Raw genomic sequence first — 72089 nt, 5'->3', positions numbered from 1 at the left:
GACAGACATTCTACCTTTATTTAGCGTGGCGTTTGATGAACATTATCATCAAATTATGGCGAGCATTCACTTAAACATTTAATTTGGACAGTTATAGTTGCATCAGCGCATTAGACGCTGAACTGCTCTTGTAGTTGGATTGTGTGGATTCTTTTTTTTTATCTGTGACTTTCAGAATAGAGCGAACGTTTTTACAGGATCGTTCTGATTATGAATCCCAGACAATCTCTTAATTCCTCAGAGCTTTAAGCTGTAGCTATAAGTGTATTTCTCAGATGAAGTGGGCACTAGGAATTCTAATTACAGGCTTCACGTTTTGCTAATCACTTTCTGGTTGCCAATATTGTAGCTAGAGAGCCAGTGTTGAGAACGGCAAAAGACAGCATAAATAATAGGAACATTTATATAACAACATATAATTCCACCACAAATGGTGCATCGGCCGGGAAATGCATCTTTTCTGCAATGTTTCTACATTACATTACAAGTCTACATTATATAACATTAACAATAATTCCACCCGCCGCCCCACATGTTGATAGTCACCGATGGCTTCGTCAGGTGGAACATCAGCTTCCAACATGTGATAGGGGACGGTGAACTATGGATTTATAGTATCGTTTTTCATAGATGGAGCATTCAACGCGTACAGGTATCACAGCCACCTATCAGACCATCTTCCACGGATGCTAGAAACAGCTCACCCGAAAACTAGGTGGTACCAGTGGTACCAACATGATGGCTGTCCAGACCATAGTGCACGAAGTACTGCAGCATGTCTACACGAATTGTTTCCAAATCCTTGGATTGGATCCAAAGGACCTGTACCTTCGATGGTCCGTTCCTCAGGTAAGACGCCTCTAGACTTTTTTCTATGGGGAAAGCTGAAAGACGCTGTCCACAAGGACATATCAGCCACACCGATGATTTGCAACGACGTATTACAGCAGCCTGCCCGGACGGCACTGCTGGACTGCTAACACGTGCGCAGCAGCCTATTCATACCAGACTAGAAGCGTGTACTGCAGTCGCCGTTGGTCATTTTGAAAACAACCTGTAATGTTCAGCTGCCTCGTTACTGGCCAGAATCCACGTAACTAGTGTATTCCTTTGTGTGCATGAAGATCTTGCTAGTTAAGCAACCGAGAAGTGACTGACTCTATGCCATCACAACCGACATTTCTTTTTCTATCGCTGTCCTTGCTTTAAATACTCAGAACTATAACATTACTCACTTTACGAAAGTCGGAAACGGAAAATGACTGTGACGATTTGCCAATATAAAGTGTAACGATCACATAGCCTGAGTCACAGGTAAGGACTTTGATTCATCGGTAGGTTATTGGGAAAATGCAGTAAGTCTAACGAAGTGATTGTGAAAAAGATTTGTGAAATCCGTCATGTTTGTCAAACTTCACAGAAGCTCTCCTGCATACCTAGCCGGGACATGGTATATTGCCGTTAAATAGCCAAGATATCATCTATTGGATTGTTTTATAATATAGAAGTGGATGTAAAGGTGCCTGGCAGAAATCACATTGTGAATCACGGGTTATCCAGCACGTCACGTACACCTTACAGCCATGAGATACCTCCTAATATCGTGTCGGACCTCCTTTCGCCCGGAGTACTGCAGCAACTCGACGTAGTATGAACGATACACGTCGCTGGAAGCCTCCTGCGGAAATACTGAACCGTGCTGAAACTATAGCCGTCCATAATTGCGAAGATCTACCGGTGAAGGACTTTCTGCACCGACTGACATTTCGATTATGTCCCATAATTCGGCGGTATTCGTGTCGGGCGATCTGCGTGTCCAAATCATTCTCTCGGACTGTTCAGGAAGTTTTTCAAAACAATCGCGAAGATTGTGGCCCGGCAACATTACTCCCTTGTATCCATAACATGAATTCCATGAATATTTTCAATTGGTCACCAAGTAACCGAATATAACCATTTCCTGTCAGTGATCTGCTCAGTAGGACGAAGTATCCAGTCCATTCCATGTAACACAGTACACACCATTATGGAATCACTGTAAGCTTCGACAGTGCCTTGTTGACAACTTGGTTGCATGGCTTTCTGGTGTCTGCACCACTCTCGAACCCTACCGTCAGACCTTACCAAGTGAAATCGGGACTCATCTGCCAAGGCCACAGTTTTTCAGTCGTCTAGGGCCCAAACTATGTGGTTACGTGCCCAGCAGAGGCGCTGCAAGTGATGCCGTGCTGTCAGCAAAGGCCCTCACACCGGTCGTCTGCTGCCGAACCCATTAACGCCAAATTTCGCTGGACTGTCCTGACGGATAGTGTAAGTAGGCTGTTTAGATTTTTATGTTGGTGATGTCAAGTAGTGCTCTGTATGAAATTCTCTGACTGCACTACGTGCAGTATGTGGCTGATTGGACTCATTGTTGGAATATTCGCTAGTGTAGTGTTGGGCAGTTGGATGTGAACAGCTCGTAGCGTTGTGCCGTTGGAGGTGAGCCGCCAGCAGTGGTGGATGTTGGGAGAGAGATGCCAGAGTTTTGGTAGCGGACGATCTAGATGTATGTGTCCGTCAGAAGAAGGAACTTTGTAAGACTGGATGACATGAACTGATATGACTTTTGAACTTCATTAAGGCAAATGCATTGTTTGTTCTCCATCAAAATCTTTCATTTGCTAACTACATGCCTATCAGTAGTTAGTGCGTTCAGTAGTCAGAATCGTTTATTTAGATGGCAGTATTGGCGCTCGCTGTATTGCAGTAGTTCGAGTAACGAAGATTTTTCTGACGTAAGTGATTCATGAAAGGTGTAGGTTATGGTTAGGGCCATTCTTTTTTAGGGGTTATTGAAAGTCAGATTGCGTTACGCCAAAATATTGTGAGCCAGTTTAGTGATGATCAGAATAAGTAAGGAGAAAACTGTCTGACTACGTTCACTTTTATTCATATGTTTCAATATCAAATAACGTAGAAGCTTACCAGCACAGTCATTCTTAATTTTCAAAGGGGAGGTTTCATATGTCGACGCTTAGCCGAGGATACATCACTGGAATCTTCTGATTTTTTCTTGTAGTTTGTGTAATGAGTGTAGTTATTGTTTATTGCTGGCGCGTAATTGCAGAGAGAATCTTCTTTGTAGTTGCAATTTTTCACTGTTGTACCGTAAAATATTTGGGGCATGCATGCAGATTTTCACCAAGCATTTCGCAGCCGCACTTGCAATAAAATGTTTGTTATTTGCAGTGATATTTTAATTTGTTTTCATTTTGCTCTTCAGATTGTGCTTTTCTGTGTTTTCATGTGAAATATTTTTACAATTATGGCGTGTGAAAAACGTAACACTAGGCTGCAAAGTAAATTGAGAAATGACAGTGAAGACGAGAGTTTTGTTTTACTGCCACCATGTAATGAATAAACAAATATTCAGAATAGTAATTTGGTAACTGTGCACAGGGAAGTGGACCAGGCAATAAATAATGGTGAAGACAGTGAAACAGCTAGAGAACAGGGTAGTATTGTCGATCGATCGGTCGGCGATAGCTCTCCTCATGAATCCGAAATGACAGGACACAATCTTGTAAATACTGTAGATTCCGGTTTTGCGTCATGACCCCTTTCTCAATAAAGTCGAGGCACATTTTCTGCTTTTGAAAATGCGAATGTTGCCGGTGTAAATGCACTGCCGATAACCATACAGGAACATGTTTCAGACACCAGTACATTGTTATTACAATTAATGCAACAAATGGGACTACAGCTTCGAAAGTTAGACACAATGGAACAAATTCAGAACCAAACAAGCAACAGCTTCAAAAGTTAATCTCAATGGAACAAACGCCTGAACAAACACGTGAAGATTTAATTGCAGAGTTACTTAAAATCGAATTTAAATGTCAAGAAGTTTGTAATGACGTAAAATCAAAATTTGTGAGCATTTTCAACCTATTATTTCGCGGCATGAAAATGCATTACAGAATCACGAAGCAGCCATAAAAGAACTGCAAAGTAATGTTCATGAAAATCACTACACCTTGCAAGCTAAAACTGACTCAGTTGCATCTACCGATTGTGTTACGCAACTTGCAAAACCTCAAGGAAACTTAAAGGAAATAGTAGATAAGCTTTCAACACAAATGGACCCTCTGCAACTTGGTTCAGAAAAACACACTCAGGAAATTAGATCATTATCGGAGAAAGCTTCCGAACTTTCGAATCAGTTCACAAAGGTAGATGATGATCTGAATGACACACGACCAGTAGTCTTTACTGACACAGAAGAGTACGAACAAATTAAAAAATTGAAACAAAATCAGAATCAAATTAATATGCAACACAAAAAAGAAATCCGGGAAGTACAAGATCAGTTGGCACAAGTAACACAGGAAGTATTATGTGTTTCAGAGAAGGCTCGCGCTCCGACACAGGAAGAGGGATTCAGAAATAAGGAAAAGCCAGAAAATAATAACACAGGGCATTTTGGAAATTTTGAAAGAAATTGGCAAGGTGCACCGAATTGTGAGACGGAACCGCCGACACGACGTAACAATGACCGATATGCGATTCGCCGTCATAATGACTTTGAGTGTAAGCTGTTCATTATCACACGTAAATTCAAATCATTTAAGAATTCTGGCAACGACATTCATCCACAAAAGCATAGCTTCATCAATTCTCTCATGTGTGGCTATTTGTAAAATAAACCTGCTTTAAGAATGCGTTCGATCACTCGCGATTGCCACAGTGAAGGAGAATTTTATTATGCCTTCCTCTCAGCATATTGGTCTCAAGATACTCAAGGTCGAGTAAACCAAAGCATCGTAATGATGAAACACTTCGAACAATCTGAATTTTCCAGTCTCGTCGAATATTTTGAAGACATGTTGCACACGAAACAGTAACTGTCAAACCCATACAGCCCTTCAGAACGAATCCGCATTTGCTTAATCAAATTGCCTGAACATTTCAGTCATATTATTTTGGTAGGACGTTGCAAAGACGACATCGTAGGTTTTCAGGGACTATTACACGAATTAGAAATTGACACTGACAGTCGCAGAATGCGAAAATAGGAACAAAATAATTACAGGCCACATCCGACACAATTCCGTGACGTGACGACACAAATAATAACTCGACACGACAAGGCTATTCTTACAACGCAAATCGTGATCAAACAGACACCACTTGTATGACAGCCGTTGGCAGAGTAATAATAATTACAGGGAAAGATCACCTCTATAATGACTATAACAGAGACAATCATAGAAACAGACAAGATGGGAACCAGAACTATTATTATCAAAGGAGACAGAATAACTTCAGACGCAACAGCCCACAACGCAGGTACGATTCAGGGAGAAATTCTCCACCACGTGACCGACAAGAAAGACATTACAGAAATTACCGACATGACGACAGACGATAAAATCTTAAAATTGACCAGAATTTAACCAAAATTGGCGTGATTCAAACAGGACAGGGCCCTCTTGACAAGTTGAAATTGTAATCTCCAAATCCCAATAACGATGCACGACAACAAAGATACAGTAGACAGTGACACTGTTGGCAACCACAACACGTACTTATGAAGCTGGCGATGTAGCTGTCACGGATATTAATGACGTAAAAATGGAGGATATTAGGGACATCTTGCTCCAGGAACACGACGTAAAACAGAACAATATTGCATATCCTGTAATTCACATTACAGTAAATGAGGTAAAATTTACGGCAGTACTCGACGCTGGCTGTCCCATTTCAGTAATTAGTGAAACAGCTTTCAGCAAATGTCACAAATCGAACAATTGCACCACCCTTCCTTTACGTATTATTACATTACAAGGTGCAATTTTTGGAAAAAGTGTAGATGTACTCCAGAAAACTAAGTTAGAACTCTCTTGTCAAAGCCACAGATTCTCTATGAACTTTCTTAGTGTTCCATTATTGTCGACAGAAATTATATTGGGAGTAGACCTTTTGAATCAATACAAAGCAATCTTAAACTTTCACTATGCTGAAATAAGTTTAGAGAAAGAAGGTTAAGTCAATAGCTTTGAAATTTGAAGATTAGCTCTCGAACCGTGACGAGGAAATTAATCGGCTTTACCTCTTGTTAGACAATAGTTCGGAACTTTTGACGGAACTTGACACTTATAATCACTCTGCAAGTATTGATAGGGATGATATCGACGACGTATTTGATAATAATGACTTAATTCATAATAAAATTCAAACAATTGAGAACTGCAATGACACTAATTGCAGGACCTTTTTGACATTTTACAAGCACATTCCACAGTTTTCACTTACAAAACAGGAACAATCAAGGGATTTCAATACCAGTTTCGCGTTCATTAACATACCACAGTTTGTGTTAGACCATACGTAATTCCGGCACATTATGAGGACCGTGTTAGAACAGAAATACAATCTATGCTTGACAAGTGAATTATTGAGCCTGCAGTTACTCATACAACAATCCATTACATGTTGTTGAGAAGAACAATGGATCGATCAGGCTTGTCTTAGAATCGATCACGCATTGGACAAGTATGTGCCGAAAAATTGGGTTACGGACGGAAAAGACCCACCGTGGTCTAACAACGCAATTCGGAGAATGCTCAGGAAGCAAAGGCAGTTGCACTCGCGGTACAAGAAACATCGGGAGAATGAGGACAGGCGAAAGTTAATAGAGATTCAGGTTGTTGTGGTGCTCTTCAGTCCTGAGACTAGTTTGATGCAGCTCTCCATGCTAATCTATCCTGTGCAAGCTCCTTCATCTCCCAGTACCTACTGCAACCTACATCCTTCTGAATCTGCTTAGTGTATTCATCTCTTGTTATCCCTCTACGATTTTTACCCTCCACTCTGCCCTCCAATGCTAAATTTGTGATCCCTTGATGCTTCAGGACATGTCCTACCAACTGATCCCTTCTTCTAGTCAAGTTGTGCCACAAACTTCTCTTCTCCCCAATCCTATTCAATACCTCCTCATTAGTTACGTGATCTACCCACCTAATCTTCAACATTCTTCTGTAGCACCACATTTCAAAAGCTTCTATTCTCTTCTTCTCCAAACTATTTATTGTCCAAGTTTCACTTCCATACATAGCTACACTCCATACAAACACTTTCAGATACGACTTCCTGACACTTAATTCCGTACACGATGCTAACAAATTTCTCTTCTTCAGAAACGCTTTCCTTGCCATTGCCAGTCTACATTTTATATCCTCTCTACTTCGACCATCATCAGTTATTTTGCTCCCCAAATAGCAAAACTCCTTTACTACTTTGTCTCATTTCCTAGTCTCATTCCCCCACCATCTCCAGGCTTAATTCGACTACATTCCATTATCCTCGTTTTGCTTTTGTTGATGTTCATCTTATATCCTCCTTGAAAGACTGCTATTCCAAGTCCTATGCTGTCTCTGACAGAATTACAATGTCATCGGCGAACCTCAAATTTTTTTTATTTCTTCTCCATGGATTTTAATACCTACTCCAAATTTTTCTTTTGTCTCCTCTACTTCTTGCTCAATATACAGATTGAATAACATCGGGGAGAGGCTACAACCCTGTCTTACTCCCTTCCCAACCACTGCTTCCCTTTCATGTCCCTCGACTATTATAACTGCCATCTTGTTTCTGTACAAATTGTAAATAGCCTTTCGCTCCCTGTATTTTACCCCTGCCACCTTTAGAATTTGAAAGAGAGTATTCCAGTCAACGTTATCAAAAGCTTTCTCTAAGTCTACAAATGCTAGAAACGTAGGTTTGCCTTTCTTTAATCTTCCTTCTAAGATAAGTCGTAAGGTTAGTATTGCTTCATGTGTTCCAACATTTCAACGGAATCCTAAATGATCTTCACCGAGGTCAGCTTCTACCAGTTTTTCCATTCGTCTGTAAATAACTCGCGTTAGTATTTTGCAGCTGTGACTTATTAAACTGATAGTTCGGTAATTTTCACATCTGTCAACACCTGCTTTCTTTGGGATTGGAATTATTATATTATTCTTGAAGTCTGAGGGTATTTCGCCTGTCTCGTACATCTTGCTCACCAGATGGTAGAGTTTTGTCAGGACTGGCTCTCCCAAGGCCGTCAGTAGTTCCAATGGAATGTTGTCTACTCCCGGGGCCGTGTTTCGACTCAGGTCTTTCAGTGCTCTGTCAAACTCCTCACGCAGTATCATATCTCCCATTTTATCTTCATCTACATCCTCTTCCATTTCCATAATATTCTCCTCAACTACATCGCCCTTGTATAGACCCTCTATATACTCCTTCCATCTTTCTGCTTTCCCTACTTTTCTTAGTACTGGGTTACGATCTGAGCTCTTGATATTCATACAAGTGATTCTCTTTTCTCCAAAGGTCTCTTTAATTTTCCTGTAGGCAGTATCTATCTTACTCCTGGTATGATAAGCCTCTACATTCTTACATTTATCCTCTAGCCATCCCTGCTTAGCCATTTTGCAGTTCCTGTCGATCTCATTTTTCAGACATTTGTATTCCCTCTTGCCTGCTTCATTTACTGCATTTTTATATTTTCTCCTTTCATCAATTAAATTCAATGTTTGCTGTGTTACCCAAGGATTTCTACTAGCCCTCGTCTTTTTAGCTACTTGATCCTCTGGTGCCTTCACTACGTCATCCCTTAGAGCTACCCATTCGTCTTCTGCTGTATTTCTTTCCCCCGTTCCTGTCAATTGTTCCTTTATGCTCTCCCAGAAACTATGTAGAAGCTCTGGTTCTTTCAGTTTATCCAGGTCCCATCTCCTTTTTGCAATTTCTTCAGTTTTAATCTACAGTTCATAACCAATAGATTGTGGTCAGAGTCCACATCCGCCCCTGGAAATGTCCTACAATTTAAAACCTGGTTCCTAAATCTCTGTCTTACCAATATATAATCTATATAATACCTTTTAGTATCTCCAGGATTCTTCCATGTATAGAACCTTCTTTTATGCTTCCTGAACCAAGTGTTAGCTATGATTAAGTTATGCTCTGTGCAAAATTCTACCAGACCGCTTCCTCTTTCATTTCTCTTCCCCAATTCATATGCACCCACTATGTTTCCTTCTCTCCCTTTTCCTACTCTCGAATTCCAGTCATCCATGACTATTAAATTTTCGTCCCCCTTCACTACCTGAACAATTTCTTTTATCTCATCATACATTTCATCAATTTCTTCATTATCTGCAGAGCTAGTTGGCATATAAATTTGTACTACTGTAGTAGGCATGGGCTTCGTGTCTATCTTGGCCACAATAATACGTTCACTATGCTGTTGGTAGTAGCTTACCCGCACTCCTATTTTTTTATTCATTATTAAACCTACTCCTGCATTACCCCTATTTGCTTTTGTATTTATAACCCTGTATTCACCTGACCAAAAGTCTTGTTCCTCCTGCCACCAAACCTAACTAATTCCCACTATATCTAACTTTAACCTATCCATGTCCCTTTTTAAATTTTCTAACCTACCTGCCCGATTAAGTGATCTGACATTCCACGCTCCGATCCGTAGAATACCAGTTTTCTTTCTCCTGATAACGACGTCCTCCTGAGTAGTCCCCGCCCGGAGATACGAATGGGGGACTATTTTACCTCCGGAATATTTTACCTAAGAGGACGCCATCATCATTTAACCATACAGTAAAGCTGCATGCCCTCGGGAAAAATTACGGCTGTATGTTCCCCTTGCTTTCAGCCGTTCGCAGTACCACAACAACAAGGCCGTTTTGGTTAGTGTTACAAGGACAGATCAGTCAATCATCCAGACTGTTGCCCCTGCAACTACTGAAAAGGCTGCTGCCCCTCTTCAGGAACCACACGTTTGTCTGGCCTCTCAACAGATACCCCTCCATTGTGGTTGCACCTACGGTACGGCTATCTGTATCGTTGAGGCACGCAAGCCTCCCCACCAACAGCAATGTCCATGGTTCAAGGGGGGGGGGGGGGGAGAGATTCGTGCTGCTGTAAAAAGAGCGATGCGCGAAACATACAACCACTACCACCGTCATACCCTAGCAAAAGATCTTGCTGAAAACCCAAGGAAAATTAGTAAGCGGGTCGAAGGCTTCCATTCACTCACTGATCAGTCTGGCCTGGCAACGGAAGACAGCAATACGAAAGTTGAAATTTTAAATTTAGCATTTGAGAAATCTTTCAGGCAGGAGGATCGTATAAACGTACCGCCATTTGAGTCTCGTACAGATTCCCGTATGGAGGACATAGTGATAGACACCCCCGGGATTGTGAAGCAGCTGAATGGGTTGAAAATAAATAAATCGCCATGTCCTGATGGGATTCCAATTCGGTTTTACAGAGAGTACTCTTCTGCATTGGCTCCTTGCTTAGCTTGCATTTATCGCGAATCTCTTGCCCAACGTAAAGTCCCGAGCGACTGGAAAAAAGCGCAGGTGACGCCTGTATATAAGAAGGGTAGAAGGACGGATCCTGAAAATTACAGACCAATATCCATAACATCGGTTTGTTGCAGGATTCTCGAACATATTCTCAGTTCGAATATAATGAATTTCCTTGGGATAGAGAAGTTGCTGTCCATGCACCAGCACGGCTTTAGAAAGCATCGCTCCTGCAATACGCAACTCACCCTTTTTTCACATGATATCTTGCGAACCATGGATGAATGGTATTAGATAGATGCCATATTCCTTGACTTCCGGAAAGCATTTGACTCGGCGCCCCACTGCAGACTCCTAACTAAGGTAAGAGCATGTGGGATTGGTTCCCAAATATGTGAGTGGCTCGAAGACTTCTTAATAGAAGTACGTTTTCCTCGATGGTGAGTGTCAATCGGAGCTGAGGGTATCATCTGGAGTGCCCCAGGGAAGTGAGGTAGGTCCGCAGTTGTTTTCTATCTACATAAATGATCTTTTGGATAGCGTGGATAGCAATGTGGGGCTGTTTGCTGATGATGCTGTGGTGTCCGGGAGGTATCGTCGTTGAGTGACTGTAGGAGGATACAAGATGACTTCGACAGGATTTGTGATTGGTGTAAAGAATGGCAGCTAACTCTAAATATAGATAAATGTAAATTAATGCAGATGAATAGGAGAAAGAATCCCGTAATGTTTGAATACTCCATTAGTAGTGTAGCGCTTGACACAGACACGTCGATTAAATATTTGGTCGTAAGATTGCAGAGCGATGTGAAGTGGGACAAGCATGTAATGGCAGTTGTGGGGAAGGCGGATAATCGTCTTCGGTTTATTGGTAGAATTTTGGGAAGATGTGGTTCATCTGTAAAGGAGACCGCCTATAAAACACTAATACGACCTACTCTTGAGTGCTGCTAGAGCGTTTGGGATCCCTATAAGGTCGGATTAAGGGAGGACTTAGAAGCAATTCACAGGCGGGCTGCTAAATTTGTTACTGATAGGTTTGATCATCACGCGAGTGTTACGGAAATGCTTCATGAACTCGGGTGGGAATCTCTGGAGGAAAGGAGGCGTTCTTTTCGTGAATCGCTACTGAGGAAATTTAGAGAACTAGCATTTGAGGATGACTGCAGTACAATTTTACTGCCGCCAACTTATATTTCGCGGAAAGACCACAAAGATAAGAGAGATTAGGGCTCGTACAGAGGCATATAGGCAGTCATTTCTCCCTCGTTCATTTTGGGAGTGGAGTTGTGGTACGAGGTACCCTCCGGCACGCACTGTATGGTGGATTGCGGAGTATGTATATAGATGTAGATGTAGAGACAAATCAATACTATCATCATTCCTGAAATAGACAGGCCGAAAATTTTGGAAGAACTTCTCCAAAATTTTAATGCTGTAAAAGCGTTGTCCTATTGATCTCAAATCCAGCTTTTATCAGATCTAACTTCATCGAGCATGTAGAAAATACACAGCTTTTCTTTGTTTCGGCGTTTGTTAGCAATTTCGGAAACTTCCTTTTGGTTTGAACATTTCTTCGGCAGCATTCATTCGTGGGCTAAATTCCATATTACCTGAGTTCTTGAAACATCATATCACCTTATATGTGGACGATATTCTAATAGCAAAAGCCTCATGAGAACAACATAATCGCATCCTCAACAGTGTGTTGCGTATTTTTAAAGAATCTGGAATTACAGTTAAATTGGAAAAGTCTGAATTCGGTAGGACAAAGGTGAAGTTTTTCGGACGCATTATTTCTTCTGAAGGCATTCATCCGGATCCTGAAAAGCTAGAAGCAATCAGAGCCATTCCAGTTGAATCCACAAATAAAATCCGCAGTTTTCTGGGTCTCGTAAATTTTTACCGTCGTTGTCTGAATATGCAAATTCTAGTTACACCATAGTTACGCCAAGACTTTATTCTCTCACTGGAAAAAATGCTATTTGGAACTGGGACGAACAGGCACAATTGGAATTCAATTCTCTGAAAGAAGTGGTACTTAATGCACCAGTCCTAGCTCACCCAAATCTGTCACAAGAATTCTGCCTTACCACGGATTCCTCTAAAGTCGCTCTAGGTGCCCACTTATTTCAAGAAACCATAGAAAATTACACTACTGTTCAGAAAACGTTGCTTTTGGTAACTTCGTGCTAACAAAATCTGAAAAGAATTATTCCGTCACTGAATTAGAAGCATTAGCTATCGTTTGGGCATTTAACAAATTCCATTTCTTTCTTTCTGGTAAACACGTAAAAGTATATAGTGATCATCGTACATTACAATTTCTTATGTCTTCAAAATTAAATCATGACAGGTTAAAACGTTGGGCATTGTTTCTGCAAGAATTCCACTTCACTGTAGTCTATATTCCCGTAAGGAGAATATTGTTGCGGACGCAATGTCACGTGCACTGACTGGGCTTGAGGAAAGGAACGCAGAAGCTAACCTCGAAAAAATTTCAGTATTCTTTACATTCAGAAATCAGCCTTTGAAAACTTCATCACTACACCTTGAAAAGACATTGCTTATGAACAAGATAAGGATCCGATTTGGAAAGACATCAAAAGTAAATGCCATGAAAAGACACACACACAGATTCAGCATTATTATCTGGTTAGAAACAACATACTCTTCAAACGTTGCACTGTTAATGACAATCTATGGGTACTTTTCATTCCTGACGATTTTGTCAATAAGCTCATTTGGTACATTCAATTCAGCTACGCACATTTTGCCCACTAAAATGTTATCATATTTTCGAACGAATTGTTATTTTAACAGTATGGAAATGAGAATTCGGAGAGTCTTGTCTATTTGTAAACTTTGTCGAAACGCTAAACCATCTACCATGTCACATCGAGCTCCGTTGCTTCCTATCATTCCTTCTAAATTAAAAGAATTTGCTGCTGTTGGTCTCTTGGGACCCCTTGTCAGAACATCGAATGGATTTTCGTACATTGTAGTCACGGTTGAACTTACTTGAACATTTGTTTCTTTCACAGCGTTACGTAAAGCCACTTTACGGTCTGTATCCAACGCCTTTGTCAAATATTTCTTACGTGAAGTTGGACACGTTGCTACATTCATTTCAGATACGGACTGTAATTCAGATCTCCTGTTTGGTCACTCATGCTTCAGAATAGTAAAATCAAGCCTGTTTTTATTTCATTGTACTCACCACATTGTAACCCGTCTGAACGCAGAAATGAATGAAAGAAATCAATAAGCTTTGCCGACTTTATTGTCACAGAAAGCATCAATATTGGGACAGATATTTACACTTATTCCAAAACGAGCTGAATGATATGCCTCATGACTCCATTGCTTTACCACCTATTCTTGTACTGAAGAATGAACCACCAAACAGAATCAGAGAGCTTGTACCTTTTCCGAATACACATAAACTTCGACACAAAGACATAATTGATTTGGCTATTAAAAAATTAAATTCTGCTGCAGACAAGAGGAGAAGATTACGTGGTAAAGCAAATGCAATGATATTATATATTGGTCACAAAGTTCTCATTAAAGCTCATTCATTGTCACGTAAGAAGAAACACTTGAGTCATAAATTCCTTCTGATTTACGATGGACCTTACAGAATCCGACATATACCACTTGATAATTCGTTGAAGTTGAAATTCTGTGTACTAGGAAGAGTAAAGGATTACACCACGTTTCAAATGTAAAAACATTTATTGAGAGATAATTTGCTTTCTGAATTAGTCGTTCCCATAAGATTTCACTTCACGTTAGTAGTACACTTTGTCACACTTAGAAACTGTTAACATTCAACAATGTTTCGAAGTTAACTATCCAGTCAAGAACCTAGGGAACTTATTTAGACTGTAATTACGAGTGCGTTCTTATAGTGAACAGACGACACAGTGTTATTGTGTGTACATTCTTGCTTGTTAGTTGCACGATTACGTAAGACTATATGGCATACATATTTGGAACATATACTGCTAATGAGACTTTAATGCAACATTTTGGTTTGTTTGAAAATACATTCTGGACTTAAAGTACTTTCTGAGAGATAACAGATGACACAGTGGTTAGTTTATTTGAAAGCTACACGATTATATGACGACGCTACTAATGATTGACACAATTTACTTTGTTGCTTTTGCGCTGGATCTGTTTTACATCTGCATAGTTCTTTTACATTCTTGTAAAAGTAAAACATGTTTTAGTAGTAACTTTTGCGGTGTAGCTACAATGAGACAGCCTTTTCTGTAGCACAACAATACATTACAGTACAGTACTTTCTTGTTCATGGCAATGAGTGTAATAACTACGATATCTACATGCACAGCATTTCACTTTTGATTATTATGAGGTAAGCACATTGACTTCTGCAGAACGTTGTTTATGGACAACGATAATTACGACATTTGGCAAATTTTTACCGTTAAGTGATGATAGAAATTATCTTACAGCAAGATGCACAGCTTAAAGCTACAGAAAGAGCATTAGTGATTAATTTTTGTACTTGGAACATTTTTAGAAAGATTCTTGAATTACAAAGATAAAAAGAAGGTTTTCAGTGAGACATTTCATTCCATTGCTGTAATCTGTAACACCGGAGTGTATAATTACATTAATCCTCAGGGGGTACACGCCTACTTTGTGTACTAACAGTGTGGCAAGCGCAAGGAGCCCTACCTATTTGCTTATACAACTTTACACATCGATACCATATTTCTCTAACACAGAATTACACAGCTATCTGATCATTTAAGAGAGTCAAATTTTTTTTTTACTATGTTACTGAATTCACACTTACGAAATTTTTTTTCTGTACTTTGTGAACTGTTCACATTGTTTCGGTACCATTGAGATACTATGAGAACTTTGAATGATGTATTTGGTATGGGATCATGATTTATGAAGTACGTTTGAGGTACATGACACTATTAAAATGAGCAGAGAAGTTTTCTTTTGGTTTAGAAATTGTTGAAAGAAGCTGCAACTATTTTGAGATCTGATTGATGTGGTATGACGATATTATTACGACAACGATGTGTATTATTCTGTAGAGGTATGTTTATGATCAATAAATGTGATTACGTGTTTATATGTATATGAATAATGAGTAGACGTTAGGGTCTCTGGTTTGTGAAAAGGATGTTGGAAACCAAGAATCGTACTTCAAGAGTTATGAAGTGCGTGTGCATGCATGAATGTGAGTACCACTATGCTAACAGAAATTTTGGACAATATTATATAATTATGAGATTCTGTTTCTACACACTTCTAACGTAAATTTGCTACCTATGATTTTTCTTAATTTTATATGAGACTGTCACTGTAGCGGGAACTGCTGTCGTAAATATTTCAGTATAGAAGGTAGGTGACCTTGACGTAGTGTGCCGTGGGCGCCCAGCTGCAGGACAGTCACCTGGAAAAAAGTAACTACTAGTGTGTGCCTTTCAGAGGCACAGGTGTAGAAAAAATAGGCCATTAACCTCGCTATAGACATTTCTTTGTATGAGGCATTATAAATACAACACACTCATACTTGAAAACATATGATTACTATTTGTGCTCGTACTTTCTGATATTTACTGATAAATGCCTGATGAAATGATGAGAAATATTTATGTCTACACACCTGATTATGACTACTGTCTTTCTAGTTGAGAGACTTTTTAGTGCCTTATGAAATTCTATATGGCTAGTTAATGAAGTTTCATCCTTTGTCTTTTACATATATTTGCCTATTTTGTTTAATATCTAGTTTCTAGCTGCACTGCAGCATTGGTTAAAATAAAATGTAATAGATGTACTAACGTAAATATTTTCTGTCTACAGATTATTAAATAACAATTTTATGATCTACTTTCTTTAAAAAAAATGGGAGCACTAGGAAACATAAAGAAGTACAGGCAGGAGAACTGATATAGACGTTAGGATGTAAATAGACATTTCCTTTCACAGGAATTGCATACATAATTGTTTTAAAGATTTGGTAGACTAAGTTATTGTGATGCATCACTCTAGTGTTAAGATGTGACATAGGTATTAGACATTTCCTATCTTTACTGTAATATTTTTTCTGCTTGAGCTTTGTCGTGTTTGGGTATAAATTATTGCATTTGCTGCTGCTGTTTACTAGGCATAGTCTTACTGAATTTCACTTTGTATTATTCTGCTAAGCCAGTTTTACTGCTGATTTATTCTTCCTGTTGCTGCACATTGCCTTATATTAGTTGTGATGTTGCATTTGCTTTGCTAATTTATATTTATTGCTGCTTACTTTTCCACTTTGAATTTTTTTCTCCTTCTTGTTTGTGTTACTGTTTGTGCTGCTGCATTGCCTCGTCCCTTACTATGTGTATCTGAGCTAAGTAGATTTAAGTTAGCTTAAGAGGGGGTGTGCTATATAAGAAAATGAGGAACTGGAAAGAAATGCATTGGAAAGCTACAAAAAAAAAAAAAAAGATTGAGCAAAGAGCATTGTGCAGTGAGGAATAAATATTTTGAAAGAGGAGATTAACAAAAAAATAGGGTTTAGGGACAACAGGTTGAGGTAGGATTTTCTTGGAAACAAAAGATGAGGTAAGATAAAGAAAAATGAATGGTGAGATACGAGAATGGAAAATACAGAAATCATGCTTAGATAGGACTTTTTTGCGGAAAAAAATGTTGAAATAAGAGGTAAGATCTGTGGAATGAAGTTTTGAGTTGGACTGCGTACCAAATGTCACACTGAAAACAAACCCTGTCCTTTCCTTTCGTGTTATTCCACTATATCTTTATGTGTATCCTTGTGTGTCTATGTTCTTCCTGTCTTTATGTGTTTAGCTGATAAGAGTTACATTGTAGAATTTTCTAATACTAAGCAACATTCACTCTGATGAGGAATACTATTACCCTCAAATATAATTTGCATTAATAATATGGTATTTACTTTGTAAAGATGTTTAGGCATTATTTATTCTGTTCTGTTTTTAATGCTGATATGTGAAGTCAATGTTTCGAAAGATATTCTCATCTTTTATTTATTTACTTATGTCATAATTCCTGTAACACTGATGTATCTGTTTCTTTCTACTCTTTCGTAAAGCCTCTATTACTACAAATGTTGTCTGTATTATTATGTTCTTTAATGATGTTTTCTGTACCTTTATAATTGTATTCTTATGCCATAAATTTGTAATTGTATAGACACCAATTTTTCAAATTAAGTATACAGTAGGGTTTATTTCATTGCACACATTTTTGTTGGTCATAGTATATGCACAATATGAGAGAAGTTAAAAAAAAAGGGACTATCAGTGCTCGCATGTGTGTTGGTATTTCAGCAAGGGACTGGTTTACAGCATTGCTGGTTCTAAGGACATATCAAAACAAAAATTGTGAGTGCACAAGTGGTTGTTCATGGACTTGCTATATTATCCACAAGACTCTTCGATGGTGATTGTGCACCCACACAGTCGCAATGGATGGCCGCTGGATATCTCTACAAGGACTACAGTGTGTCTGCACCTTTGGTGCCCCCCAAATACCATATCTCTACAAGGACTACCGTGGGCCTGCACCTGTGGTGACCAACCAATACCATAACCTCTACCACGACTACAGTGGGTCTGCACCTGTGGTGGCCCACTAATACCATCATCTTCACAAGAAATACTGTGGGTCTGCTCTGTGATGACCTACCTACCAACATTCTTCAAAACTTCGACTGACTGTGCTGTGGGTTTGCTCTGTTGTGGCCCATTACCTGTCTGCATGTCAAGAGTCAGCAGTGTCTTTCCGTTGGAAGGAAGACACTACTTCTTCAAGACTGCGTGGAAATCCACTACTTCTGCGTGCATTTTCTTTTACTGCACAGATTTGTGCATAAAACTATCATTCTTACTATGATGAATGATCAGGACTGTCATTATGGACTGTGAGAACAATTTTTGCTTTGACCAACAGTATATCAATAATTGTGTGCATCTGATATATTTATTGGCGTTATTATAAAAAATTAGCAAATAAGTATTGGCCACTGCCCAAAACAATTTATAAAACTTTTGTGGGAAGCATGGGGGCTATGTAAGTAGGCTGTTTAGGTTTTTATGTTGATAACGCCACGTAGTGCTCTGTATGAAAATCGCTGACTGCACTGTGTGCAGTCTGTGGCTGGTTGGACTCATTGTTGGAAAATTCGCTATTGTAGTGCTGGACAGTCGGATGTGAACAGCGCATTCGAGGTGAGCCGTCAGCAGTCGTGGATGTGGGGAGAGAGATTCCAGAGTTTTGAGAGCGGACGATCTGGACGTGTGTCCGTCAGAAAAAGGAAATTTGTAAGACCGGATGTCATGAACTGACTATATATATATATATATATATATATATATATATATATATATATATAATGACTTTTGAACGGTATTAAGTTAAATACATTGTTTGTTCTCAATCAAAATCCAAAACTATTTATTTGGTAACTATATGCCTATCAGTAGTTAGTGCCTTCAGTAGTTAGAATCGTTTATTTAGCTGGCTTTTCGACTAACGAAGATATTTGTGACGTAAGTGATTCATGAAAGGTGTAGGTTATTGTTAGTCAGGGCCATTCTTTTGTAGGGATTATTTAAAGTCAGATTGCGTTGCTCTAAAATATTGTGTGTCTGCTTAGTGATGATCAGAATAAGTAAGGCGAAAACTGTCTGAGTACACTCAGTTTTACTCAGCTGTTTCAGTATCAAATAACGTAGACGTTTACCCGCACAGTCATTCTTAATTTTCAAAGGGGAAAGTTCAAAATGTTCGTCGGACGTCCCACACCGGTTTCTGCGGTTATTTCCATAGTGTTGCATGTCTATCAGCACTGGTAACTCTACGCAAAGGCCACTATTCCGGGTCGTTAAATGAAGGCCGTCGGCCAATGATTTGTCCTTGGTTAGAGGTAATGTGTGAAATGCGGCATTCTTGACACTGTGGATCTAGTAATATTGAATTCCCGAACGAATTCCGAAGTGGGATGTCCCGAGCGTCTAGCTACAACTACCATTCGACATTCAAAGCCTGTTAATGCCCGTTATGCGACCATAACCACGTCGGAAAGGTGTTCACATGAAACATCTGAGAACAAATTACAACTCCGCTAGTACATTATCCATTTATGTCTTGTGTACGTGATACTACCGCCCTTTGTATGATGTCAGACTGCTATCCCATGAATTTTGTCATCTCAGTACGTAGTACGTATTCTGTGGATTAGTAGTTAACGGCACAGTTAAATTGCCGCCACGCCCAATAGCTCGACAGCACCGTCTTGTCGCTTCTGAGTTTACACGCTTTCGTGGCCATAGGGATCATACCGCAACCACGAGGAGAGAAACGGTCAGAGCGGCTGGTAGTCTGACAAACGGAATGGAATCGATCTACTTGGTGCCAGCGTCGGTCCTCTGTGTGCCGTTATAGGCAAGATCTCTGGTTCAGCGCCTGTTCTGATATCGTTCATTGATAGCCTTTCTTGATATTTCTGGCATTGTTTGTCCAGGGCATAGCAAGTGATAGCAGTTGTGTGGGGATTGACGACACAATGGTCAGTCGTTACTGGAGCGAGGATAGCAGTTCGTATTGGCCAGGGAAAGCGAACTCTTCCAACAAGCAGGAGCGCGGGAGCAGCGGCCTGGAGACGAAGCAGGAACTGGCGGACCAATAAGGCAGTTCTGACAAGGGAACCTCCCCATCGCACCCCCCTCAGATTTAGTTATGAGTTGGTACAGTAGATAGGCCTTGAAAAACTGAACACAGATCAATCAAGAAAACAGGAAGAAGTTGTGTGGAACTATGAAAAAAATAAGCAAAATATACAAACTGAATAGTCCATGCGCAAGATAGGCAACATCAAGAATACCGTGAGCTCAGAAGCACTGTGGTCCCGTCGTTGGTGTGAGCAGCTGCGGAGCGAGAGGTCCTTGGTTCAAATCTTCCCTCAAGTGAAAAGTTTATTTTTTTATTTTCGGACAATTATTATCTGTCCGTCCATCCGTCCGTCCCATGCGAGGTAACTGCGCTGTAGTATGGGGACGCTACACCTAAATAAACATCGAAACACACAACGTCAGTCGATTACAGCGCACGGAAGAGAGAGTATTCCTGCTAACGTGGCTCCCTGGCTGGCAGTTGACTGTTCGCTACTTTGGACGAGAGTGCATCAAATACGTGAGATGTATTCCGTGGGCAATATGAATCCAGCAAATATAGCTCGCGACTTCAATAACAATCGCACGGTTTTGCGGTGCAGTCGCAAAACACAGACACTAAACTTACTACAGTGAACAGGGACGTCAATGAACGAACGGACAGATCATAACTTTGCGAAAATAAACTTTTCACTCGAAGGAAGACTTGAACCAAGGACCTCTCATCCCACAGCTGCTCACGCTAACCACGGGACCACGGTGCTCCTTAGTTCACACTATCCCTGATGTTGCCTATCTTGTGCATGGACTACTCAGTTTGTATATTTTGCTTATTTTTTTCATAGTTCCACACAACTTCTTCCTGTTACCTCGATTGATCTGCTTTCAGTTTTTCAAGACCTACCCACTGTGCCAACTTATAACTAAATCTGAGGGGGGTGCGATGGGGAGGTTCCCTTGTGAGGGTTGACATTCGTGAATGACTGTGGCTGTCGACGCAGAGCACCGTTCAGCCCTCAGTAGTGAACGCTGTTTGTCTTCACTCATCCAGGACTAATGGCAGAGCTGGGAACGTGGTATTGTTTGCTGTAGAGTGTTATCTGCTACGACAGATAAAAGAGAGTGTTTATGGCAACCGGTGCTATATTCTCAATTGAAGGGCTGACCCACTTCTGTCCTACTTATGTCACCAAAACACTGCGTTTGTGGAAAACAGCGAGGTTGTTGTTGGGCGCAGAAATCGTGGAGGAGAGTCCTAATTGAGTGAACTGCATTTAGGATGAATTTTGTCAGTTTTTGCTCTTGCTTTTCTCTGTCTTACATATTGCAGTTTCCACATATGGTAAATATCTTACTGTTGATTCTGTCTGTCTCTTTGTCTTATGTGCCAAGTGTAAGTTAAGGTGTCTCCATTGTTTGGATGCATTTTTGGGTACGCTAGTGTTCTCCTGTTGATGTATGTCTTTCAGTAAGGTTCTTTATCTCAGAGAGGCTAGGTGATTTATATTTTGTACTATTGTCTTAGGTTAGGACTTTGTAATTTTGATGAAGGTTTAACTCCAGTGGGGCAATTATTTCATGGCGTATCAAGCATTTTTAAGAGGTCTCTAATAATATTTTGCAATCTGAGCACTGTTTACTCGAATGTCAAAATCTTGTACATGGCTGCACGTTCAGAGACGGTGAATAGCTACAACTGAAAGAAAAACAGCCCTCGGTCACTATTTTTAACAAATTAACACTGCCAGGAGTGTCTTCTTCAGAATTTAAAACAAAGAATGGTCAATATTCTACAACATGGTCACAGAATTATGACTAAAAACGTATGAAAGAGTATAAGTACGGAGTCGTCGTGAAAGACTGGCAGTACTTATATGTCATTTATAAAATAATATATATGCCAAAGGGGCATTAGTCACAAAGATATTTAAGATAAAGAAAACTGTGATGGCGAGCCACTAAGGGCTGCTCGTTATTTGCATGGTACAGGTTGCAAAATGGGCAATCTGTGACCAAGTTATAGAATATAGACCAGTCTTTGTTTTAAATTCTGAGGAAGACACTCCTAGCAGTGCCGAAACCAGGTTAATTTGTTAAAAATAGTGACTGAGGGCTGTTTTTCTTTCAATTGTTACTTGAATGTTCCTTCTCGTGTATAACACACAGATTTGTTACACTGCTTAATAATTTTTATTTAAATTTTGTTAGGAGTTTACGCCCAAAGTCTCACAGATTTTCGCGCTACATGCAGTTATAAAAAACGGCAAGGTGCAGAATTGGCGTGAGACGTCAATGAAGCAATAGATGGTTGATTGGCGGAACACTTTTCTTTAGACAGTCGATGTGTACGGGTCCCTCCGGAGATTACATAACAGTAAAGCTATTTGAGGAACGGCTGCTTGAGGGACACTGGGGGATTAGCGTGTGACACACGGCAGCTGGATCGAGGTCTACGGCCCCTTTAGCCGGTAAGTGCCCGCCATTGCTGGAACAGTGCCCTCCACAGCTTCCTGCACGGCTGCTATGCGTATCGCATTACCGCCAAGTGGCGCTCCGGCACTCCTCCAGCGATCGCAGCCGGCATTAGCCGCTTCGCCGGGCCTTCCAGCTAAGTAAAGTTCCGTGTTCGCAGGTTCGGCGCCCGAAATGATCCTGAAATATCGCGACGAGGCGCGACGGGCCGCGGCCGTTTCGCTACTTAGGTACAGCAGTCACTCCCTCCCTCCCTCCCTCCCTCCATCTCTCTCACTCTCTCCCTCCCCTTTTCTTCTGCTTCCTCTCCCACTTACAACTGAAAACTACACTGAGGTGAGACCGAGCGAGGTGGCACAGTGGTTAGACACTGGACTCGCATTCGGGAGGACGACGGTTCAATCCCGCGTCGGGCCATCCTGATTTAGGTTTTCCGTGATTTCCCTAAATCGCTCCAGGCAAATGCCGGGATGGTTCCTTTCAAAGGGCACGGCCGACTTCCTTCCCCGTCCTTCCCCAATCCGATGAGACCGATGACCTCGCTGTCTAATCTCCTTCCCCTAGCAACCTAATCTAACCTACACTGAGGTGACAAAAATCATGGGATAGCCATATGCATATGTAAAAATGGCGGTATTATCGCGTGCACGAGGTACAAAAGGGCAGTGTGTTGACTGAACTGTCTTTGTACACAGGTGATTCATCCGAGAAGATTTCAGACGTGATTATGGCCGCACGATGGGAATTAACAGACTTTGAATGCAGAATGGTAATTGGAGCTAGACTCGTGGGACGCTCCGTTTCGAAAATCGTTACGGAATTCAGTATTCGCAGATCCTCAGTGTTAAGAATGTGCCGAAAATACTGCATCACATGCATTACCCGTTACCAAGTACAACGCAGTCATCAACGGCCTTCACTTAACGACCGAGAGTAGCGCATAAGCAACATTCTACATCTACATCTACATCCATACTCCGCAAGCCACCTGACGGTATGTGGCGCAGGGTACCTTCAGTACCTCTATCGGTTCTCCCTTCTATTCCAGTCTCGTATTGTTCGTGGAAAGAAGGATTGTCGGTATGCCTCTGCGTGGGCTCTAATCTCTCTGATTTTATCCTCATGGTCTCTTCGCGAGATATACGTAGGAGGGAGCAATATACTGCTTGACTCTTCGATGAAGGTATGTTCTCGAAACTTTAACAAAAGCCCGTACCGAGCTACTGAGCGCCTCTCCTGTAGAGTCTTCCACTGAAGTCTATCTATCATCTCCGTAACGCTTTCACGATTACTAAATGATCCTGTAACGAAGCGCGCTGCTCTCCGTTGGATCTTCTCTATGTCTTGTATCAACCCTATCTGGCACGGATCCCACACTGCTGAGCAGTGTTCAAGCAGTGGGCGAACAAGCGTACTGTAACCTACTTCCTTTGTTTTCGGATTGCATTTCCTTAGGATTCTTCCAATGAATCTCAGTCTGGCATCTGCTTTACCGACGATCAACATTGTATGATCATTCCATTTTAAATCACTCCTAATGCGTACTCCCAGATAATTTATGGTATTAACTGCTTCCAGTTGCTGACCTGCTATTTTGTAGCTAAATGATAAAGGATCTATCTTTCTGTATATTCGCAGCACATTACACTTGTCTACATTGAGATTCAATTGCCATTCCCTGCACCATGCGTCAATCCGCTGCAGATCCTCCTGCATTTCAGTACAATTTTCCATTGTTACAACCTCTCGGTACACCACAGCATCATCTGCAAAAAGCCTCAGTGAACTTCCGATGTCATCCACAAGGTGATTTATGTATATTGTGAATAGCAACGGTCCTATGACACTCCCCTGCGGCACACCTGAAATCACTCTAACTTCGGAAGAGTTCTCTCCATTGAGAATAACATGCTGCGTCCTGTTATCTAGGAACTCCTCAATCCAATCACACAATTGGTCTGATAGTCTATATGCTCTTACTTTGTTCATTAAACGACTGTGGGGAATGTATCGAACGCCTTGCGGAAGTCAAGGAACACGGCATCCACCTGGGAACCCGTGTCTATGGGGCTCTGAGTCTCGTGGACGATGAGCGCGAGCTGGGTTTCACATGACCGTCTTTTTCGAAACCCATACTGACTCCTACAGAGCAGATTTCTAGTCTACAGAAAAGTCATTATACTCGAACACAATACGTGTTCCAAAATTCTACAACTGATCGACGTTAGAGATATAGGTCTATAGTTCTGCACATCTGTTCGACGTCCCTTCTTGAAAACGGGGATGACCTGTGCCCTTTTCCAATCCTTTGGTACGCTACGCTCTTCTAGAGACCTACGGTACACCGCTGCAAGAAGGGGGGGGGGGGGCAAGTTCCTTCGCGTACTCTGTGTAAAATTGAACTGGTATCCCAACAGGTCCAGAGGCCTTTCCTCCTTTGAGCGATTTTAATTGTTTCTCTATCCCTCTGTCGTCTATTTCGATATCTACCATTTTGTCATTTATACTCCTCAAGCCATCCAACGGTGTGTCACGGAGGGCACTTTACGTGCCACTGTCATTACCTCCCTTTCCTGTTCCAGTCGCGTATGGTTCGCGGGAAGAACGACTGCCGGAAAGCCTCCGTGCGCGCTAGAATCTCTCTAATTTTACATTCCTGATCTCCTCGGGAGGCATAAGTAGGGGGAAGGAATATATTCGATACCTCATCCAGAAACGCACCCTCTCGAAACCTGGACAGCAAGCTACACCGCGATGGAGAGCGCCTCTCTTGCAGAGTCTGCCACTTGAGTTTGCTAAATATCTCCGTAGCGCCATCACGCTTACCCAATAAACCTGTGACGAAACGCGCCGCTCTTCTTTGGATCTTCTCTATCTCCTGTGTCAACCCGACCTGGTACGGATCCCACGATGATGAGCAATACTCAAGTATAGGTCGAACGAGTGTTTTGTAAGCCACCTCCTTTGTTGATGGACATTGAGTGAAATAACAGCAGATATCGATGTGGGACGCACGACGAAAGTGTCCGTTAGGACAGTGCAAAGAAATTTGGTGTCAGTGCGCTATGGCAGCAGAAGACCGTCGCAAGTGCCTTTGCTAACAGTACGACATCACCTGAGCGGCCTCTTTTGCGCTCGCGATAGTATCTGTTGTACGAGGTGCATTCAAGTTCTAAGGCCTCCGATTTTTTTTCTCCGGACTGGAAAGAGACAGAAACATGCGCATTGTTTTAAAATGAGGCCGCGTTCATTGTCAATACGTCCCAGAGATGGCAGCACCGTACGGCAGATGGAATTTTGCCGCCAGCGGCGAGAATGAGAACTGTTTGAAATACTTAAAATGGCGACGTTTTCCTTACTCAAACAGCGGGCAATCATTCGTTTTCTGAATTTGCGTGGTGTGAAACCAATTGAAATTCATCGACAGTTCAAGGAGACATGTGGTGATGGAGTTATGGATGTGTCGAAAGTGTGTTCGTGGGTGCGACAGTTTAATGAAGGCAGAACATTGTGTGACAACAAACCCAAACAACCTCGGGCTCGCACAAGCCGGTCTGACGACATGATCGAGAAAGTGGAGAGAATTGTTTTGGGGGAGCGCCGAATGACTGTTGAACAGATCACCTCCAGAGTTGGCATTTCTGTGGGTTCTGTGCACACAATCCTGCATGACGACCTGAAAATGCGAAAAGTGTCATCCAGGTGGGTGCCACGAATGCTGACGGACGACCACATGGCTGCCCATGTGGCATGTTGCCAAGCAATGTTGACACGCAACGACAGCATGAATGGGACTTTCCTTTCGTCAGTTGTGACAATGGATGAGACGTGGATGCCATTTTTCAATCCAGAAACAAAGCGCCAATCAGCTCAATGGAAGCACACAGATTCACCGCCACCAAATAAATTTCGGGTAACCGCCAGTGCTGAAAAAATTATGGTGTTCATGTTCTGGGACAGCGAGGGCGCAATCCTTACCCATTGCGTTCCAAAGGACATTACGGTAACAGGTGCATCCTACGAAAATGTTTTGAAGAACAAATTCCTTCCTGCACTGCAACAAAAACGTCCGGGAAGTGCTGCGCGTGTGCTGTTTCACCAAGACAACGCACCCGCACATCGAGCTAACGTTACGCAACAGTTTATTCGTGATAACCTATTTGCAGTGATTCCTCATGCTCCCTACTCACCTGACCTGGCTCCTAGTGACTTTTGGCTTTTTCCAACAATAAAAGACACTCTCTGTGACCGCACATTCACCAGCCGTGCTGCTATTGCCTCAGCGATTTTCCAGTGGTCAAAACAGAGTCCTAAAGGAGCCTTCGCCGCTGCCACGTAATCATGGCGTCAGTGTTGTGAAAAATGTGTACTTCTGCAGGGCGATTACGTCGAGAAGCAACGCCAGTTTCATCGAATCGGAGGCCTTAGAACTTGAATGCACCTCGTACTCTAGACGAATCGAAAACCATAGCGTAGTCAGACGAGTCCCGATTTCAGTTAGTAAGAGCAGATGGTAGCTTTCGAGCATGATGTAGACCCCACGAAGCCATGGAACCAAGTTATCAACAAGTCGCTGCGCAAAATCATGGTCCTCTGGTGGAGCTGAACCAATCAATCATTACTGGAAATGATTATGTCACTCTATTTGGGGACCATTTCGAGCCATTCATGGATTTCATGTTCCCATAAAACGATGAAATTTTTATGGATGAGAATGAACCGGGTCACAGTTGTTCGAGATTGGTTTGAAAAATATCTTGGACAGTTAGAGCGAATGATTTGGCCACCCACTTCAAAATACTTGAATCTCGTGGAACATTTATGAAACATAATTGAGAGGTCAGTTCTTGCACAAAATCTTATGGCGGCAATACTTTGGCAAATGGCTCTGAGCACGATGGGACTTAACATCTATGGTCATCAGTCCCCTAGAACTTTGAACTACTTAAACCTAACTAACCTAAGGACAACATACAACACCCAGTCATCACGAGGCAGAGAAAAGGCAATACTTTGGCATTATCTACGGCTCAATAGTTCTGCTGGGTATTCCAACGACTTGTTGAGTCCATACCGTATCGAGTTGCTGTACTACCTCCGGCCGCGATGGACGAGCGGTTTTAGGCTCTTGAGTCCGGAACCTCGCGACTGCTACGGTCGCAGGTTCGAATCCTGCCCCGGGTATGGATGTGTGTGATGTCCTTAGATTAGTTAGGTTTAAGTAGTTTCTATGGGACTGATGACTTCCGATGTTAAGTCCCATAGTGCTGAGAGCCATTTTTTTCCATTTTTTTTTTTTTTTGCTGTGCTACCCTGGGCAAAAGGAAGTCCGACGCGATATTAGGAGGTATACCATGACTTTTCTCACCTCACTGTATACCATCAAAAGAAGGAAGAAATGACATCGTATACAGTACAAATTCTGATGTGGAAGAGAACTACAAAATTTAATGAGTGCAGAATATTAAATGACAAGACAAACTCATGACAAAGGAGATACGCCCTGTTTACTCTACTACATGTGTAATTCGACGTACGGTGTTTTCGATAGAAACTTAGGAAAAAAAGTGAGAGGGTACACTCATGTCACAGACGCAATCAGTCATCTTCAGTAAAAACATCTGTTTGAGCGTAACAGTGGTTCTGGCTGTGGTAGGGTGACAGTGATGAATGCATCAACAGGGGACTACGCTGAAAATAAAAACAATGATTCTGACTAATGTTACTGCTGTATCCGCACCTACCAGACTGCAGCCTAGCTGGAGGTGTGATCTACTAGCAGCAGTGCAATCCACCTAAGACCGCAGTAGCTCTGAGTAGGAAGCCAGCACAGTACTAACAACAATAACAACGCGGCTTGTTATCTCTGTGAATTCAGGACACTTGCACTGCAGTTACTCCTGTCACCTCGTCCCTGCCGACGACGAACGGCGAGATGCGCAGCCACTGCGGGATTATTTTTACCTCTCCAAGTCGTGTGCCGAACATACAGGGTGTTTCAAAAATGACCGGTACATTTGAAACGGCAATAAAAACTAAACGAGCAGCGATAGAAATACACCGTTTGTTGCAATATGCTTGGGACAACAGTACATTTTCAGGCAGACAAACTTTCGAAATTACAGTAGTTACAATTTTCAACAACAGATGGCGCTGCGGTCTGGGAAACTCTATAGTACGATATTTTCCACATATCCACCATGCGTAGCAATAATATGGCGTAGTCTCTGAATGAAATTACCCGAATCCTTTGACAACGTGTCTGGCGGAATGGCTTCACATGCAGATGAGATGTACTGCTTCAGCTGTTCAATTGTTTCTGCATTCTGGCGGTACACCTGGTCTTTCAAGTGTCCCCACAGAAAGAAGTCGCAGGGGTTCATGTCTGGCGAATAGGGAGGCCAATCCACGCCACCTCCTGTATGTTTCGGATAGCCCAAAGCAATCACACGATCATCGAAATATTTATTCAGGAAATTAAAGACGTCGGCCGTGCGATGTGGCCGGGCACCATCTTGCATAAACCACGAGGTGTTCGCAGTGTCGTCTAAGGCAGTTTGTACCGCCACAAATTCACGAACAATGTCCAGATAGCGTGATGCAGTAATCGTTTCGGATCTGAGAAATGGGCCAATGATTCCTTTGGAAGAAATGGCGGCCCAGACCAGTACTTTTTGAGGATGCAGGGACGATGGGACTGCAACATGGGGCTTTTCGGTTCCCCATATGCGCCAGTTCTGTTTATTGACGAAGCCGTACAGGTAAAAATAAGCTTCGTCAGTAAACCAAATGCTGCCCACATGCATATCGACGTCATCAATCCTGTGCACTATATCGTTAGCGAATGTCTCTCGTGTAGCAATGGTAGCGGCGCTGAGGGGTTGCCGCGTTTGAATTTTGTATGGATAGAGGTGTAAACTCTGGCGCATGAGACGATACGTGGACGTTGGCGTCATTTGGACCGCAGCTGCAACGCGGCGAACGGAAACCCGAGGCCGCTGTTGGATCACCTGCTGCACTAGCTGCGCGTTGCCCTCTGTGGTTGCCGTACGCGGTCGCCCTACCTTTCCAGCACGTTCATCCGTCACGTTCCCAATCCGTTGAAATTTTTCAAACAGATCCTTTATTGTATCGCTTTTCGGTCCTTTGGTTACATTAAACCTCCGTTGAAAACTTCGTCTTGTTGCAACAACACTGTGTTCTAGGTGGTGGAATTCCAACTCCAGAAAAATCCTCTGTTCTAAGGAATAAACCATGTTGTCCACAGCACACTTGCACGTTGTGAACAGCACACGCTTACAGCAGAAAGACGACGTACAGAATGGCGCACCCACAGACTGCGTTGTCTTCTATATCTTTCACATCACTTGCAGCGCCATCTGTTGTTGAAAATTGTAACTACTGTAATTTCGAAAGTTTGTCCGGCTGAAAATGTACTGTTGTCCCAAGCATATTGCAACAAACGGTGTATTTCTATCGCTGCTCGTTTAGTTTTTATTGCCGTTTCAAATATACCGGTCATTTTTGAAACACCCTGCACAAGTGTACGTCAAAAATTATCCTCAATTTTGGCACAGCTCTTCTCGCATTCTTCTTACCGATCTCTGTCCTCGTTTATTTCATTGCTATGTTGTTGTGGCCTGCTGTGAAAGTTTGATCCTAATTCGTCAATTTGTCTTACTTTCTTTGCACCGTAAAACCATAGGCGGTTACCCAGCTTTGTGGCCGGAAGATGTATCGGGGGCCGCACTCCATCACATACTTTCCTCACATTACGAAAACAGCCTCTTCCCGCAATGGATTGTCAACTAATGTAATACTAAATTCAAAAATGGTCGCTGCAAGTGCTACACATGAGAAGAAACTGGACAATAGTCCACGGCCACAAATGATCACAACTATGAGTGTGGAGGTGACATGGCTTTGGTAGACACATGGGTGATTGTTGATGAAGTGACACGTCGACTGCAAATTAACGATGGTTGTGCCAACGAAATCATCCACAAAAGAGTTGGGTTTCATAAAATCTGCGTCCCGAAACAACTCATAGTGTTGCATAAATAAACGCTCTTGGACATACAGCAAAAACATCTGAATGCTATGATCACTAATGTGACGGCTCCGAATGGTTCAAATGGCTCTAAGCACTACGGAACTTAACATCTGAGGTCATCAGTCCCCTAGACTTAGAACTACTTCAATCTAACTAACCTAAGGACATGACACACATCCATGCCCGAGGCAGGATTCGAACCTGTAACTATAGCAGTAGCGCGTTTCCGGACTGAAGCGCCTAGAACAGTTCTGCCACAAAGAACGACTGCGACGGCTTCTTAGACAGTATCGTCATTGGTGACTAAACATGGATCTACCATTACGAGCCGGAGAGTAAACAGCAGAGTATGGAATGGAAAGATCCACTGTCACCCAGCAGGAAAAACTTCAAACCCTAACAATCCGCTGGAAAACCGATGCACAACGCCCAGTTCTGGGACGTTATCAGGAGACTTACAAGACGGTAAACAGTGTTCGTTACACTGAGATGCTTACTGGTAGGCTAAAGACTGCAGTTTGAAGAAAACCCCGACGACTATTGTCGCAAGGTGTGTTCTTGCACGGCAATGCGTGTCCACATACCGCTACCGAAAGTGCTGAAACTCTCCGCGAAGTCAAGTCTGCAGCAATCGCCCATCCTCCGTATAGTCCTGATCTTGTCTCTTCCTACTGCCACTTATTTCTCCGACTGAAAGAGCCATTAGGGGCCGTCGATTGACTTCGGACCAACAAGAGAAGGGCTCGGTGAATGCGTGGCTCTCTGCTCAGCCGAAAACCTCCTTCCCTGAGGGCATCAGGGAGCTCGTGCAAGGACGGACTAAGTGCGTTGAAAAGCAAGGGGACTCTACTGAAGTGCCATGTTGATGAGGCATATCCTACACTCCTGGAAATTGAAATAAGAACACCGTGAATTCATTGTCCCAGGAAGGGGAAACTTTATTGACACATTCCTGGGGTCAGATACATCACATGATCACACTGACAGAACCACAGGCACATAGACACAGGCAACAGAGCATGCACAATGTCGGCACTAGTACAGTGTATATCCACCTTTCGCAGCAATGTAGGCTGCTATTCTCCCATGCAGACGATCGTAGAGATGCTGGATGTAGTCCTGTGGAACGGCTTGCCATGCCATTTCCACCTGGCACCTCAGTTGGACCAGCGTTCGTGCTGGACGTGCAGACCGCGTGAGACGACGCTTCATCCAGTCCCAAACATGCTCAATGGGGGACAGATCCGGAGATCTTGCTGGCCAGGGTAGTTGACTTACACCTTCTAGAGCACGTTGGGTGGCACGGGATACATGCGGACGTGCATTGTCCTGTTGGAACAGCAAGTTCCCTTGCCGGTCTAGGAATGGTAGAACGATGGGTTCGATGACGGTTTGGATGTACCGTGCACTATTCAGTGTCCCCTCGACGATCACCAGTGGTGTACGGCCAGTGTAGGAGATCGCTCCCCACACCATGATGCCGGGTGTTGGCCCTGTGTGCCTCGGTCGTATGCAGTCATGATTGTGGCGCTCACCTGCACGGCGCCAAACACGCGTACGACCATCATTGGCACCAAGGCAGAAGCGACTCTAATCGCTGAAGACGACACGTCTCCATTCGTCCCTCCATTCACGCCTGTCGCGACACCACTGGAGGCGGGCTGCACGATGTTGGGGCGTGAGCGGAAGACGGCCTAACGGTGTGCGGGACCGTAGCCCAGCTTCATGGAGACGGTTGCGAATGGTCCTCGCCGATACCCCAGGAGCAACAGTGTCCCTAATTTGCTGGGAAGTGGCGGTGCGGTCCACTACGGCACTGCGTAGGATCCTACGGTCTTGGCGTGCATCCGTGCGTCGCTGCGGTCCGGTCCCAGGTCGACGGGCACGTGCACCTTCCGCCGACCACTGGCGACAACATCGATGTACTGTGGAGACCTCACGCCCCACGTGTTGAGCAATTCGGCGGTACGTCCACCCGGCCTCCCGTATGCCCACTATACGCCCTCGCTCAAAGTCCGTCAACTGCACATACGGTTCACGTCCACGCTGTCGCGGCATGCTACCAGTGTTAAAGACTGCGATGGAGCTCCGTATGCCACGGCAAACTGGCTGACACTGACGGCGGCGGTGCACAAATGCTGCACAGCTAGCGCCATTCGACGGCCAACACCGCGGTTCCTGGTGTGTCCGCTGTGCCGTGCGTGTGATCATTGCTTGTACAGCCCTCTCGCAGTGTCCGGAGCAAGTATGGTGGGTCTGACACACCGGTGTCAATGTGTTCTTTTTTCCATTTCCAGGAGTGTATCTAAAATAGAAAACTTGTTATTTCGATTTTACTTTGCATGCGCCTTCCCCACTCGTATATTCAGATACCTAAGTTACGTTTTGACTAGTTGGCTGACATCTAGAATAGCTGCACTGCATGATCAGCTGCCGTTCAATGGACCACACTGTGCAGGCGGTTATACAATGACACGTCTTGCATGTGACAGTGAATTTCCCGCGGCGTCATCTTTTTGTGTATTATTCTATTTCATATTCTAAATACATAAGGTTGCGATTTAACTGCTTCCCACTGTGATGTGCATTCCAACTGAGTTTATGTAAGCTTGTATATCCAATAGCCAATAGTCATCGAGCTTCAGAACACATGGTCAGCGAAGTTAGGAGTATACGTGTACGTCCTCTACCAGCCATTAGATGCATACTCGTATGTAAGATGGAGGTAACTCTTCTCTTGCTGGATAACGTACAATTTGATATGTGAAAGTCTGGTGGGCCTAGCAGCTGTGTGCAGAACTTGTACCTAGATGTATGACTTTTGCAGAAAGTGCACTGACAGTTGCAAGTGTCCACGTTCGACTTCCGAATTTAAGCTTCTCAGCGCCACTAGCTACTCCTACATACTGATCAGCATCATAGTGTGGAGAGTGGAGGAGTCAAATGTAGAGGGGCAATTGCGGTAGTTTAACCCTCTGGCTGTCACAGACATGATCGCAGCAGCGAGGTTTTGTTGTCGCCCCAAACTGCCGCTTGGGCTGGGAAACGGAGTTCCGGCCCCAACCTGGGTACTGCTGTTGCTGCACGATCCGCCTCCCCTGGAGCGCTTGGCATGACGATTTCGTCTGCTGCGCTGGGTTTCGCATTCCCCGATACGAAATTAATACACTTACTCTAAAAACTTATGTTTTTCGTATTAAAACTCCTCCAGCAATAAAATACTGCACAGACAAACACACACAGGTATGTCAATATTGCTTCACGCCTAAGATTTGCATCTTTCATGGAGTTTGTCATAAACACAAGTACATGTGATGAAGGTATGGTATCACTTTTGATTCATCTCAGTAACTTGTGCTCTTCCATAGTTCTTCTACCATAAACATACCGTCCTGTATGTTGTTGTTGTTGTTGTGGTCTTCAGTCCTGAGACTGGTTTGATGCAGCTCTCCATGCTACTCTATCCTGTGCAAGCTTCTTCATCTCCCAGTACCTACTGCAACCTACATCCTTCTGAATCTGCTTAGTGTAGTCATCTCTTGGTCTCCCCCTACGATTTTTACCCTCCACGCTGCCCTCCAGTACTAAATTGGTGATCCCTTGATGCCTCAGAACATGTCCTACCAACCGATCCCTTCTTCTGGTCAAGTTGTGCCACAAACTTCTCTTCTCCCCAATCCTATTCAATACTTCCTCATTAATTATGTGATCTACCCATCTAATCTTCAGCATTCTTCTGTAGCACCACATTTCGAAAGCTTCTATTCTCTTCTTGTCCAAACTATTTATTGTCCATGTTTCACTTCCATACATAGGTACACTCCATACAAATACTTTCAGAAACGACTTCCTGACACTTAAATCCATACTCGATGTTAACAAATTTCTCTTCTTCAGGAACACTCTCCTTGCCATTGCCAGTCTACATTTTATATCCTCTCTGCTTCGACCATCATCAGCTATTTTGCTCCCCAAATAGCAAAACTCCTTTACTACTTTAAGTGTCTCATTTCCTAATCCAATGCCCTCAACATCACCCGACTTAATTCGACTACATTCCATTATCCTCGTTTTGCTTTTGTTGATGTTCATCTTATATCCTCCCTTCAAGACACCTTCCATTCCATTCAACTGCTCTTCCAAGTCCTTTGCTGTCTCTGACAGAATTACAATGTCATCGGCGAACCTCAAAGTTTTTATTTCTTCTCCATGGATTTTAATACCTACTCCGAATTTTTCTTTTGTTTCCTTTACTGCTTGCTCAATATACAGATTGAATAACATCGGGGAGAGGCTACAACCCTGTCTTACTCCCTTCCCAACCACTGCTTCCCTTTCATGTCCCTCGAATCTTATAACTGCCATCTGATTTCTGTACAAATTGTAAATAGCCTTTCGCTCCCTGTATGTATTCATAGCTATAATAACTGAGGGAACAGATGAATCTATCAGCGATATCAATCTAATACAATGACAGTAGTTGGGAACCACATAACAACATTTAACCTCTACTTTTATTGATTTCGTTCACAAATTTTCAGCGATACAAGTGAGTAGGCACGTGAGACACTAATGAAATACTTGTTTGTCGAAAATTTCATTGTTTCACATCTTACAATATCTTCGCTTGATAAAGGACTCAGTACCTGTGCTTCATCCAATGAAGTTAAGCACTGCACAATATTTTAAAATCAAGAGGTAAAACCACATAGTGGATACTTCGTGTGTGGTTCGTCTTACCGACATGTAGCAAAAATAAAACAATAGAAAAACCAGGATGGAATGTAACAACACCAGAGAAGGAAAGTTGCTACTCACCATATAGCAGAGATGCTGAGTCACAATAGACACAACAAGAAGATTCACACAATTATAGCTTTCGGCCAATAGGCCTTTGTCAGCAGTAGAAATACACACATGCACATACACACGCACACAAATGCAATTTGTACACATGTCTGCAGTCTCAGAGAACTGAAACCACACTGCGAGCAACAGCACCAGTGCATGATGGGAGTGGCGATTGGGTGGGGGTAAGGTGGTGGCTGGGTTGGGGATGGGGAGGGAAAGTGTGGTGGGAGTGGCGAACAGTGAAGTGTTGTATTTTAGATGGGGGGCAGGAGAGAAAGGGCAGAGGGGGGAGGGGGTAAGCAACGGAAAGGAGAGAAATACAAAGAAATTAAAAGACTGGGTGTGGCGGTGAAATGACGGCTGTAGTGCTGGAATGGAAACAGGTAGGGGGCTGGATGGGTGATGACAGGAGGGTTATGGGGACGTAGGGTGTGTTGCAGGGAAAGTTCCCACCTGTGCAATTCAGAAAAGCTGGTGTTGGTGGGAAGGATCTATATGGCACAGGCTGTGAAGCAGTCATTAAGATGAGGTATATCATGTTTGGCAGCGTGTTCAGCAACAGGGTGGTCCACTTGTTTTTTGGCCACAGTTTGTTGGTGGCCGTTCATGTGGACAGATAGCTTGTTGGTCGTCATGCCTATATAGAATGCAGCACAGTGGTTGCAGCTCAGCTTGTAAATCACATGACTGGTTTGACAGGTACCCCTGCCTTTGATAGGATATGTGATTTAGTGACCGGACTGGAGTAGGCGGTGATAGGAGGATGTATGGGACAGGTCTTGCTTCTAGTTCTATTACAGGGGTATGAGCCATGAGGTAAGGGATTGGGAGCAGGGGTTGCGTAAGGATGGAGCAGTATATTGTGTAGGTTTGGTGGACGGCGGAATACCATGGTAGGAGGGGTGGGAAGGACAGTGGGCAGGACATTTCTCATTTCAGGGCACGACGAGAGGTAATCGAAGCCCTGGCGGAGAATGTAATTCAGTTGCTCCAGTCCTGGTTGGTACTGAGTTACGAGGGGAATGCTCCTCTGTAGCCATACTGTGTGACTGGAAAGATAAGGCACGGGAGATTTGTTTTTGTACAAGGATAAGAGGATAGTTACGGCCGTTGAAGGCTTCAGTGAGACACTCAGTATATTTTGAGAGGGACTGCGCGTCAATGCAGATGAGACGACCACGGGTGGCTAGGCTGTATGGAAGGGACTTCTTGATAGCTAAAACATCGAAATAATATTTAAAGTTGAAAGGAGAGCTATGTATATCAGCGTTCTCAGTATGTGGACATTTATATATATGGGAATATCACGCACAGTGCGGCCAGTGTTCTGTCCATGTGCAGCTCGAATCGTGTAGTAGTATCACCCGCGAAATTTCATATTCCATAGCGTTCGTGCTCACCAGTCTCAGATACAATCCGCTGTATATTTGCATGAGCATGAGAAACATTCAAAAAACAGTGAGCCCATCACCGTATTAATAAAAAAAAATGAAAGTCACATAGAACACTGTACTGCCATTCACCGTGATTCCATATTATCAATCAGGATTCGTATTACAATTTTCCCTGTTGCCAGGCTCTAGTTTTGATGAACATGGCACGCAGACCTGCCTACGGCATTTTAGTTTTCGCTGCTAATTGTGAGATGCACAATACCCAGATCTTCCAATCGGGCATCCTGATGCCCTTCTCCAGCGTGGCGCTCCTAGCGGCCGCTACTAATACTGATGCATCCTGTACAGCAATATAACAATTGTATTGTCTGTGTCGACCCTCCCAACTCTGCACCCGAAGCAGTGGCTTACGTCATTTGTGCCCCAAACCAGCCGTGCCTGTACTAAAAGAGTGAACTGCATCACAATTCGAAGCTAGGCAAAATAAGTTCTTACTTACTGAGCTCTTGTGCCTGTTTTTGCTATATATTAATGCCTAGCTCACTCCTTTCCTAGAAGCAGAGGTACACACCGATTTTAATGAAAAAACCCATCCAGCAATTGGTGGGAACCTCTCATCATAACCTCCTCCTGACAAATAGTATGCCAAAAGATGTCTCACTGAAAGATGCCATAGTGAATTTTTTCCTGTGCTATTATTTTACTATTGGCTGTTTAGCCGTTGTGGCTCACTTCTCCTTCCCACTAACTATAACTTTTAGCTGGCGTCTCAACAGCGTGCTCAGGTTACTCCCTTGCTTGTTTATTGCTGCCTCGTCTAGCCTTCAGAAGCGGCCGCTTCCGTCACCTCTAGAGAGTTTGGTGCAACAGGGGAGAGCAGCAGTGCTTGGAGCAACAGAAACGCTGTGCGGATCGCCATAACATCTTCTCCGTGCGGTCATTCACTCTTGTTCACCTGGTCTGGGCAGAAGGCAAAGATCTGGTTCGCTGATGTTGCCCGTAACTAATTGATCAGCTCTGTGCACCGATTTTCTGCTCCGCAATCTGTTTGAGCAGATGTTCTTGTTTATGTTCATCGAGTCTTCAAGCACTCTTAGTTATTTATCTCTGAGATTACAGTGTATTGCCCCGTGTGCTCTGTGTGATTTTGAAGTAACCTGTCTTTATCTGCTGGCCAGCGTTCGCTCTCGAATAATTTGCCACGGTTAGCGTTGTTATGGCTACGTAATGTGCCCAGTTGTCGCCCATAGCTGTAACACAGGGTTAAATCTTGTCTGGCTTAGGACATTGTGTTTATTTTGAAATTCTCATGCAAGACAACCAGCTGTTCTAAGTTTTAATATTTGTTTTTACGATGTTTTAGACGCTTGTGGGCTCTATGGTAATATTATTATCCAGCCCTTTTAAAAATGTTGTGAGCTCCGGCTAACGGTAAGACCCAAGGAGTTGTTTATTATATTACTTCATGAAAAAAATTACAGTTCCCTTTCTTTAGTGCTCTGGAACCCTCTATAAGTGCAGTTATGGTTAAACCGTAATTTCACTTTTAATATAATCCAACGAGAAACTTTTTTTTTTTTTTTTTTTTGTTAACAGCACTTGCTAAGTTGTTGGGACACTGTTCAATTCCGGCAACCTTTCGCCGCGTCGGCCTCGCTTACTTGCGACCATAAGCACGGCTCCCCATTGTTTCCAAGCGGTTTGGTATTTGTTTGCAGTTGTGTGTTCTGGCTGTATGTGCTCATATTAAGCACCTTATGTTATCTGACTTCCCTGTAAAAGAAGATTTGCTGTCGGCCAAGAAGCCTTTGATTAAACTGTTCTGCGCAGGAAATTCTCTCTTTGACAAATATTGTATTCCTGTTCTAAGTCTTATTGTAAATTCTTTTGGTGTTAATCTTCTGGGTATTCCGTATGTTAGCTTTGTTAAAATTTATCATATGGTGTTCCGACTAATGTCTTGGACTTAATTAACTTGAAGAAATTTATTTAGATCTGTTTTAATTATGTCAACTGGCTGCTTTAATTAAATTTATTTAATTTAAAATGTTTGAAACAGGCCAATAATGTTAAGGTCTTATTTCGTGAATTTTTTGAGATCTAACAGCTGTCTCATTCACCATTTTGATCGCCTGTAATGGCAAATTAACTCTAATTTTTCTATCTGTTTTTCAAAGGGGACCTGTTGTTACAGAAAACATATGTATATAAAAATAAACGTTGTTGTCCTTGGACAAGAGCCTAGTCCTTCCATGTTATTTCCCTGATCCTGGTAATTCCAGATTTCAGCTGCGGTGGGATGGAATCTGCCACTTTACCTAGTTTGCGATAGGAATAAAGGCATACATTATTATTATTTATTAGCTCATAAGAACGCAATATAGCACTACAATCATCTCACTCACTCATTCACTCTTATCACTCTCTGTGTGGATGTCACTCATATTGGGAGTCACACATCTTTAATTTGTGGGTTGCATTACACATCAAACTGCCACACACATAGTGAGAACAAATGCATCCACTCTGTAAAGGTTTTAATTATTCTTTTCATTATATCAGCCATTTCATCCATTCATCTACTTATTACACATTTTAAACTCTCCATCCACAACATGATTGTACATCATGTACCCAAAACATGCATTGCCGAAATGACAAGTACTTTACAAGACAGAAAACATCATAAACCATACAAGTATAAACCTCATTATCAAAACATTTGAGCATATATGTCTGAAAGGTAAATAGTCTTTACAAACTTTCCACAATGCAAATACAGAAATATACAAAACATCATATTAAAAAGATCTTAATTCATACAAATTTGTAATAAATGCTATTTACACTGATAACCACACCAAAATAAAAACAAATCGTTATAATCATACCTGCTGGCAACAATGCCAAGAAGTAAATATTTCATTATGAAAACATACTGCACTTAGAACATTGAAATATGTAAAGCAAAGTCTTCTTCAAAGAACTGTAGTGGGTAACCACTTTCTAAAAGCATGAATCATTCACGTTGAACTATATGTAATCGATGATATAAAATACCTAATGAATTTATTTCGTAATGTCAATTACAAAACCAGTACCCCCCATTTAAATAGACAATTTTTATTTCCTGGCTATTCCTGTAATAAAAGCAGATACATTGGACCAATCCTAGCACGAATAACATAACTTAATTTGCTATGAGTTTTACAATAAGATTGTAAGCAGTCTCACACATTAAAATTCCTCAGGTTTCTCCATGCCTCTGTCATCTACTTGACAATACTTCATAACAGTTTGTGCACCATCATCCACTTGACAGTACTTCCTAACAGCTTGTGCACCAAAGGACGTCGTGTCAGAAAGGTCTGTTCATGCAACACACACAGTCCCACACACATGCTTGAGACACAGACACAATAACTTTTGACCTAGGGACCAAGATTGATTGATTATTTGGTTGTAGTTGTAACAGCATAAATGGTTTACTTGGCAGACATAACTTGTCATCAAGGAGACTAATAAACAACGAAAAAGCCTTCTGTACAATACATTTTGGTATTATTAGTCGTCTTTATTGTACATGTATTGTATATTAGAATTTTTTATTGTCTATTGCGCTCTTTGAAGGATGATTATTAAATCAGTCAACATACCTGAATTATGGATGTGACACAGGTAACCAGTAGTTACACATGTATGGATTACACAAACTGTTGAGAGATATCTCTAAGGGATCCGCAGACAATTTCTTAAAATTTATGTTTATATCAACTTTATCCACAATAGCACATAATTATTAAAGAACCACACTGATGTAATACTTAGCAACTTGATGGCCTAAATGTGTGTTAGATGATACATGATTCATACACACTCCTATTATTCTGATTAAGATTATAGGAATAAAACCTTCTTTGTCATATGACAGAGCTGAATAAGTTGTGAGAGTATGGTAATCACAATTCCAGTTATGAACTACCAAGAACATTACTGGTGTGACACAGACTGCTGAAATACATTGGGACTCTGGAGGTTTAGTGTAAAATGTGATGGTTTTTAAATGCCTATATAAATTTTGTGTGGTAGCACACAGACATCCTTTTCACTAGTATATTATGTAACTATTGTTTGGTGCTAACTTAAACAGACAAGGTAGAATTACAGCTGTAATGATGATAATCAGTAATAATCTGTGCATTATATGAAGATATATGCCCTTATTCCTAAACAAAAAAATATTAATTTAAATTTTAGTCAGCATTCTATGTCATGATGAAGTTATCTGTATGAATAGTACCTGTATTATTTTTATTCTTGGTTAGTCTGAAGTGTGTGTTTCCATTAATATTAAAAGGTAACCAGAAAATGCAAGTGTAACACAATGGCTGCATTCAGTGCTTGTAATAAGTTTGTATGTTGTGCTGACAATCAATCTAATCAGTTGTTGGTATATCTTTGTAATGCTTTAAAGGTAGCATTGAATAATCTTGTACCAACTCTGTTCGGTGTGTGAGAAAACTGAACACCAGCATGTATGAGATTTAATGGACATATTATTATGTATATAAATCTGCTGTTAGTGATGGAACAATATAAATATAATTGTTATTCCAACTATACAGACGCATGCATACCCAAGACTATTTTATAAGAACTTTTTTCATTAATACAAGTGGTGATGCATTTAATGTCTTTTCATGTAACAGCTGCATAGTTAGTGTTACGCACTTGTTCTTCCTTGGTACACTTGACCCGATGGTGGCCTGATTTGAGACCAAAATCGAACATCTGTAATAAAATATGCTAATACAGCTGAGTAGTGCATAATGCAGTTCCGAATTTTGCTGTACAACACCTCATCCATATAAGACATTTCCTGATGTTAAAAGCTTTTTTCATTTCTCATTACAGAGATACTTGTTAAGAAAATTATTTATAGACTGCTTGTAAGAAAAGTGTGATGATTATTAAAAACATAGTAACTCCATTCTTCATTATTTGAAAGACAGGTAGTAGATTATGAATGTCTCACTGGCCATTATGAAAACATTAACATCAGTCAGAAAATATTTAGTTTTACATCTCAGATGTCACATCGGTTTCAAAGGCTGCTTCAGCCCAGACTTCCCATATCTAATTTCTGCTTGGTTAACTTCTCTCACTACTTAACCTGTCATGTGTTCATGCAACTTGCATAACAGAAATACAAGAGAAATAAAAGAATGACTAGTAATCTAATAAAGTGACAAAGATAACTATCCTACTGGTTACACAGTCTAAATAAACAAATTGTTTTGTAACTCCCTTTTTCAGTATCAAGTCTCGACTATTTCCACACATAATCGATACATAAGTCAACACCAAGTGACTGATCATAGTAACAGTTCAATTCTGGAGTCTAATATTCTTTTCTGTGTCCTGCCATCAGTGTATGTGAGATGTTTTCTCATATTTTCTCTTGGTTGACACTTTCTATGGCTTCATCCTTCACCCTCCCAGTACCATCCTTGCATCTAACCACATGCGAAAGTTATTTCCTTGTTCCATCTCTTTTGTAATTAATATTACTTCTTCCAGACAGTCATTCTTGGACTCCAGTCTTGTTAGTGTTCCCTTCAACAAAATTTCTTCTCCACAGCTCAATTGACTCCTGAAATTTCACAGAGATAGTAATACACATGATAAATTGCAATTGTACAATGGACATCCAGAAACCATCAAATACCAGACAACCGTATGTCAGCAGACAAAGTAAAAATATACATAAAGTAATTTCTAAATCAACACTTAATTAGCATACTAAAGGAAGCTCACCACACTCACCATGCCTTTCATGTGCCAAAATTAACTTACCTTCCATCCTGTCCACACTAGGTTCATGGCCTTTAGCCATCCCTGCCTTAATCTTCTTACAGATCCCCTTAGTCAAATTTGTCCCTGAGTTTCAAAAGGTTATTTCGTACATCATCATAACTAAGATGTCCAACACCAAGTCAGATAGGCAGTCCATCATTTTAAAGACGGTATATTATCATCAAAACGTCATTAATGGAAACTGATAGCAATATTCATCATATAATTCTCAAATACCAATCACACCCAAAGACTGACATACTGGCTTACGAACTGCGTGTACATCAAAAGAATGTATCACTTTGAAGAGAAAAGGATTCTTTTAAATTATTGAAATGTCAGTACTTGCCAATTATTTACACTGACTTCTATAAGGTCTGAGGACTAACTCATGAATATGATGGGGTAAAAAATAAATAACAAAATAATGTTGACATATTATTTAAGTCCTCGTCCTTATGTCTGGGTTTGCTCATCTTATCGTTACGGTTCTGCAAGTCATAGTTCGATGTTTTCTGTGATGGCTACACTTCATTCTTCATCGAATTTTCTGTTGAGGGTTGTATAAAACATACAGTGACTACATTCTGGAAAATAAATCTGAGCTAGTTTTCTTCCAAAACTTACAGCTGCATACAAGCAACGATTGTTTTTGGTGTTGAACTAGTGGAAATTTGTTATTTCTTCCTAGGTGACATAATACAGTCTCACTGCATTCCGTTTTTCATAGAAATGCTAGGCTGCCTCAGATATGACACTGGCTACATACCATAACATCTCGCAGCATGGCCTTACTTCATTTCAAGTGCCAATGTGATCAGAACCATCCTCAAACCACAAACTGGCTATTGTGTCCCTGAAACAAGCAATAAACTCCGTATTCATACCTTCCTAACCTGAAGAACAAATTTATTTACTTTAGATTTCTTCGTTTATTTGCCAAGTTCTGCCACAAATCACAACAAAACAAATTACATGTTACAGACTTCATTCATAGGAAAACCAATAATCCTCATATCCACCTTTTAATTCATAACTCAACAGAGAAAACTACGCCATGTTAACCTCTTTCTCGAAAGGTATTCATAACTAGACCAAGTTTGCTTCAAATAACCTGATAGTAGCACTGCCACAAACAAAGTTATCATATTATCTACCTCAGGCTGAATGTATACCTCACCATACTGTGGAAACATCATTAATCACTAAATATGATCACCCTTTACTGGAGAGAACCCAACTCATTATCTCATTCCATTATAGTCATTCCCTGGCAACTGCTAATGGCCCACAAGCTGAAGCCCAATCCATATACGTTCATGAGCCATAGATATATAAAATTCCATTAGTTATTCATTAATTTCTGACAAGTTATTCCTCAGTGGATGGAACCAGGTCAACCGGCCTCAAATATTCTGTAAGCAAATCTTTCTCATTAAACGCAGACCTTCTTTTATATTCACCTGATATTCACTGTCATCACCACAGAGAACTCACAATGAAGTCATCTATGATCTCACAGGCAAAGTGTCCTTCTCACCACTCACACATCACACAATGACAAAAATCATAATTCATTCGATGCACAACCTTTACCTCATGTCAGACCAGTTGCATAACTCATTCACGTCAGATAATAGCTCTCACTATAGTAAGAAAAATGCAGAATCATTGTGCAGTGTCATCCACTAACATCTCATTATATTCATACAGTGACCACATCATAGCAGTAGCCCTAATAAAAAAGACACACAAAGAGACATCCTATGGTGAACTGTCCCTTTCAGCCACTATATGGAAGGCATTACTCAATCCTCACACATACTGACGCGAAAACGACACCACAAAGAATATTACTTCAGGGACCTAATAAACAGTTAATGCAAGTTAATATACATAAAACATGAAAAACAAACTTCTCCACCAGCAGCAAGCTCTGTCCATCATCAGATAACCAATGCGTACCACGACTTGTGAACAAGCACAGAAAAATTTACATAAATTAAGGACTGATACCTCACCCTTCCTGAGAGAAATGCCACAAGATAAAATAAACACTGCTGGTAGGGATAACTGCCTAGTTCCTTGCACAAACAAAACATTTACTTACAGCACAGAGTAAGAGCACCGAACTTGAAGCTTCAAAGCTATAGGGCTGCTCACTCCTTCCACGATGGACATTGAACTGCTATCAGTGTGAAGAAACTGATATTTGTGTTGTAATTTCTACCATTTTTGTACCAATTAATCCAAGGGGAAAGCCGCCTCATATATGTGATCAATACACAGGAAGTCATTTCGTTATAACTCATCTGTTAAGTACATTAGAGCCCCAGGGCTCTTCATACCTCCACTACAAGCTATTATCAATGGGTCGTTCTACAGCATTTGTGAATTTAACCTCACTTTCAAATTTCTGATTCACTACTTCTTGCCTTCTGACTGATTTATCTTCATAAACAGTCTTTTCAGATTCCGGCCCCGAGTCCAAATTTAGGACATGTGACTCATGCTCTCTTATATGTTCTGCCAACTGATTTGAATATTTCAGCACCCACAGTCACATTTACTTGAACTAAAGATCCTCCTTCTTTACTCTTCTACCACTCCTCCACAGCAGCTCTTATTTCACTAATACAGTCTCTTTGAGTATTTTCCTAGGGCTCTTCTTCAGCTAACTCTCCCATCTCAAGTCTTATCTATACTTTGCGTTCTCAGGTATAGTCACAATCCCCTGCTGAACAGCTGTAACCTCCCCCTCACAATCACTGGCTGACACTGTGTCATCTGAGATCAGCTCAACACTAACGATTTCCTGGTACAAAGTAGTAACAGTTTCATCTTTTGTAACAACCTCTGGCCGCTCATTGTGCTCCCAAAATTAGGTTTACGGTTGCCTGATGGGATGTATCCCACTTCCTTTGCCTGCTCCCAATTTAGCATCTCTTTCGCAAACTTGACTGCCAAATTGTTCTGTACTGGTTCCTCAAGCCTTGTTAATATCTGATTTAGATACGTGACATGTTCTTAGAGATTTTAAAATTTTGATTCAGCTTTGTCATCCATGGGTTTGAATCATCTGATCCCAAAACTTACTAATTTATCCGCCAAGTTTCTCGCCAGTATCACGACCTTCTTTCACCTTCTTTCGCCATCCCTTCGATTTTCTATTCAGTCTCTTCGGTTTTGGTTGCAACTATCTGTCCCAAACCGTTATTTTGTTTGGGCATTTCTCATAATTCCCTCCTTTTGACTCTTGTACTGTTCCTGCAGTTCCCATAATTGGTCACTTAAACCAGGATTGAGATTGCCAAACCCTGCCATTACAGTCTCATGGTCAAGAGATTCATTAACCTGTACATCCTTTCACGCATTTGCGTCTCTGCGACAACGGCAGCCTGCTCGGAAAACTAGATATATCGCTTGTATTTGCTCGTACTGTCATTGGAACGTTTTGAGAATTGCGTCAGTTTAACATTACAGAAGCATCAGTAATATGTGTGTGGAGGCACTCCAAAACACTGTTTCCTGCTGGTCATTAGAATGAGCTGTTCCTTGTTCTGTACTTACTTTAGGAAATGTGACTATCCCACTATCCATGGTCTCAGATTTGACATCAGAATCGTTTCCTCGTTTCTATTCCCGATGTCTCATCTTCTACATATAATTTACATCTTACTGAGCTGATTATGGAGCAAGAAGACGTTTTCAGTTTTATTGGTACACAAAGCTGCTCTCACAAAACAAGTGAAAAAGAAACTAACAAATTCTAACCCCATAAAACCTAATACTCACAGACTGCTAATGTACCTGCCCCTTTTTGTCATAGTTTGTCCCAAGCACTAAATTTAAATTTCCCTCACTTACCGACAAATAACCGCATTCCATACAAGGTCACAGAAAAAACAAAAAAGAAATACAATGACATTTGAAAAATGTTCCCCCGAATACAATGGTACATAAACTAAAACACAATGCTACATAAAAACATCAGAGCAATGTCTTTCAAACAACGTTGACGAACACAGAAATGTGAAAAGAAAATTCGATCATTAAATATCCTACTGCATCTGCCAGCTTGAAACATAATTCTTACGATTATCAAATCCTATGCATGAGTCACCACTACTGTATCATCGTTCGAAGTATTAGTACTGCAAGATAGGTTAATCATGTACGCAAAAGAAGCCAATACCATGCAGACGGCATTTACGTGAGCAGTTGTTTCACTATGAGTCGATGCACATGAACAAGTAAAACTGTGTGTTCATTCGCGAACTGAAGGTAAAGGATTTAGTGAAAATGCTAAATTTAAACTGGGTAAAACGATACATCACGAGATTGTTGACCGGCCGCTTTGACCGAGCGGTTCTAGGCGCTTCAGTACGGAACCACGTTGGTGCTGAGGTCGCAAGTTCGAATTCTGCCTGGGGCATAGATGTGTGTGACGTCAAATGGCTCTGAGCACTATGGGACTTAACATCTATGGTCATCAGTCCCCTAGAACTTAGAACTGCTTAAACCTAACTAACCTAAGGACATCACACAACACCCAGTCATCACGAGGCAGAGAAAATCCCTGACCCCGCAGGGAATCGAACCCGGGAACCCGTGCGTGGGAAGCGAGAACGCTACCGCACGACCACAAGCTGCGAACTGTGTGATGTCCTTAGGTTGGTTAGGTTTAAGTAATGCTAAGTTCTAGAGGACTGATGACCACAGCAGTTAAGTCCCATAGTGCTCAGAGCCATTTGAACCATTTTTGAAGCATTGCGGATGATTGCCTGTAAACAATCTTCAACACCTCCCATAGGTCTTCCTGAACGTGGAGAGTCACTAATGTCAAAACGATCCCACTTTGGTCGTGCGGTAGCGTTCTCGCTTCCCACGCCCGGGTTCCCGGGTTCGATTCCCGGCGGGGTCAGGGATTTTCTCTGCCTCGTGATGGCTGGGTGTTGTGTGCTGTCCTTAGGTTAGTTAGGTTTAAGTAGTTCTAAGTTCTATGGGACTGATGACCGTAGCAGTTAAGTCCCATAGTGCTCAGAGCCATTTGAACATTTGATCCCACTTTCTTTGTCATGCTGTGTTGCGTGGCATTATCCTTATACACGGCGCAAGTAACAATTTCAGGAATATTTGATTATTCATTCAAGATAAAAAGCTGCGCAAATAGGGAAAGTAATATCTCGTCTCTCCATCTCTGGAATTGATGAAATCAGTTACTCGGCTTGGCATTGACTGACAGTTGTTGGATTTTTTCCCTACGGATATAGTGCGAAATTCTGTCCAGTCGGTGTGTTAAATCATCAAAGTCCCCAGCTGTAAGGGCATCGTGGACAAGAACCAAACAGGTCCCGCTACGAAAAGAAATGCCACCCCAGACCGTCACTCCTGGTTAATGGGCCATATGGTGGGCGACGGTCAGGCCGATATCCCAGTGCTATCCTGAGGGTCGCCAGGCAAGTATTTGGCCTGTAATTTCATTGACTGGACCAAAACTGTCTTGAGTTCCACTTCGAACAGGGTCCCGATGACCAGTGAAGACTTGTTCGCAGACGTCCCGAACAGTGGTGGGTTGGCAACCTGACAATGGCGACAGTTTCTACTGCTTGATTTCGTGCTTGCCAAACCCCACCTTGCTCAGCAAGGTCACCGAATCACCCCCCCCCCCCCTCCCCCAAATGAGGACGTTTTGAGTATTATGGGCAGGGGTCTCCAACCAGCTTGGGGCTAGGCAGTGTAATGCGCCAATGGGACAGAATTTGGAACGATATCCTTTAAGAGGACATTCAGAAACTCTATCAATCAAAGCCAAGCCGAATAGCTGCTTGCATAAGGGCCAGAGATGGACGAACGCGTTATTAACTTTTGAAACTATTTCTCTTGAATCAATAATCAATTTTTTTTTAACAATAGGTCATGTACATCACATTTACCGCTTTTCATCCCTATCGGGATATTCCTTCGTGGTTTATCTTAGAGTGTATTATTTATACAAGGTGTATCATAATTCATGGAGTAAACGCATACAGTTGAAAGTACACCATACTAGAAGCAAAATAGTCTCAGTAAACAGAGGGAAGAAAACGCGTATCTTAAGAGCTACGTGGATTTTTCATCCTTAATATTGACCAAAACAAGAAAAAAATGACCTGTAAACATTTGTCCTAAAAGACATACATTAAAAGTTATGAGCAATTGTTCATTAGAAGAGCTGTGTTTCCAAGTAGCGAAGATAAGCACGTTCTCATAACTCTTAAGGTATGCATTTTAGAACGTATGTTTACTGGAAATTTTTTCTTGTTTTGGACCATACAATTACTTCCCACAGCGTGGAAAGCAAAGAGCTTGCAGCAGAAGAGATTTTCTTCACATTATCGAAGATGAAAAATTGCTATTAGTTTTTAAGGTACGCATTTCCGACCCTATGTTTACTGAGACTTTTTGGCTTCTAGTATCGTGTACTATCAACTGTATGCGTTTACGCCATTAAGTATGATGGGCCCTGTATCTGTGTTACATGTGGGATCAAAGCATCCTGATAACTGACAGTTTATTGTAAATATCGAATACCGATGGATGATAACGAATATTTGAAATCATTGGTGTAGGGGCAGCTTTCCTTCAAAGTTGCGTCCTATTTTGACTTTCATAGAGCAACTGTGAGCTACAGGGAACAAAAATTAGGTAAATTAATTTAAAATATTGCTATCGGCAGCTACGAGGAATGCGCTAACGGCTATGAAGAACAAATAATGTGGCCAGTTTTAGAAGACCCTAAAACATAATAAAAACGTACAATGTAAAAATCTTTTATTCAGACGGTACTTGGTCACAGTAAAACCGAGTTATTGATAAAAATAGTATCCTAAACTCTGTATTCCATAGCTGTCCATAAGACTGCTTCGTTGCAGCTCCTCCTATAAATCACGGCACGTAAGTAACAGTAACTGTTATAGTCGTTTTATCGCAACTGTAACCGCTCTATAGAAGGAGAGTCAGTAGAAGTAATGGGAGACCTGTTGGATCCCATAAAGTTTTTCAGAAAGAAATAGCCCTTCTGTGACCTACAGTTTATAATTCTTCCCTGTTACGAACGAACAACCAATTTCTTTGGAAACGACTAAAGTGCTCAGGTATTTGAAAGGTGTCGGAGGATAACTGCAACAGTTCTACACCCTTACGTCACGAACTTCAGCTTATACTCTTCTGGAACGCATCTTGTATTCGGTAAAATACAGGGTGATTCAAAAAGAATACCACAAGTTTAAAAATGTGTATTTAATGAAAGAAACATAATATAACCTTCTGTTATACATCATTACAAAGAGTATTTAAAAAGGTTTTTTTTTCACTGAAAAACAAGTTCAGAGACGTTCAATATGGCTCCCTCCAGACACTCGAGCAATATCAACCCGATACTCCAACTCGTTCCACACTTTCTGTAGCGTATCAGGCGTAACAGTTTGGATATCTGCTGTTATTTCTCGTTTCACATCATCAATGGTGGCTGGGAGAGGTGGCCGAAACACCATATCCTTAACATACCCCCATAAGAAAAAATCGCAGGGGGTAAGATCAGGGCTTCTTGGAGGCCAGTGATTAAGTGTTCTGTCACGAGCTGTCTGGCGGCCGATCCATCGCCTCGGGTAGTTGACGTTCAGGTAGTTACGGACAGATAAGTGCCAATGTGGTGGCGCTCCATCCTGCTGAAATATGAATTGTTGTGCTTCTTGTTCGAGCTGAGGGAACAGCCAATTCTCTAACATCTCCAGATACTGTAATCCAGTTACAGTAGCACCTTCGAAGAAAAGGGGACCAAAAACTTTATTGGCTGAAATGGCACAGAAAACGTTCACCTTAGGCGAGTCACGTTCATACTGAGTTGTTTCCCGCGGATTCTCAGTGCCCCATGTACAGACATTGTGACGGTTGACTTTCCCGTTAGTGTGGAAAGTTGCTTCATCACTAAACACAATCTTTGAAACGAAAGATTCATCTGTTTCCATTTGAGCAAGGATAAAATCACAGAAATCGATTCTTTTAATCTTATCAGCTGCAGACAGTGCTTGAACCAATTTCAGACGATAAGTTTTCATAACTAACCTTTTTCGTAGGACTCTCCATACAGTTGATTGTGGAATTTGCAGCTCTCTGCTAGCTCTGCGAGTCGATTTTCCTGGGCTGCGAACAAATGCTTGCTGGATGCGTGCTACATTTTCATCACTCGTTCTCGGCCGTCCAGAACTTTTCCCTTTGCACAAACACCCATTCTCTGTAAACTGTTTATACCAACGTTTAATACACCACCTATCAGGAGGTTTAACACCATACTTCGTTCGAAATGCACGCTGAACATCTGTCGTCGATTCACTTCTGCCGTACTCAATAACAAAAAAAATGGCTCTGAGCACTATGGGACTCAACTGATGAGGTCATTAGTCCCCTAGAACTTAGAACTAGTTAAACCTAACTAACCTAAGGACATCACAAATATCCATGCCCGAAGCAGGATTCGAACCTGCGACCGTAGCGGTCTTGCGGTTCCAGACTGCAGCGCCTTTAACCGCACGGCCACTTCGGCCGGCACTCAATAACACAAAAAGCTTTCTGTTGAGCGGTCGCCATCTTAGCATCAACTGAGGCTGACGCCTAGTCAACAGCGCCTCAAGCGAACAAATGTACAACTAAATGAAACTTTATAGCTCCCTTAATTCGCCGACAGATAGTGCTTAGCTCTGCCTTTTGTCGTTGCAGAGTTTTAAATTCCTGAAGTTGTGGTATTCTTTTTGAATCACCCTGTATTTGGAATAGGTGAATTCTGATTAAAGGATTGTTATTGAATAGCGGTGGTGTACTGCCTCCCCTATCTCCGCCGCAACCGTTAAAGCAGTTCAGCCTACATTAAGTGAAAGACACCGAATGAGCGATACTCATTCCACATAGTTGATATCTTAGAAAACTCTTGTCGTATCAGTTATAATGAACTCCTCGTCAGTCCGGCCATATTCGTAAATTTAAATAACGAAACAAATGGAGAATTCTGATAGGAAACGCAGTGAGATTCATGACGTGATTGGTGTGGCACAGAGATAGAGTAAACAAAGTGGCTCAGTGGCAGCCGCCCTAGAAGACAGCGTTGCGAACTGTGACTACTACTGATGTTTCCAGTTACAGAGAGGGCAGAATGATGTTCGTTGTTTAACGGGAACATCAACTTCAGACGAAAGTGGTACTGTGATATCCATCATCTAATACAACGCTACCATGGTACTTAAATCCCAGTGTAAAGTCGAACGAGATTGTCACAACTGATTTGTTAGTAAAGGGCCACCCGGATTCCACCAAAATCAATGAATTGATAAAATTACTACCGTCTCAGAAGCCAGATTACTGTACCTTTGAAGAGAATAATCTTTAGTTAAAAGTATAACAACAACAACTAAAGAACAGAAACAGCACTACCCGTTCTCATATTTATTAATAATATCTCACTTTGATTACCTGTAAGTTCTGTGAACAACCAAATTTATAAAATAATTTGTACGTCATTACACTTCGTAAAAGTTATTTAATGTTAACAGAAAATTTTGGATTCTACCTCCTTGTTTCTTTCATTTAATTAAAGTATGGGTGTTAGTATAAACATTATCGATAATAGTCGCTTTATATTCAAAATTACAGTGTATGCCTATTAAAATTAAACATTTTCATGTTTTCTATATCTCACCTGCGAAAAACTTCAACTGTTATATATGATTTTATGAGCCGTTGTCCGAACACACTTAAAATTACGAAAATTTGTATTCTCGAAACTGATTTCATAAGTTTCGACGGATTAAAGCTCGTAATTAGTTCTATCTATGATATATCACGTTCGCCAAGCCAGTAATTGTGTAAAAGAGACTCAGTGGTGCGCTTTACACGCGATTATGATAATCTCAACTTGTCTTTTGAGAACTGTGTACTATAGACGCACAGGATGTCGTGAGGCCTTTCCTGTACAAAATTAAGTATGTAGTATGAGCTGAAGGCTTTGATACCATTTCCTCTTCTAAAGTGTTTTTATAATTGGAAGCCAAATCCAATTCTTACAACATCTGCATCTTTTTATCATCTGCATCTTTTTAGCGCTTTGTGGTTGTGTCTTATGCTGTTAAGACAAGCAATTTTTCGCAGGACATTGGTTAAAGTGCAAATCGATTATACCCGAGTTGTATTTCTGAAACGCCTTCCCTTTGTAGCTCCAGAGAATGAAATCGATTGCAAAAGGTCCGTTGATTTTAAAAATGTCACAAAATCACGTTTCACTGAAGCGCTCTTTCCGCGGGTAGAGGCAGAGAATAAAAACTCCAGCCAGATGAAAACGTGGCGAATAGGTACCTGATTAATTAGATACTATATGGAAAAATTTAATTTCTACGTTAGGATAAAAACCGTGTGCGGAAATGCGAAATGAGATCTAATAACGTAAAATGTAACCAATATAAATTAAGGAAAAAAATCTGGCACTGTACCGTCAGTTCCATAGCCGTCCTTTTGTAGTGTTCCAAAACATATCCATCTGTTCATTAATTGCACGTCTTCCAAAAGCTTCCAATCATATTTCTGCAACTTTTGTACTGTCGCCAACCGATCCTAAAATATATATTTTCAGTTTCGGATTGCCGTTGGGAACTACTCACTATATCAGATGGTGGACCCTGACTGCTTTTTCATGAATCATAGTATGTTACAAAACAACAAATACAAATATTAGGTGATAATTCATATCGACACAGAAAACCATAAGAAATGCAAACTGTAAGTGGAGTTTTAGTATCAGTGTAATACATACTGTCACAAGAAGCGTTCTCCAGCACACATCATTGCACCCCATGGATTCCATTGTAGACCTCAACGTATCTCATTAGCGTATGACCCAAATAATAAGGGGAATAGTTAGCGAAAATACACTAGCAGAATGACTCCGACAACGTCCTCGAGGCTTATGCATTAGTACTGCACCCGACTAATGAAGAGACAACTTCTGAGGGCGACATTAGTCTCTTGGGGTAAGTCAACAGGAAGCTTGTAGCATGCAGTTGCGAGGCAATTTCTTTGTCACATCGTCAATGCAATGGTGCGATGGTTTCAGTGATAGGGCAGTGTTGAATTGGATACAAGCTACTGGAATCCTTGGAGAGGTTCCATGTGGTGACCGCAGCCACGCCAGTATCATACATCTCCACTAGCGGAATGACTCTGAGCATATCCATGAAGCTTATGCATTAGCGCTGCAGCCCCCTAATCGTGAGAACACTTCTGAGGGCGGAATTAATCTCTTGTAGAGACGTTGGCATGGAGCCTGTAGTATGCAATGCGGAAGCAATTTCTGTGTCACATCGTCAGTGTGAGGGCGCGGGGGTTACAGTAAGCGTGCAGCGGTGCATTTGTTACAAGGTACTAGACTCCCAGGAGGGGGGGAGGGGGGGGCTGATGACCTTAGCTGTTTAGTCCCCCTTAAACAACATCCCAACAACCAGCACCACCACCCAGGAGGGGTTATGTGCCGTGAAGTGACAGTAGCCGGGCCAGTATCATAGATGTACACTAGGAAACTGGCTCCGACAATGTCCTCGAGGCTTATGTAATTGCCCAACAAGCGCCTAGTGTCGAACTCCTGAGGACGTCACTTTCCTCTGTAGCGAAGTCGACAGGCAGCCTGTAGTACGCACTTGCATAGCAATTTCCGAGCCGAATTGTCAATGTGAGGGTGTGAGAGTTACCGTAAAAAGGGTGCGGTGCATCGGTGACAAGCTACTGGATTCCCAGGAGAGGTTCCGTGCGGTGACTATAGCGACACCGGTATCAGCAAAATGATTACAACAGTATCCTCAAGGCTTATCAAGTGGAGTTGCACCCACCTAACGGCAAGACAGCTGCTGACGGCGGCACTAGTCGCTTGGGGCATGTAGTATGAAATCGCAAAGCAATTTCTGTGTCACAACGTCATTGTGATGGTGCGAGAGATACAGTAAATGGGCAATGGTGCATCGGATACAAGCTTCTACACTGGTAGGAGAGATTCCATATGGTGATCGTAACCGCGCCAGTATCATATACACTGAGTCCAACAATGTCCTCGAGGCTTATACAATTGAACAGCACCTGAGGGAGGTATTAGTCTCTTGGGGGGAAGTGGGCAGGGAGAATGTAGTATGCAATTGCGAAGCAATTTCTATGTTGCATCGTCAATATGAGGGTGCGAAGGTTACAGTAAACAGGCAGCAGTGCATCGGTTACAAGCTACTGGACTCCCAGGATGGGTTCCACGTGGTGACCGTAGCCACGCCATGATTATCGGTGTACGCTAGCATAGTGAGCCCGTCATTGTTCTTGAGGTTTATGCAGTAGCCATCCGCCTAATGGCGAATCAACTGCTTACGGCGACATTAGTCTCTTGGAGGTCAGTCCTCAGGGCCCTGTAGTATACAATCGCGAAGCAATTTATCGCATCGTAAACGTGTGGGTCGAAGGTGACAGAAAATGGGCAGTGGGGCATCGGATAAAACCTACAACACTTCCTGTGGTGCCCATAGCCGCACCAGTATCATTGATGTACACTAACAAAATGAGTTCCACAAAAGTCAAAAATGTTAGGATGTGTGTGAAATCCTATGGGACTTAACTGCTAAGGTCATCAGTCCCTAAGCTTACACACTACTTAACCTAAATTATCCTAAGGACAAACACACGCACCCATGCCTGAGGGAGGACTAGAACCTCCGCCGGGACCAGCCGCACAGTCCATGCCTGTAGCGCTCAAACCGCTCGGCTAATCCCGCGCGGCCCGACAAAGTCCTCTAGGATTATGCGGTAGCACTGCACCCGCCTAATGGTGAGAGAACTTGTGACGATGGCATTAGTCTCTTGGAGAGAAGACGGCATGCAGCCTGCAGTATGCAATCGCGAAGCAATTTCTGTGTCGCATCATCTATGTGACGGTGTGTGGGGTACAGTAAACGGGCAGTGTTGCATTGGATTCAAGCTGCTGGACTACCAGGAGAGCTTATAAGCAGTGACCGTAGCCGCACCAGTATCATAGATGTACAGTAACAGGAAGACTCCAACAATTTTCTCGGATGTTACCTAAAATCCGTCTTGATTGCTAATTTTTTTTATTATTATTCATATGACCGGTTTCGGTTCATTCAGAACCATCTTCAGATCTGATATTTCAGTTACAGGAGTAACCCGTCCAAATCCAGCAACTTTCGCATGCTACGTCACTCCTGTAACTGAAATATCAGATCTGAAGATGGTTCTGAATAAACCGAAACCGGTCATATGAATAATTAAAAAAAATTGCAATCAAGACGGATTTTAAGTAACATTATAAAATCACTGATTGCTGTTATCCCATAAGATATTATGTCTGTTTCCTCGGAGCTTATGCAGTATCGCTGCACCCACCTAATGGCGAGACCAGTCCTGAGGATTGCATTATTCACATCTAAGTCGGCCTTGAGACAGTAGAATGCAATTGCGAAGCAATTTCTGTGTCGCATCATCAATGTGACGGTGCGAGGTGTACAGTAAATGGGCAGTGGTTCAGCATATACAACTTAGTGGACTCCCAGGAAAAATTCCATTGGGGTCAGTAGTCGCGCCTGTAACATAGACTAGCAGAATGACCCCGATAATATCGTTGAGTCTTATGCAGCAGCCCAGCACCCTCCTAATGGTGGCACAACTCCTGAGGGAAGCATTGTTCAGTTGGAGAGAAGTCAGGATAGTGCCTGTGATATTCAATAGCGATGCAAATTTCTGGGTCGCGTAGTCAATGGAATGCTGCGAGGTGTACAGTAAACGGGCAGTGTTGTATCGGATACATGTTACTGGACTAGCAGGAGAATTTCCGTGGAGTGACCGTACCCGCGCCTGTATCACAGATGTACACCAGCATAAAGCTCCCGACAACGTCCTCGAAGGTAATACAATAGCCTTGCACCCGCCTAATGACGAGAGAACTTGTGACGGTGGCATTAGTGTCTTCGAGAGAAGTCAGGATGGAGCCCGTAGTCTTGAATCACGGTGCAATTTATCTGTCGCATCGTCTATTTGATGGTGCCAGGGGTACAGTAAACGGGCAATGGCGCATGTGATACAAGCTACTGGATACCCATGAGAGGTTCAGTGACCGTAATGGAGCCAGCATCATAGATGTACACTAGCAGAATGACTCTGACAATGTCCTCCATAGTTAAGTAATAGCCTAGCACTCGCCTAAGTCTTGAGGACTTCATTAGTCTGTTGGGGGGAAGTCGGCAGGGAGCCTGTAGTATGCAATTCCGAAGCAATTTCTGTGTGGCAACGTCAATGGCATGGTGCGAGGGATACAGCAGATGGGGAGTGGTGCATCGGTTACAATCTGCTGGACTCGCAGGAGAGGTGCGATGCAGCGACCTTAGCTGTGCCAGTATCACAAATGACGCTTGCAAAATATCTCCCACGATCTCCTTGAGATTTATGCAATGGAAGAGCAACAGCTTAATGGCGAGACAAGTCCTGAGGGCGGCATTAGTTCTCTTGGATAGAAGTTGGTATGGAGCCTGTGGTATGAAAACGATGCCATTTTTGTCACATCGACAATGTTCGGTGCGAGGCTTACAGTAAACGGGCAGCGGTGTATCAGTTACAAGCTACTAGACTCCCAGGAGAAGTTCAAAGCGGTGAATGTTGCCCCGCCAATATCATAGATATACACTTATATTAGAACAAATAAGCCGTCGGTCACAAATATTAAGTCAAAATTGACCAGGTTTAGACGCTACTATGAGCGTCGTCTTCAGAATTAAACTAACTGCTCTAAAACGTAATAGATAGATGTACACAAACATAATGGCTCCAACGATGTCCTCGACACTTATCCAATAGTACAGCACCCGCCTATTGGCGAGACAACACCTGTGGGTGGCTTTAGTTTTTTGGAGAGAAGTCTGTATGGAGCCTGTACTATGCAATCGCGAAAAAATTTCTATCCTCAATGTGAGAGTGCAATGTTTACAGTAAATAGCCAGCGGCGCGTGGGTTACAAGGTACTACACGTCTAGGAGAAGTTCCAGGTGGTGACTATAGCCGCGCCAGTATCATACATGTACACTAGAAAGAATGTCTCCGACAATGTCCTCCACGCTTATGCAGTGGCCCAGCACCCCCCTACATTTCCTGAGGGCGGTATTAGTCTCTTGGAGAGATGCAATCGCAATGCAATTTCTGTGTCGCATCGTCAATGTAAGGGTGCGAGGTTAGAGAAAACCGGCAAAGATCCATCCGAGACAAGCTGCTTGACTCCCTTTAGAGGTTCCAGTGGTAACCTCAACCTCGTTTGGTATCAGAGTTGTACACTAGCAGAATGACACCGACTATATCCTGGATGCTTTTGCTATAGCCCAGAAATCACTTAATGGCAAGACAACATCTGAGTTCGGCATTAGTCTCTTGGAGAGACATCGGCAGGCAGGCTGTAGTATGCAATCATGAAGTAACTTCTGTGTCGCATCGTCAGTGTCAACTCCACTGGCACACAGCCACCAGATGGCCCGACAGCTCATGGAATGACGACCTGGCAGCAAGAGAAGAAGGAAGCTCCACTGTGACAACCGAGAAGACGAATCAAACTGAGATGGCAACACATCCACTAAGTTTCCCAACGCCCTGTTTAACTGGCATCAACCGTGCACCGAACGCACGTGAGTCGTGTCGCACGCACGAACACGCATCGTCAATGTGAGCGTGCGAGGGTTACAGTAAATGGCAGCGGTGCAGGCAACTAGACCCACAAGAGTGATTTCAAGTGGTGACTGTAGCCGAGCCAGTATCATATATATACACCTTCAGAATGCCTCTGACAATGTCCTCGATGCTTATGCAATAACGCAGCAACCGCTTATTGGCGAGACAACTCATGTGTTTCACATTAGTATCTTCTTGGAGGTAGGTTAGCATGGAGGCTGTAGTACGCAATCGCGAAACAATTTCTGTCTCGCATCATCAGTGTGAGTGTGCGAGGCATACAGTAAATGGACAGTGGTGCATCGGAAACCAGCTACTGGCCTCCCAGGAGATGCTCCACGTGGTGACGTAGCCGCGCCAGTATCATAGATGTACAGTAGCAGAAAGACTCCGACAATGTCCTCCATGCTTATGCAATATCCCAGAACCCACATTATGGCGAGACCACTTCTGAGGGGGGAATTGACTTCTTGGAGGGAAGTCGGCAAGGAGCCTGCAGTTCACAATCTTGAAGCAATTTCAGTGTCGCATTGTAATCGGAAGGTGCGAAGGTAACAGTAAACTGCCAGTGGTGCATCGCATACAAGCTACTGGACTCGCAGTAGAGTTCCTATGGGATGACCGTAGCCGCCCAGAGTATCAAAGATGTACTCTAGCAGAATGACTCAGACAATGTCTTATGCAACAGCGTAGCATCCGTCTAATTGCGAGACAACTTCTCAGGGCGGCATTAGTCTCTTGAAGAGAAGTCGGCATGGAGCCTGTACTACACAACCGCCAAGCAATTTCTGTGTCGCATAATTATGAGGGAGCGAGGGTTAGAGAAAACGGACTTCGTTGCATCGGTTACAAGCTATTAGATGCCACAGGGAAGGGTCCATGAAGTGACTGCAGCCGTTCCATTAACATTGATGTACACTAACAGAATGAGTCCGACAATGTCCTCGAGTCTTATGCAACAGAACAGCACCCGCATAATGGCGTGACTACTTCTCAGGGTGGCATAAGTCTCTTGGAATGAAGTCTGCAGGGAGCTTGTAGTATGGTATCGACAAGGAATTTCTGTGACGCATCCTCAATGTGAGGATGCGAGGGTTACAGTAAACAGCAGTGGTGCATCGGATTCTGGCTACTGGACTCCCAGGAGAGGTTGCTTGCGGTTACCGTAGCTGCTGTGGTAGTTCTTTTTTGTGTATTATATTATGACAAGTTGGAGCTAGTATTATTGTACGTGCTTCACAACTGGAAAATTATTTAGTTCAGTGATTTAGTTGTCGTATTTCTCGTAGCTAGTTTGCCCAATACCATGTTTTTACATTAAAAGACACGACCAGCACACAAAATTCCAGATATATAGCTGCATTTATTATTGCAGGTTCCTTTTGTTAATTATTGGTTTTATTTAGGTGAAATTAAAATGCTGAGTAGTTTCTCGCATTTTCCGTTAAGCGGCGATCGAAAAAATTTACTGTAGTCTCTTTGCTTAAATATGATTCAATATTGGAAAAACTGATTACTTTTAATGTTTCAAAGGACGAACCACTAATCAAATGAACCCTCCTACATTTGCATTTATTTTTATTTGTCGAAATTATCAAATATTAAAATAATTATTACGATTCTGGGCCGTTATTATTTAGAACAATGGCGTTGACCTCTGCACCAATGTTCCCCTATAAAATTTGCATAAAGCATTTAAACATTCACTTCATGAGTATAGAATCTGTTACAGTAAAACAACAGCGACACTTTTAAGTATTATTTGATTATATTTAGACTAAATCTTACATGAAACTTACACGTTTTCGTGCCTCATCATAAAATGGCTTTTTACACTACCAAGAAACAAAAGGGAAGTGAGTGTGATCCTTTAAAAAAAAAAAAAACAGAGATTACTATAACAGTCGCAGATCATAGTAGTTGACTACGTAGTCTTCGTGATTTTTCTGCAATAATGTTTATTTCGTTACGACGTCATTTTTGTTATATTTGCGAATTTCTTCACTATTATTTTTTCACGTTATGTGGCGTTCCGCCACATGTGTCCCTTAGTGAAAGTATACTCAAATATTTGCAATGTTGCTTCCCACTGACTACCAGACCAGATCATGATTCTTAATTTCTTCAGTCACACTTGTCAGTGGGAAGCATAGTTTCAGATTATTCAAATTATTAAACAAGTAGAGATTTCCCCTACAGTATTTGTTTACAATGTGTTTTCAATTTTGTCAGGGCTAATGTTTGACTTAGTCTTTGCCCTGTGTCTTCACGTGAAGGCGAACAGTTCGACGGAATAACCTGCGATCCGATAACAAAAGGCTTATACTCCTCCATACGGGTTACAGGCGCATGGGGAAAAATAATCCCGCTCGGAGTCTTCGAACTATTTACTTTCCTGGGAAATTAAATGATTTTTTCGAATGATAGACATTTCATCATACATATATACAATAGACAGTATTTACATCAACAAAAAAGAAAAACCAGTTCATGTAGAAGTAGGTTAAATGCAAATTATTTTAGAAAGTTTCTTTTCCGTTGGTTAAGAAATTGCATGAGAAGTCTTGTTACTTAATGTTCAAGTCCGAAAAAGTTATACTAGTTTCACGTATAAGGCAAAGGTCTTTGTCAGTTTAGCCATATTAGCGAAAGGTTTGACGTTTATGATGTGTTAGCACATCAAGTTCATTTGACTATGCACCATCATCATCATCATCATCATCATCATCATCATCATTTAAGACTGATTATGCCTTTCAGCGTTCAGTCTGGAGCATAGCCCCCCTTATACAGTTCCTCCATGATCCCCTATTCAGTGCTAATATTGCTGTCTCTTCTGATGTTAAACCTATTACTTCAAAATCATTCTTAACCGAATCCAGGTACCTTCTCCTCGGTCTGCCCCGACTCCTCCTACCCTCTACTGCTGAATCCATGAGTCTCTTGAGTAACCTTGCTTCTCCCATGCGTGTAACATGACCCCACCATCTAAGCCTGTTCGCCCTGACTGCTACATCTATAGAGTTCATTCCCAGTTTTTCTTTGATTTCCTCATTGTGGACACCCTCCTGCCATTGTTCCCATCTGCTAGTACCTGCAATCATCCTAGCTACTTTCATATCCGTAACCTCAACCTTGTTGATAAGGTAACCTGAATCCACCCAGCTTTCGCTCCCATACAACAAAGTTGGTCGAAAGATTGAACGGTGCACAGATAACTTAGTCTTGGTACTGACTTCCTTCTTGCAGGAGAGAGTAGATCGTAGCTGAGCGCTCACTACATTAGCTTTGCTACACCTCCCTTCCAGTTCTTTCACTATGTTGGTGGTTCATGGTGTGGGTTCCTGTAGTCAAGTCCTAGTTCATGAACCACGGGCAACGTATGAGTGGCCAAGTAAGTGGTCCCGACAGTCGGAATACCAGTTACTTTGGAATAAGGCTGGGCATCTCGGACATATTCTGAGTCGTGGCCACCTTTGTGCTCATACGGCAAAGACTACCAAATACACCGGTTAGTCCCTCAGCCGTTAGGGGTAAAACCCAATGGGACTCGGGGCAAGTAAGGCTGTCAACCTGCTTCCCTGGTACTTTAAATATGATGCTGGCAACAATCAGAGCAAAATGACTATGCACTCATGAGCAAAATGTTCCATGTTTTCTGAAGTGCTCATATCAAATGGTCGCGACGGCAGTTGACGACGGTGTCGGCGAGTACTCAGCGCAGAGCAGCGGCATAAGCAGGAACAAGGTGCGCGGAAAGCAGGTTGGATCACCGGTGAATGACATCAGCGAACAAAGTGAACATCGCCCTGCGCCGATCATCCGAGCGGTCCAGAACTTCTAAGCGCCCGCTCGTCACTCGCGCGAAATGAAAAGTGACCCACCGCGCACTAGATTTGTCACCAGCAGTGCTACAAAATACGCTGGCTTTAAGGGAAACGTTATTAGGCCATACGCTTCAGTCACACGTGGATTTGCGTCAGTAGTATGTTGGTCGAGAACAGACAATAACAGAATGGCTTTTTGAGATCACTCATTTACGTAAGTGGTGATTCGTAACACACGTGTTCACTACGATTTTCCTGTACCTCACTCTGGTGGGCGTCCGTACAAGCTTTATGGTTGTGACACTTTCACACTGTTCCGCTAACACTTGTGACGCTGAAAGCGTTCACTTGTGATTTTAGCTCGCGGTTCGCTGTTTCTCAACCACACAGTTATAACTATGTTGTATAGATTCACTGTCTTGCAATTAATGCCACTGTTTCTAGCTTTGCACAGTTCAGTGAAACTTTAACTATCATATATCACTTTACGTACTACAGTTCAGCCATATGTGACGGGCCTTTACGTTTACTTTATTACTACTGCACTTTCGCACAGTTTATCAATGTTTTGGCTAGCTATAACACCTACAGTCTGTTTTACTCCGTCTAAAGTTGCTAACGAGTAACTCCTTTCCTCATGTCACTTTCTGAGTGTCTGGAAAAGTACTTCACATTAACGGCACTTTGAACACATTTGATCCCTTTCATTAAAATTACGTACATAAGTACATACACAATTGCTATTACGTTTTTCGTCGGCTTTACGGACAGTATTTAATCAGCAACATGTTTTGTTTATTACAAAATTCTCATGTTCTTTGTCAAATCCTCTCATTCATGACGTGTCGGCCATTTGGCCAATGTGATATCGTGAGTCAGTAAATTTTGTATGTAATATTATCATTCAACACAGAATCATTCGCTTAACGTAGATTGCGCGCTTGCAACTGCCTTGCACGGGGGAGTGCAGCTACAAGAACCTCTATCTGGTATTCGCGCTAAATCTATCAAGCTGTACTGTCGTTGAAATGAGAAATATGAACGATCTCGTCCAGAGAACGGACATTATCGAAATTTCAATGCTACAAATTTTCGAACGCGCGCTGTGCTCAGCGTTATTAAATCAATTATTGACACGTACTGAGACGCCCACTGGCCAGAACAGGTGATAGGATTGTGGAAAGGGCCAAGAGTTGAGGTCGGTTTCTGCTTCTAATTGCCATTTATTGTAATTTAGCAATTCTTTGACGGAGGAAGGCTTCCAAAAAGAATTCTTGACAAGATAAAAATCCAGTTAAGATAGCAATAGAATAATTCAAAAACAACATACTCAAAGTGCAATACAAATGGCTAAGGGCCACAATTAATATAAAAATTTTTACAATATATTACCATAGACCTTTCAAGGCACAAGGGCACCATGTTTAACAACAAGAAATCTTAAAAATCAACACGATAAAAATCCTATTAAGACAGCAATAAAATAATTTAATGAAGCAACATATGCAAGGAGCAATACGAATCGCTGAGGGCCACAATAAAACTTCAACATTTCAAAATATATTACCATAATCTTTAAAGGCAGAAGGCTTCAGTGTTTAAGCTTAACAGACCAATTTAAAAACAAATTTCGCAAAATTTTAAGAAACAAACGAATAACGATAAGCCTAAAATTTAAAATATCTGTCAACAGATAATTAAACACCGGTGGCACTCAGAAGGACTCCAGGACGCTGCCTGAAATGACGTTAGTGGCCTTGGCAGGTAAGCAGAATACCAACGGCCACTAGGCAGAAAATTCCGCTGGTACACTTGCATTTGAAACACGGTAATATAGTTAACTCGCTCAATAGAACACTGCCTGAATTTACGTGAGTGCCCAGGGCAGGTAACCAGAACACTAACGGCCACAAGACAGAAAATTCCACCGGTGCACTCAATTCGTAGTCGACCAAAATAGCTAATTGCACCGCATGGCGGCTAAATCTCAGCAGTAGAACTACTCGGTGTTGCTCACCGTAAAACCTCCCCAACAGCAAACCACCGAAGTGGACCACCACAACATGAATAGGCCTGGCTTGCGTAGTTGAAACCATTACTCAACTTTGACATCCTGAGTCGGGGAACCACGAAGCTCGTAGCGACCGGACAGCTCCACACACGCTCCGACACTGCACAGGGACTGCCAGCGGCTCCAGCCGACTGCATCGCAACAACCGACCGACTCACTCCAGACTCCCTTGCCGGAAACTATATGCACCAAACCAAAGATGGTATACAGCACAATTATCGATACACAACACTGCTGCCACACGTCGAAGGTAGAAGAACCACGGCGTAACCCCCGAAAACGGATAGTTGGGAGAGAGCACGGCTCACGTACGTTCGACTCATTTGCTAATATGTTAATTCATGTACATACATGATACACACATTCAATTCAACTCATTCAAGGATATACAAACTTACACCCTAAACAAGAAAATTTATGCACAAAATGAACAAGGCACACATAAATCACAAAAATACATATTGAAACTAACCTAAATCAGTTCAAAAACGCTTGCTTACCGAGTAGGAATCTATTTATAATTTTCACTGAGTGATTGTGTATTTCCCTTCCTACAGATGGTTTTATCGACCAGGCGAGGGAATAGGTCGCTCGACAGAATGTATCGTGTGCTCGGACTTGCATATTGTACTCATACCCTGTGATTATACCAGGTCCTGGTCTTTCAGTAAATACGTTGGCAAATTGGTTAACCAACTGTTCAGTTCACTTTGTTGCTGATCACTCAAATATGTGGACTGGGCTACCTTTTCGACAATATTTTGCTTAATGTTCCGTGATTCCTGCACCCAGGCATCTTCAGTATAATTTTCACCCTCTACTGAGAGAGTATTCACCTCGATTTGTGTGGGACTGTCAGGGACCACTACGATAACCTGCCGACAATAGTCCGTGCAAGCACAAGCTTCCTGATTACACCAATTTGGTCTGTTTATCACGGTATATTAAGGTGTGGATGCCCCCTGCCAGGTCAGTTTTCGCCTTCATTTCACGGAGAACATCTAAACACAGGATACAGGTTACGGCGAGATTTCTAACCATCACGAATGAGCTTGTAAATGCTTCTTTCTCCAGTGTTAGCTCCAACTGCACCTGATTTTTTATTAACTGCACCATTTCTTCGTAGGGCGCCTATCACTCTACACTTTTCTGCTAGTAACATCGGCAGCTTCCTGATCTTGTCCACACAACGGAACAATTGTTCATCTATCATGGGTGTGCTGTCACTGGTTTCCAGAATCACTGTTGTTAAAATATAGTTAATTTTAGCCTCCAAGTCAGACTGTATCCATTCCGTATCATCCGTACTTCGCAGACGCGATTCAGTTATTAGCTAGCCCTTTAAATGTTGGCCATCGTCGTATCTCAGCATACATACCTTTACACGCTGCGTGGCCCCCACTCCTCCTCTGCCGACTGACTGGAAGGGGCCTACAGCGGTCGGCCGGTGTTTGAGGGCCTGTCTCCCTCTGCAGGTGTCTCATTTGTGAGGTCAACAATCGTCGCGCTCTCGTTTTGAGCACAAGACTGAGTCTGTCATACATACACTTGGACATCAGGGTAAGATGGATACGGCGGTGGCGGTGGCACAACTTTTATGAGATGGATCGGTACATTATTAACTGACATTTGACTTTGAGCCTGTAAGTTTGTTAGCCCTGGGCGTTGCCAGTGGTCGTTGGCAGTGCGCCTGTTTTTCTGGGAGAAGCTGTGGTTACCCCCTCCTTCACCTCTCATTTTCGGTTGCATTGTTCACTGCCGATTTTACTCGGTGAGTAAATAGATCATGAATATTGGTTTCCTTCCGCATGGTTAGAATTTCAACTACTACACTACTGGCCATTAAAATTGCTACACCAAGAAGAAATGCAGATGATAAACGGGTATTCATTGGACAAATATGTTATACTAGAACTGACATGTGATTACATTTTTACGCAATTTGGGTGCATAGATCCCGAGAAATCAGTACCCAGAACAACCACCTCTGGCCGTAATAACGGCCTTGATACGCCTGGACATTGAGTCAAACAGAGCTTGGATGGCGTGTACAGGTACAGCTGCCCATGCAGCTTCAACACGATACCACAGATCATCAACAGTAGTGAATGGCGTACTGCGACGAGCCAGTTGCTCGGCCAACATTGACCAGACGTTTCCAGTTGGTGAGAGATATGGAGAATGTGCTGGCCAGGGCAGCAGTCGAACATTTTCTGTATACAGAAAGGCCCGTACAGGACCTGCAGCATGCGGTCGTGCATTATCCTGCTGAAATGTAGGGTTTCGCAGGGATCGAATGAAGGGTAGAGCCACGTGTCGTGACACATCTGAAATGTAACGTCCAGTGTTCAAAGTGCCGTCAGTGCGAGCAAGAGCTGACCGAGACGTGTAACCAATGGCACCCCATACCATCACGCCGGGTGATACGCCAGTATGGCGAAGACAAATACACGCTCCCAATGTGCGTTCACCGCCAATCACGGATGCGACCATCATGATGCTGTAAACAGAACCTGGATTCATCCGATAAATGACGTTTTGCCATTCGTGCACCCGTCGTTGAGTACGCCATCGCAGACGCTCCTGTCTGTGATGCAGCGTCAAGGGTAACCGCAGCCATGGTCTCATAGCTGATAGTCCATGCTGCTGCAAACGTCGTCGAACTGTTCGTGCAGAGGGTTGTTATCTTGCAAACGTCCCCATCTGTTGACTCAGGGATCGAGACGTGGCTGCACGATCCGTTACAGCCATGCGGATAAGATGCCTGTCATCTCGACTGCTAGTAATACGAGGTCATTGGGAGAGATGTAATAAGGATATAACCTATGTCGATGGAGAATGTGTAAGGCACTTGACTAACTTGTGCCACTTCCTTGTACGATTATGCAGGAAATAACGTGCGAATTAACTGCAACGGCAGAAAGAACATTAATTTCCCCTCTTCTGTCAAACGTTCAAAAAAATGATCAAATGTGTGTGAAATCTTATGGGACTTGACTGCTAAGGTCATCAGTCTCTAAGCTTACACACTACTTAATCTAAATTATCCTAAGGACAAACACACACACCAATGCCCGAGGGAGGATTCGAACCTCCGCTGGGACCAGCTGCACAGCCTGTTCTGTCGTTACTCGTTTCCTTCCGTTATGTTGTCTAGGTGCTGCACTACCATTTTCACGTAACTGGTTGCAGAGATTGATACATACTTGCCGAGATGGTGGACGTCTATTGGGATAACTTGTCGCATACACCGTACAAGAACAAACTGCATTCATTGTACACTCTCCATACACTATGAGCGTATCTGCTTTTTTGCATTGATAAGTCCCATCGTGCACTCACCCCCTACTGATTGAACTGTCACACACTAACTAACTAGCAATCGCAATGCACTCAAGTAACAAATAAGCACAACGTGAGCAAACATAACAACGTCGTATGTACCAACCATGCAGATTGAATGGCACTAACAAGTGTCAATGAGCAAACATTTCAAAATATGGTATCTCGCAAACGTTTCGCAACCAGTTTCCTGGAACAAACACCACAGACGTTCCAATTTACCCTACTTTTAATTTGTTAATATCAATAGGCATAGATCCGTGTAAAAGTGCACGTTTGCACTAAAATACATTTTCTGAGTATTATCACAATCTGTTGATTGGCTAGCAATACGAACCCCTGACTACCAATCAATTCTGTGAAAACAGCACATCAATAGCACAAGTTTTAGATGATTCTCCCTGCATACATAAATACGAATTTTGCATGATACTCTAATGAACATTGAAATGTAGAGAAGGCTATATATTTTTTAATAATGTAATAGCTAAATACATCTATTAAGGGGGAACATGGTTACCTTGGACAGTCTTAGCAATAACCTCGAAAAGTTCTGGACCGATTTACTTCATATTTTAATGAAACTTCATTAAACATTTAAACGGACATAGACTCTTTGTTTTTTAAACAACAAAGTACCGATATTCTGTTGTAACTGACTGTCGAAGTGAATTCAAATTGTTTACACAAAAATGTGCTGTTTGTTTTTCCTTCACCGATGATGATTCATATAGCAAACACGAAAGTTATACTTCTGGCCTATCGACTTATGATATGAATACTACCACAGAATCTGAATTTACAGTAACATTAATCAAAGCACAAGGTCAGACAGGGGGTAGGAAAAGGAGATGGACAGATGATTAACTAATTTCTCGGTAACAAATAAGTAAACTACCGTAAATAGCGTATAACTTCATTGTTTTAATACTGATTTCAGAAAAACAGCGTAACTTCATATCAGAAACTTGGTTATATACATTTGTTTATAGGCCTAATTCTCGTACCGTTTTTGGAGAATCAAAGTTAAATTATCTCGTTTAATTGTCCTTATTTTCATTCCATCGAGTGAAATATAAAATAAATAGCGTATACCTTCATTGATCTCAGGAAAACAGCGGAATTTTAAATCAGAAACTTGCTTATATACATTTGTGAATAGGCTTAATTCTTGTAACGTCTTTTTTGATTTTCAGTAATTTAATTGATTTATTCTAGCTAAAGCATTATTTTTGCCATGAGTGAGAAGTGCCTGACTTGCCGTAGAATTGTTAGTTCTGGGATTTGGTGTGATGGATGCAGTAGTTTTTTTCACTGGGGGGACTGCAGTGGCGTGGGTGTCGGGAAAGTGGATCAGGCTCATCAGTGGTTATGTAGGATTTGCAGCAGAGATAGGAAGATAGTGGAGCAGGAGGGGAAAATTGCTGCCCTTCAGGCTGAGCTAGATCAGGCTAGGGAAGATCTGGACAGGTTAAGGAGGGAGAAGGGCAAAGAGAGGTGGGAAGTGGCAACAGGTAGCAGAAGGAACAGGCCTAGAACTAAGTCTGACAGTTTTGTGATGAATGTCAAAAATAAGTTTGACCTGTTGCTTCAGTTAGAAACTGATGAGCCTCAAGCAGAGGTAGGTGTAGACAGGACACAACAAACTTTCAATAGGAAATTGAAAAAGAATGTAGAAAAGCCATCGAAAAGGAAGAAAGTTTTGTTGTTAGGCAGTTCTCATGCCAGAGGTGTAGGCCAACTTCTGCAGGAGGAATTAGGACCAGAATACCAGGACACAAATTTTTTCAAACCAAGTGCTAGTCTGGATCAGGTGACAGAGGATTTAGGTTCACTCTGTAAAGGATTTACCAGGGAAGACACCGTGGTTATTGTGGGAGGGCCAGGGAACAGCATCGACAGAGATCCTGAGTACAGCATACAGTGTGACCTGGTAAAGATTGCGTCGGCATCGAGACACACCAATGTTGAATTTATATCTGTCATGAGACGCCATGACCGGCCGCATTTGAACTCTCCTGTTGGGAGAGTTAATTGGGAGTTGGAACGGCTGCTTGTGTCGGGTGCGGGGGCTCTTATTGGTGTGGTTCCTGTTGATTCTCTCAGTAGGTGGGACTATACCAGGCACGGCCTACATCTCAACAGGAAAGGGAAGGGGAAACTGGCTGGGGTAATAGCAGGAAATATAAGGGGGGGAGGCACTGCCATGAATGGTAAAATACCAGTGGTTACAGGTGTTGGAGCAGCTCCTGTTTTAGGATAGGCAAGACAGAAAGATGAGAAGTTCTACGAGAGGTCAGGATTGAAACAAATCTTCAGTTTAGGAAAGAAATTAAACAGCACAATTATATCACATTGGATCACCAATCACAGCTGTCAATTATAAATTTTCACCAATCACTAGAAATTTTATCTCCACCAAGTTGTATCTCAGTCCTAGGTAATTGCATTGATGAATTAAAGTCACCTAACCCAGTTGACATAATCTGCCTCTCTGAACACCATGTGACCACTGGTATAGCAACTAGGCCTAAGCACAATGAGAAACTCAGATGGGAGAGTACTGCAAATGTTAGAATAAGGAAAGGTTCACATAAAAGTATAACTAAAAATAGTGTAAGTATATTTCATCAAAATATTGGGAGTTTAAAGAATAAAATACACTCCTGGAAATGGAAAAAAGAACACATTGACACCGGTGTGTCAGACCCACCATACTTGCTCCGGACACTGCGAGAGGGCTGTACAAGTAATGATCACACGCACGGCACAGCGGACACACCAGGAACTGCGGTGTTGGCCGTCGAATGGCGCTAGCTGCGCAGCATTTGTGCACCGCCGCCGTCAGTGTCAGCCAGTTTGCCGTGGCATACGGAGCGCCATCGCAGTCTTTAACACTGGTAGCATGCCGCGACAGCGTGGACGTGAACCGTATGTGCAGTTGACGGACTTTGAGCGAGGGCGTATAGTGGGCATGCGGGAGGCCGGGTGGACGTACCGCCGAATTGCTCAACACGTGGGGCGTGAGGTCTCCACAGTACATCGATGTTGTCGCCAGTGGTCGGCGGAAGGTGCACGTGCCCGTCGACCTGGGACCGGACCGCAGCGACGCACGGATGCACGCCAAGACCGTAGGATCCTACGCAGTGCCGTAGGGGACCGCACCGCCACTTCCCAGCAAATTAGTTACACTGTTGCTCCTGGGGTATCGGCGAGGACCATTCGCAACCGTCTCCATGAAGCTGGGCTACGGTCCCGCACACCGTTAGGCCGTCTTCCGCTCACGCCCCAACATCGTGCAGCCCGCCTCCAGTGGTGTCGCGACAGGCGTGAATGGAGGGACGAATGGAGACGTGTCGTCTTCAGCGATGAGAGTCGCTTCTGCCTTGGTGCCAATGATGGTCGTATGCGTGTTTGGCGCCGTGCAGGTGAGCGCCACAATCAGGACTGCATACGACCGAGGCACACAGGCCTAACACCCGGCATCATGGTGTGGGGAGCGATCTCCTACACTGGCCGTACACCACTGGTGATCGTCGAGGGGACACTGAATAGTGCACGGTACATCCAAACCGTCATCGAACCCATCGTTCTACCATTCCTAGACCGGCAAGGGAACTTGCTGTTCCAACAGGACAATGCACGTCCGCATGTATCCCGTGCCACCCAACGTGCTCTAGAAGGTGTAAGTCAACTACCCTGGCCAGCAAGATCTCCGGATCTGTCCCCCATTGAGCATGTTTGGGAGTGGATGAAGCGTCGTCTCACGCGGTCTGCACGTCCAGCACGAACGCTGGTCCAACTGAGGCGCCAGGTGGAAATGGCATGGCAAGCCGTTCCACAGGACTACATCCAGCATCTCTACGATCGTCTCCATGGGAGAATAGCAGCCTGCATTGCTGCGAAAGGTGGATATACACTGTACTAGTGCCGACAGTGTGCATGCTCTGTTGCCTGTGTCTATGTGCCTGTGGTTCTGTCAGTGTGATCATGTGATGTATCTGACCCCAGGAATGTGTCAATAAAGTTTCCCCTTCCTGGGACAATGAATTCACGGTGTTCTTATTTCAATTTCCAGGAGTGTAGATGTACAGAGTGGAAACGAGGACAGGGACAGAGAGTAGGGGCAGAAGGAGATGGAAAGTGAGAGGAGGCAGTAGGAGATGGACAGAAGAGATGGAGAGGAGTTGATGGACGGAGAAAGGGGAGGGGTGAGGATAAGATGGACAGATACGAGGGGGAAAGACGGTTAGGATGTATATCCAATTTCGATATATTACAACTCTGTGCTTTCACGCCCGCATCTCGTGGTCGTGCGGTAGCGTTCTCGCTTCCCACGCCCGGGTTCCCGGGTTCGATTCCCGGCGGGGTCAGGGATTTTCTCTGCCTCGTG

The sequence above is a fragment of the Schistocerca cancellata genome, chromosome 5 (genome assembly GCF_023864275.1).
Source record: "Schistocerca cancellata isolate TAMUIC-IGC-003103 chromosome 5, iqSchCanc2.1, whole genome shotgun sequence".
NCBI lineage: Eukaryota > Metazoa > Arthropoda > Insecta > Orthoptera > Acrididae > Schistocerca > Schistocerca cancellata.
Note: the sequence above shows the minus strand (reverse complement) of the source record.